The following is a 72,089-nucleotide window of genomic DNA, read 5'->3' as shown; positions in this document are numbered from 1 at the left end:
TGACTGGGAGGGGTACGGTCCTGAGGAGAGGAGTTGGGTTCCCTCTCGGGACGTGCTGGACCGTGCGCTGATTGATGATTTCCTCCGTTGCCGCCAGGTTTCCTCCTCGAGTGCGCCAGGAGGCGCTCGGTGAGTGGGGGGGTACTGTCATGTACTGTCATGTTGTCTTGTCTCTGTCCTTTCCCTTCACCCTGTCTCCCTCTGCTGGTCGTGTTAGGTTACCTTTTCTCCCCCGCTTTCCCCCAGCTGTCCCTTGTCTCCTCTAACTACCCATTCACCCCGTTCCCCACCTGTTCCCTTTTTCCCTCTGATTAGGCCCCTATATCTCTCTCTGTTTCTGCTCCTGTCCTTGTCGGATTCTTGTTTGTTTGTGTCATTCATGCCTGAACCAGACTGCCGTCATGTTTGCTGTAACCTTGTCCTGTCCTGTCGGAATCTGCCGGTCCATCTGAGCCTACCTATGTTTGGTAATTAAAGAAGCTCTGTTTAAGTTGATTCGCTTTTGGGTCCTCATTCACGCATCGTAACACATTTACTTTTGGTTTTATACACCAGCTGCAAACAGCTAAAAATATAATATTTTAGGTAATGGAAAATATATTTCACAGCGGTTTAAATGGTACAATGATTCTCTACACTATACTTGCTTGTTTTGTCACAAACTTGAAATTAGGCAAACTATTATAATTTTAGCAACCAGGAAATGGAGGGGCAATTTCTGCATAGTGTGTCTATAAGATACTCTTTGAAGAGGTAGGGTTCCAGATGTGTTTGGAAGATGGGTATGGACTCTGCTGTCCAGGTAGTGAGGTACAATAGACCAGAGGTGGCAGAACAGAGTACTCTGAAACCCTACCTGGGGTGTAAGATTTGAGCATGGCCTGAAAGTAGGGAAAGGGAAAGGCATTCAGTTGTACAGCTGAATGCCTTCAACTGAAATGTGTCTTCCGCATTTAACACAACCCCTCGAAATAAGATAGGTGCGGGGGGCTGCCTTAATCGACATCCACGTCTTCGGCGCTCTGGGAACAGTGGGTTAACAGACTTTGCTCAGCGGCAGAACTACACATTTTTGCATAGGGACGGGCAGTTCCTCTTGCTGCTCCGTATGCAAGTACCATGATCTTGTAATGGATGGGAGAATTGACTGGAAGCCAGTGGAGTGTGCGGAGGAGTTGGGGGACATTAGAAAACTTGGGAAGGTTGAACACCTTCCCAAGAATGCAGAGTTCTGGATAAATTGCAGGAGTTTGATGGCAGAAGCAGGGAGCCAAGCCATCAGCGAGTTGCAGTAGCAAGAGAGACACCCCAACACTACATAAAGAGAGACATAAGACAACAACAAAGCATGGCAGCAACACATGACAACACAGCATGGTAGCAACACAACATGACAACAACATGGTAGCAACACAACATGGCAGCAGCACAACATAGTAGCAGCATAAAACATGGTACAAATATTATTGGGCACAGACAACAGCACATAGGGAAGAAGGTAGAGACAAGAATACATCACACAAAGCAACCACAACTTTCAGTAAGAGTGTCCATGATTGAGTCGTTGAATGAAGAGATGGAGATAAAACAGTCCAGTTTGTGTTTTTTTTTCAGATTGTTACAGTCCTTAAAAAAAAGGAGGCCGATTACGATAGAGGAAACTAAGTCTAGATGTAACCTTAGCCTGCAGCTTTGATATGTGCTGAGATAAGGACAGTGTACCATATTGCCATACTCCCAAGTGCTTGTATGAGGTGACTACCTTAATCTCTAAACCCTGAGAGGTAGTAATCACACAGGTGGAGAGAGGGGAATTCTTCTTACCAAACCGCATTACCTTTGTTTTGGATGAGTTCAGAACAAGGTTAAGGGCGGAGAAAGCTTGTTGGACATTAAGAAAGCTTTGTTGTAGAGACACAAAATCTGGGGATGGGCCATCTGAGTATAAGACTGTATCATCTGCATATACACAGATGAGAGAGCTTCCTACTGCCTGAGCTATGTTGTTGATGTAAATTGAGAAGAGCGTGAGGCCTAGGATCGAGCCTTGGGGTACTCCCTTGGTGACAGGCAGTGGCTGAGACAGCAGATGTTATGACTTTATACAATGCACTCTTTGAGAGATTTAGCTAGCAAACCTTGCCAAAGACCCCTATGAGACACCAGTACTCCTTAGCCGGCCCACAAGAATGGATTGGTCTACCGTATCAAAAGCTTTGGCCAGGTTAATAAAAATAGCAGCACAACATTGCTTAGAATCAAGGGCAATGGTGACATCATTTAGGACCTTTAAGGATGAAGTGGCACATCCATAACCTGAGTGGAAACCAGATTGCATACCAGAGAGAATACTATAGACATCAAGAAAGCCAATCAGTTGATTATTGACAAGTTGTGATAAACAGCCTATAAACAACCTATAACATTTATGATCAGCTTGATCTCCCCCTTTAATGAAAGAACACACCGTGGCTGCCTTCCAAGCAATGGGAAGCTCCCTAGATAGGAGAGACAGGTTAAAAAAGGTTAGAGAAAGGCTTGGTGATTTTAGGGGCTGCAACCTTTAAGAAGGGTCTAAACCATCTGACCCAGATAGGTAGGATGCAATCCCACAGTGTGGAGAGCCTGAGAAGCAAAGCCAAGAGAGGGTAGAGAGGAACACTGTGTCAAAGGTAGCAGATAGATGTAGGAGGATGAAAACAGAGGAGAGAAAGTCCACTTTGGCAGTGCAGAAAGCCTAAATGACACAGAGAAGAGCAGTCTCGGTTGAGTGACCCTTGTCGAAGCCTGACTGGTTAGGGTCAAGAAGATCATTATGAGAGTGATAGTGTGAGAGTGTGAGAGTTGGGCAGAGTGTTTTGGAAAGAAAATAAAGAAGGGATACCGGTTGATGTCAGAGGAGTCGAGTGTTGGTTTCTTGAGTGGAGCAACTCGACCATTTTGAAGCCTGAGGGGATGCAGCCAGGGATGAGTTGATGAGGGAAGTGAGGAATGGGAGAAGTTCTCCAGAGATGGCCTGGAGAAGGGAGGAAGAGATGGGGTCGAGCTGCTGGTTGTCGGGCGGCTGGACCTCACGAGAGGGGAGAAAGACTTCAAGAACTATGGGAGTGGGAACAGTGGAATCAATAGGCTGAGTGAATAAGGAGCGGATGTCGTCAACCTTTTCAAAGTGGTTGACAAAGTTGTCTGCAGAGAGGAAGGAGGGAGGGGGAGAGGTGAAAGGATGATAGGTCCTCTGGAAGTTACAGTTTCCTCAATTTTTGATCAGCTGTCCTGTTGTGTAAGCTTGCAATGTGTCACAGTCACTGAGCAGTAGTGGAGGGCTGAGCCGGCCAGGAGGAAAGGGGATAGTGCAAATCACTGGATGCAGAAAGGGAGGAGAGTAGTTTCGAAGAGGCAGAATCGGGATACAGGAGGGAGAAGGATTTAGCAGAAGGGAGAGAAGATAGGATAGAAGAGGAGAGAGTAGTGGGAGAGACAGTGGTGATTTTAGCATGTAAATCTTCGTGGGGCAAAGAAATAAATGTTGGATGCAAGCCAGCAAAGCCACTACACAACACAAAACTAAACAATACAATAATTGCACTATAACGATGACAAACGGTGCCCACAAACTGTTAGGGCCTACATAAACCTGTCGCAACAGCAGAGTCCCAACAGCAGAGTCCCAACACCTTACCACTGCTACACCTGGCTTTCAGCGGTGCCTTGTCTCATTCAGCCTCATTTACTGCCTTTAAAAAAACATAGCTGATATGGCAGACTTGCTTTATCAAATTTGGTTTCTACTGACAATTGAGATGTACAAACTATGGCATAAGGGCTGATAAGCTGATAAGAGGCAATCCGTAATTTTGATTTTGACATTAATGAGCAAGCGAAGACGGACATAGTCAATATAACTATTTGTTCAGCACTTTTGAAATATACAGCGACAGAATTCAGAACATGGGCTGTTCTTAAAGTGTACTCCCCGTACAAGTCAGAACCGTAGGACAAATAAAGGGGGCATATAAAACAGACAATGAAAGCTCTTATAATAGTTGATTATTACATTTCTCTAAAAAGAGGTTATAGGTTATATGTGCACCACCAATTTAGAACAGTAGGCAAAATTATAGAGGTGAAAATAGACCATATTGTTAGGGTGAGGCACATTGAACGCCGTTTGGGTCTGTGTGTCAAAAATATACACTTCATATAACACTATTTGACATGTTAAATAAGCTTTCAATTTGACACGTCAAATAACACAATTCTATTATAGAACGTTGTGTGTGCTGAATTTTCATGTGCAAGCTAAGCGCCACCACTACTATGAGTAGCACTGTCAAAGCTGTATAAAACAGTAGCCAAACAAGCACACACTGGCCACGAACAATGTGTTTACTATACCTCGTTGGTGAAAATAGACCAAATTATTAGGGTGAGGCACATGGGCTACTAATAGCTTACTACACAACATACACTTAGTATTACTTTCTTAGCTTCAGTATTTCCCCCTTGCATATTACGTCATTTATGCAACTGCATAGAAGACTGTTTTGGACTCTGTAGGCAAATTCTGTCATCAAAGTCTGGCATTCTGGCACACAGTCACTCTGGCATTCTGACACACAGCCACTTCATTGAATGGCAGGCTAACTTTAGTGGTTTCTTTGCAACACTTGCAGTTAGCCACTGATTCCTTCCAAACGACTCAATGTTGAATTTGCGATGTCCAACTTGTTGTGTAATCTTTATGTCCAATTGCCGATGAGCACCGATACATTTTATCTATAATTTCTCTTCAGAATTTTTCTTCATATGACAAGGATTAAAAAGGATTTGCTAGTAGATTGTCGACTTGATGACAACTGATGATGACTGCTAGCTAAGATTTTGAAAGTAAGATGTTGATATGATCAGTCCAATCAAAGCTACTGTAGATATAACGTGATTTGACGTCATTTTATCTGTGGCCAATAACCTTGAGCCTTCTTGGTAGGGCACTTCTGATCTCTCTAAGGCAGGACCCAAAAGGCTCACATTCTTGATGTCTACCCTTACTAAAGGCTGGTGACATAGTGTCCCCATGAGTGACAGAACACTGAGCCAATCATGGTGCAATGCTGAGCCAATCACTGTGCAATGCTCCTATTTTCTGTTGGCCTGCCCCACCACCACAGAAAGCACTGAGCTAGGCTGAAACACCTGCATTTTGGAGCTGCCTGTTTGTATGAGGCTTAATTTACTCAATCATATATATATATATATAAAAAAGTACATTGTTTGCAAAGCTAGATGAGAGAATGCCAAGAGTGTGCAAAGCTGTCGTCAAGTCAAAGGGTGGCTACTTTGAAGAATCTCAAATATAAAATATATTTTGTTTGTTTAACACATTTTTGGTTACTACATGATTCCATATGTGTTCTTTCATAGTTTTGATGTCTTCACTATTATTCTACAATGTAGAAAATAGTAAAAATAAAGAAAAACCCTTGAATGAGTAGGTGTGTCCACACTTTTGACTGGTACTGTAGGAGGAAATGTTACACGATGCACATGCATAATTTCCTGTCATTTTTATCTGACCTGATTCTGCATTTTCCCAGCGATACGGTTGGTTAATTTTGCATGCTTTTGTATTGTCTATGCTCCGTGATAGAGAGGCTACGGTATGTGGCCTACCACTGCTTCTACAGTAGTTACATATTTTATAGTATGCAATCATCCAGTGCCTTCCCAGTTTGATGTAACGTGTGGACTTCATGCACAGAGCGAATTGAAGGTGTCTCTGCTGGAATATAAACAGCAGTGAAAAGCACACTGAAAGAGGCAACACACAACCTCATTGTCAACCGTCAGGGTTAATAATTCACATCTTTCAAAGCTAAGACACAATTTAAGACAATTTAAGTTTGCTCTCTATGCTGAGTTGGACTTTTTCAAATGTTTGGTTGTACACACAGACTGCGCGGGGGCACACACACACACGCTGATAAAGAGCACACATCATCATCACATTATGAGAGTGTCACATCGTTAGAGGTCCACTGTGCTATCCTGCTCTGGTCTAGGAGTGAGGCAGTGTTTTGCAAACACACACACACACACGCACTACAGGGGGCTGATGAATGACCAGAGTACGGGCTTCTCTTATGAGCCAGTGGAGCAAAACTCTCTGTGCCTTGAAGATGGATTTCATAGCAAGACTCTACTGCACACTTTGTTAATGGCAAGAGCCCTAGGCAGCAGCAACAACAAGAGCAACAGAGGAGGAATGCTGTAGTTACCGTACAACTACGTATTCACTCATGTCGGCTATGAGGCTGACATAAATGTTACATTAGGGATACATAAACGCATATCCTGGTTTACTGTCATTTCACTTTCTCTTTGTCAAAAAAAAATCTCTGTGAAATAAATGATATACATGTACATCGCATTTAGCACACTTTTATCCAGAGCGACTTACAGTGCACGTATACATTCTCGGAGGGGTGACGCCAGTTGGAATAGAATCCACAACCCTAGAGTTTAAAGAGCCATGCTTTATCTATACGAACGGAGCCACGCAGGACCATAATGTCGTTTGGCAGGTGTTCAGATCGATAATGGCTCTTGTATTGTCTCGGAATCAAATTGTCTGGGAAATTTCAACTCAGGGACAACCAACAGCTTATCAACTATACCAGCAAGATTATGATGCCCTGCAAAGGGCGATGCAACAAAGCACAGCGGCAGATAATCAACATATGATCAATAATGTATTTTGGGCGGTCAGTCAAATCGAATGAAACCCCAGGAGCAGTGTGTGTCACTGTGATCAATATCCCTACATATGAGAGAACACGCACACACAGCAAATCTACATAACTGAGAGCTTAACAGAGGCGACCAGATTTGGACTGAGATGGTTTTGTAGTGTCATATTCATGATTGATCACCAGTGTTGTCTCTAGCACTGCATAATGCATGAATAGTGAAGGAGAAGGAACAGTTCTTTAGAAAGACCATCCACACATTCCCTCTTACCTTCTCTCTCTCTCTCCTCTCTCCCTCTTTCTTCTCTCTCTCGCTCTCTTTATTTTGCCTTTTAGATTATAATGAATGGACAGGGATGGACCTGATCCTAGATCAGCACTCCTACGCTGAAATGTTTGATGAATATGGGCCCTAATGAGGTGTCTGTTGTGTATATGGCTCCCTCTATAGTCAGGGTGGATGTATGTCATATACAGTACATTATTTTACAAACATGACATCTGTGACATCTGCACTTTAACCTTTCATCCCAATTTGTATGAAAGATATTTGTTTGTTTAAAAATATATATTTTTAACAATGTTTGTTATTTGTGTACCCCTTTTTCATCATATCCAATTGGTAGATACAGTCTTGTCCCATTGCTGCAACTCCTGTACAGCCTCGGGAGAGGCGAAGTTCAAGAACCGTGCGTCCTCCGAAACACAACCCAAACAGGGCTCACTGCTTCTTGACACGATGCCCGCTTAACCAGGAAGCCAGCCGCACCAACATACACCTGGCGACCGTGTCAGCATGCATTGCACCCAGCCCGCCACAGGAGTCGCTAGAGTACAATGGGACAACAACATCCCTGCAGGTCAAACCATCCCCTAACCCAGACAGTGCTGAGCCAATTGTGCACTGTACCATGGGTCTCCCAGTCGCGGCCGTCTGCGACTGAGCCTGGACTTGAACCATGATCTCTAGAGGCCTTAGACCACTGCGCCACTCGGGATGCCATTGTTTCACTTTCTAATCATGGCATGGGGATGTTCAATGACAGACATGTATTTGATTGAAATCTATCACTTGATGGATTTGATGGACTTAAATAAATAGCTGGTACTGCTGGGTTTAACACAGGCAAATGTAACAATCCAACTAGTTTTGTTTTGAAAAGAACTACAAATCATACATTTGTGACATAAATATAAAAAAATATGTATAAATCAATACAGTAATAGGAGATCTGTACAGTATGCAAAACATTTACATTCTACATTTTAGTAGCATTCATCTTAAGATAGCTAGGTGAGACAATCGTGTATCACAGTCAAATATACAGTATACGAACATTCCATTCCAGCTAAAGAATTGATGTATAGCTTTTTTTTTAAATGACACGTTTTAATACACACCTACAATCTATGAATTACAAATCTGAGAGCAGCAATATTTTACACACAGATGAAGGTCCTCATAAGCAATCATTTCTGTTGAAAAAATACAAATGTGAAAATGTGTGAATATAGTGTAAAAACATATAGATACTACTACATACACAGTACCAGTCAAAAGTTTGGACACACCTACGCATTCAAGTTTTTTTAACTATTTTATACATTGTAGAATAATAGTGAAGACATCAAAACTATGAAACAACACAATCATAATCATGTAGTAGCAGATGCTAAACTACAGGACAGTTTTGCTATCACAGACTGGAACATGTTCCACGATTCTTCTGATGGCATTGAGGAGTACACCACATCAGTCACTGGCTTTATCAATAAGTGCATCGAGGACGTCATCCCTTCAGTGACTGTACGTACATACCCCAACCAGAAGCCATGGATTACAGGCAATATGTGCACTGAGCTGAAGGGTAGAGCTGCCGCTTTCAAGGTGCGGGACTCTAACCCGGAAGTTTATAAGAAATCCTGCCAAGCCCTGCGACGAACCATCAAACATGCAAAGCGTCAATACAGGTGTTACGAACCCCTTTGGTCCTGCAGTCTATGGGGGATGGAAATGAGACCCGTAACATATCTCATGCAAATCATAACAGTGTAAAGGAACAGTGAGAGAAAAAAAGACAACCTAAACCTGTCACGACTTCCACCGAAGGTGGCTCCTCTCCCTGTTCGGGCGGCGCTCTGCGGTCATCGTCGCCGGTCTACTAGCTGCCACCAATCCTTTTTCCTTTTCTTTTGGTTATGTCTGTTTTGTGTTTCACCTGGTTTCATTTTGGTTAGTTAAGGGGGGTATTTATCTCGACATTTCCTTTGGGGTTTTGTGCGGGATTGTTTTCGTTTGACTGTCAGTGAGTTTGGGTTTCGTTTTCATTAGTTCATGTTTCACAGGTGGTTTTTCCCTGGAGTGTGTCTGAGTGGGGTTTCGTGGCTAATGCTGTAGTCCGGTGTCCTGTTATTTTTTGAGCTGGTTGAATAAAACGCCCTTTTCTTCGGAACTTGTTCCTCCTGCACCTGACTCCACACCCACATCTCCTTGGGGAGATCTGACAAAACCTACCATCAAACACTTTAGGTTTATTGTTCAAACACATGGTGATGGGGGGGCTGAGCTGGACCCAAGGAAAGAACTAATAATTAATTTATTTTTTAAACTAAGCTAGTCTTACCTGCTTCAAGAACAGCTAGCTAACTAACCAATAAAATACAATGGTTGGTCCGCCCAGTTCTAACTATGGTACTTAGACAAAGTATTCCTACAAGCAATATATGCCCAAGGGCGACTTGGGCGACCCTTTTCCCACCAACAAACAAACAACCCATGCACCGCAGCAATACATAGTCACATGATAACGGACAATGTGAGATGTAGGCGCAAAAACAAAAGAGATAGCTGCACACAAAGAGAGAGGGGGAGAGAAAGACAGAGAGACAGAGAGACAGGGAAACCAACTGACTGGGTTTTTAAACCAAGGGAAAGGGGATGTGATTGGGTAAGAGAAAAGGAGCAGGTGTGTCTTCAGTGGCGACTGATTGGCGACTGATTGGAGACTGATGAGTGACACCTGTGACTAGGGCAGAAGGAAAAAAAACAAATACACACACAGGATACTTGTATCCATAACAACAGGGCTAAGATTGAATCGTACTACACTGGCTCCGATGCTCGTCTCATGTGGTAGGGCTTGCAAACTATTACAGACTACCAAGCAAAGCACAGCCGTGAGCTGCCCAGTGACACGAGCCTACCAGACGAGCTAAATCACTTCTATGCTCGCTTTGAGGCAAGCAACACTGAGGCATGCATGAGAGCATCAGCTGTTCCAGATGACTGTGTGATCACGCTCTCCGTAGCCGATGTGACATTCAGAACTGTGAGGCCAAGCCGATTACCACGACGTGTGCTTCGGGCATGTACTGACCAACTGGCAGGTGTCTTCACTGACATTTTCAACATGTTCCTGATTGAGTCTGTAATACCAACATGTTTCAAGCAGACCACCATAGTCCTTATGCCCAAGAACATGAAGGCAACCTGCCTAAATGACTACAGACCCGTAGCACTCACGTTCGTAGCCATTAGGTGCTTTGAAAGGCTGGTAATGTGTACATCAACTGCATTATCCCAGAAACCCTAGACCCACTCCAATTTGCATACCGCCCAAACAGATCCACAGATGCAATCTCTATTTTACTCCACACTGCCCTTTCCCACCTGGACAACAGGAACACCTACGTGAGAATGCTATTCATTGACTACAGCTCAGCGTTCAACACCATAGTACCATCAAAGCTCATCACTAAGCTAAGGATGCTGGGACTAAACACCTCCCTCTGCAACTGGATCCTGGACTTCCTGACGGGCCGCCCCCAGGTGGTGAGGGTAGGTAGCAACACATCTGCCATGCTCATCCTCAACACTGGAGCCCACCAGGGGTGCGTGCCCAGTCCACTACCGTACTCCCTGTTCACCCACAACTGCATGGCCAGGCACGACTCCAACACCATCATTAAGTTTGCAGACAACACAAAAGTGGTAGGCTTGATCAGCGACAACAACGAGACGGCCTATAGGGAGGAGGTCAGAGACCTGGCCGGGTGGTGCCAGAATAACAACCTATCCCTCAATGTAACAAAGACTAAGGAGATGATTGTGGAATACAGGAAAAGGAGGGCCGAGCAGACAACACAAAAGTGGTAGGCTTGATCACCGACAACAACGAGATGGCCTATAGGGAGGAGGTCAGAGACCTGGCCGGGTGGTGCCAGAATAACAACCTATCCCTCAACGTAACCAAGACTAAGGAGATGATTGTGGACTACAGACAAAGAAGGACCTAGCACGCCCCCATTCTCATCGCCAGGGCTGTAGTGGTGCAGTTTGAGAGCTTCGATTTCCTTGGTGTCCACATCACCAATAAACTAGAATGGTCCAAACTAGAGGTCGACCAATTAAACAGAATGGGCAATTAATTAGGGCCGTTTTCAAGTTGTCATAACAATCGGTAATCAGCATTTTTGGACACCGATTGTGGCCGATAACATTGCACTCCACGAGGAGACTGCTGACTACCTGTTACACGAGTGCAGCAGGAAGCCAAGGTAAGTTGCTAGCTAGCATTAAACTTATCTTATAAAAACAATCAATCTTAATAACATAATCACCAGTTAACTACATATGGTTGATGATATTACTAGTTTATCTAGCTTGTCCTGCGTTGCACATAATCGATGTGGTTCCAGTTTATCATCGAATCACAGCCTACTTCGCCAAACGGGTGAGGATTTAACAAGCGCATTCGCAAAAAAAGCACTGTCTTTGCACCAATATGTACCTAACCATAAACATCAATGCATTTCTTTAAAATCAATACACAAGTGTATATTTTTAAACCTGCATATTTAGTTAATATTGCCTGCTAACATGAATTTATTTTAACTAGGGAAATTGTGTAGGGTATATGCAGGGTCAGGGTATATGCAGCAGTTTGGGCCGCCTGGCTAGTTGCGAACTATGTGAAGACCATTTATTCCTAACAAAGACTGTAATTAATTTGCCAGAAATGTGCATAATTATGACATAACATTGAAGGTTGTGCAATGTAACAGCAATATTTAGACTTAGGGATGCTACCCGTTAGATAAAATACGGAACGGTTCCGTATTTCACTCCTTTGTGAAACTGAATTTGTGGAAGTTATTCCTTCTTATTGAATTTGAGCCAATCAGATGTGTTGTGACAAGGTAGGGGTGGTATACAGAAGATAGCCTTATTTGGTAAAGTACAAAGTCCATTATATGGCAAGAACAGCTCAAAGAAGCAAAGAGAAATGACAGTCCGTCATACTTTAATTAAGACATGAAGGTCAGTCAATCCGGAAAATTTCAAGAACTTTAAAAGTTTATTCAAGTGCAGTTGCAAAACTCACCAAGCTCTATGATCCTCAAAAGGTTTTACAGCTGCACCTTCAAGAGCATCGTGACGGGTTGCATCACTGCCTGGTATGGTAACTGCTCACAAGGCACTGCAGAGGGTAGTGAGTACGGCCCAGTACATCACCGGGGTCAAGCTTCCTGCCATCCAGGACTATACCAGGCGGTGTCAGAGGAAGGCCCTGAAAATTGTCAAAGACTCCAGCCACCCTAGTCATAGACTGTTCTCTCTGCTACGGCACGGCAAGCGGTACCGCAGCGCCAAGTCTAGGTCCAAGAGGCTCCTAAATAGCTTCTACCTCCAAGCCATAAGACTCCTCGTCTTTGTGAAACGCACAGTAGGTGAATGGATGATCTCCGCATGTGTGATTCCTACCGTGAAGCATGGAGCAGGAGGTGTGATGGTGTGGGGGTGCTTTGCTGGTGACATTGTCAGTGATTTATTTAGGATTCAAGGCACACTTAACCAGTATGGCTACCACAGCATTCTGCAGCGATACACCCCCCCCATCTGGTTTGCACTTAGTGAGACTAATATTTGTTTTTCAACAGGACAATGACCGAACACACCTCCAGGCTGTGTAAGGGCTATTTGGCCCATAAGGAGAGTGAGGAAGTGCTGCATCAGATGACCTGGCCTCCACAATCACCCGACCTCAACCCAATTGAGATGGTTTGGGATGAGTTGGACTGCAGAGTGAAGGAAAAGCATCCAACAAGTGCTCAGCAATATGTGGGAACTCCTTCAAGACTGTTGGAAAAGCATTCCACGTGAAGCTGGTTGAGAGAATGCCAAGAGTGTGCAAAGCTGTCATCAAGTCAAAGGGTGGCTACTTTGAAGAATCTCAAATATATTTTCATTTGTTTAACACTTTTTTAGTTACTACATGATTTCATATGCCTTATTTCATTGTTTAAATGTCTTCACTACTATTCTACAACGTAGAAAATAAGTAAAGATAAGGAACAACCCTTGAATGGGTTGGTGTGTCTAAACTTTTGACCGGTACTCTTCTTATTATTGGTGCAGTTGAAGTGTTTCAATTAGCCTTATAAGTCTGTGTCAGCCTGTGCAGAATAGTAAGGTAGTGATCCTTTATTATTTTTATTATTGTTATTACTACTGCATGAGGCCACAACCCGAGCACTCCATTCTACCAACTCATGTATCTTAGCCCAGCTCCCACTCAGCCCAGTAGAAAGCACTTCTCTGTCCTGGCACCCCAATGGTGGAACCAGCTTCCCCCTGTCCATCTTCCCGAAAACATCTGAAACCCCACCTCTTCAAACCATGTCTGAAATAAATTATTTTATTTCTTTAAAAAGGATTTGCACCTGCCAAATCTATCCATTTACGCACAGTTCTCCCTCTCAAGCGCTCCTTCTTGAGGATCAATATTTTACTTACCATCAAATTAATAGGTTGTTGTCCTCGGTTCTACTGAAAATCTGATAGCTTCCTAATTTTACAGTAAACCATTAGCCAACACTTCAACGATTAAACAAATGTCTCTTCATTTCAATTGAAGGCGTATCACAAACCACTTTTTGTTGGCAATTCTGTTAGGCTAATAAAAGCATGTTATTCGCAGCACAAACCAGCCTATTACCTCTGAAGTTCATTCATTTATTGGTGATGGCTACTTTAAATGTGCGTTTAGGCTAGTGTTAAAGTGGTCACATAGGCCACTTCTCTGCCATAGCTTTGAGATAATATTATATCCATATCCCAAGATGGCATAGCAGTTCAGACGTATTTTTGCCCTCGTCCTGTGGTGTATATAAATATATAAATATATAGATATATTTTCAATTTTTTTTTCACATACATTTTTAATTTTCCAAAAACTCATCTTCAGAACACTCCTGCAATCCGCTTCACCAATTTATATTTATATAAAAAAGCATTATTTACCTCAGATCTGTAATCCTCTGAGAGGCTAGCCAGAAATTAGCCAGAAGCTAGCCGGGAGCTAGCCAGAAGCTGGTCCAGAAGCTACTCTGAAGCTGGTTCAGAAGCTAGTTAGCTTATTTACTGGCTAATCGTTAGTACTCAGCTAACCACGGTTTGTGGTCATCGGCTGTCCTTTGGCTCGAGAATCTATCCCCAGTTTTGTACGGCGCGGTGCAGCGCAGCGCGGCTCAGAACGGAACATACCGGATTTCGGCCGCTGGCTCTGGAGATCCATACCTGGATCTCACAGCTAGCTAGCTGCTATCCGTGTGACTATCGGCTTTCGTCGATTCCGGAGCTAACATCAATTGTTCCGGAGCTAGCCAGCTGAAGAGTTCCATCAATCACTCCTGGGCTGCAGTCACCTATCCGGACCCGTTTTGCTGCCTACGCGGAGCCCCACCGGGCCTTCACAGTTGGACTGCCGACGTTGTCTACCCGAGGGAATTGTCCGGCTGGCTCCTCCGGCGCAACGTTGCCTGGACGCCCATCTGCGGCCTGCTAGCCGTTGGCTATCTTATCGGCTGCTATCTGAATAGACAATCGGACAATTTTTATTTTATTTTTATTTATTTATTTATTTTTCTTCTTGGGCCTCTATAACTATATATATTGTTTTTATTTTTGTTGTTGTTGTGTGATTTGGATTAATCCCCTCTACCACACGGAAACCCACTAATCTACTGACGGAACGCAAGAGTTGGCTAATAACAGACCTCCATTCTATGCTAGCTTGCTCCTATGCTAGCTTGCTACCGATTTAGCTGTCTAAATCGCCGTGACCCCCAACCAACCTCTCCACTCACTGAACCCTTTTGATCACTCGACTGAGCATGCCTCTCCTTAATGTCAATATGCCTTGTCCATTGCTGTTCTGGTTAGTGTTTATTGGCTTATTTCACTGTAGAGCCTCTAGTCCTGCTCATTATACCTTATCCAACCTATTAGTTCCACCACCCACACATGCAATGACATCTCCTGGTTTCAATGATGTTTCTAGAGACAATATCTCTCTCTTCATCACTCAATACCTAGGTTTACCTCCACTGTATTCACATCCTACCTTACCTTTGTCTGTACATTATACCTTGATGCTATTTTATCGCCCCCAGAAACCTCCTTTTACTCTCTGTTCCAGACGTTCTAAACGACCAATTCTTATTGCTTTTAGCCGCACCCTTATTCTACTCCTACTCTGTTCCTCTGGCGATGTAGAGGTGAATCCAGGCCCTGCAGTGCCTAGCTCCACTCCTATTCCCCAGGCGCTCTCTTTTGACGACTTCTGTAACTGTAATAGCCTTGGTTTCATGCATGTTAACATTAGAAGCCTCCTCCCTAAGTTTGTTCTATTCACTGCTTTAGCACACTCTGCCAACCCGGATGTTCTAGCTGTGTCTGAATCCTGGCTTAGGAAGACCACCAAAAATTCAGACATTTTAATTCCAAACTACAACATTTTCAGACAAGATAGAACTGCCAAAGGGGGCGGTGTTGCAATCTACTGCAAAGATAGCCTGCAGAGTTCTGCCCTACTATCCAGGTCTGTACCCAAACAATTTGAACTTCTACTTTTAAAAATCCACCTCTCTAAAAACAAGTCTCTCACCGTTGCCGCCTGCTATAGACCACCCTCTGCCCCCAGCTGTGCTCTGGACTCCATATGTGAACTGATTGCCCCCCATCTATCTTCAGAGCTTGTGCTGCTAGGCGACCTAAACTGGAACATGCTTAACACCCCAGCCATCCTACAATCTAAACTTGATGCCCTCAACCTCACACAAATTATCAATGAACCTACCAGGTACCTCCCCAAAGCCTTAAACACGGGCACCCTCATAGATATCATCCTAACCAACTTGCCCTCTAAATACACCTCTGCTGTTTTCAACCAAGATCTCAGCGATCACTGCCTCATTGCCTGCATCCGTAATGGGTCAGCGGTCAAACGACCTCCACTCATCACTGTAAAACGCTCCCTGAAACACTTCAGCGAGCAGGCCTTTCTAATCGACCTGGCCGGGGTATCCTGGAAGGATATTGATCTCATCCCGTCAGTAGAGGATGCCTGGATATTTTTTTTAAATGCCTTCCTAACCATCTTAAATAAACATGCCCCATTCAAGAAATTTAGAACCAGGAACAGATATAGCCCTTGGTTCTCCCCAGACCTGACTGCCCTTAACCAACACAAAAACATCCTATGGCGTTCTGCATTAGCATCGAACAGCCCCTGTGATATGCAGCTGTTCAGGGAAGCTAGAAACCATTATACACAGGCAGTTAGAAAAGCCAAGGCTAGCTTTTTCAAGCAGAAATTTGCTTCCTGCAACACTAACTCAAAAAAGTTCTGGGACACTGTAAAGTCCATGGAGAATAAGAACACCTCCTCCCAGCTGTCCACTGCACTGAAGATAGGAAACACTGTCACCACTGATAAATCCACCATAATTGAGAATTTCAATAAGCATTTTTCTACGGCTGGCCATGCTTTCCACCTGGCTACTCCTACCCCGGTCAACAGCACTGCACCCCCCACAACAACTCGCCCAAGCCTTCCCCATTTCTCCTTCTCCCAAATCTGCTCAGCTGATGTTCTGAATGAGCTGCAAAATCTGGACCCCTACAAATCAGCCGGGCTAGACAATCTGGACCCTTTCTTTCTAAAATGATCTGCCAAAATTGTTGCCACCCCTATTACTAGCCTGTTCAACCTCTCTTTCGTGTCGTCTGAGATTCCCAAAGATTGGAAAGCAGCTGCGGTCATCCCCCTCTTCAAAGGGGGTGACACTCTTGACCCAAACTGCTACAGACCTATATCTATCCTACCATGCCTTTCTAAGGTCTTCGAAAGCCAAGTCAACAAACAGATTACCGACCATTTTGAATCTCACCATACCTTCTCTGCTATGCAATCTGGTTTCAGAGCTGGTCATGGGTGCACCTCAGCCACGCTCAAGGTCCTAAATGATATCTTAACCGCCATCGATAAGAAACATTACTGTGCAGCCGTATTCATTGATCTGGCCAAGGCTTTCGACTCTGTCAATCACCACATCCTCATCGGCAGACTCGACAGCCTTGGTTTCTCAAATGATTGCCTCACCTGGTTCAACAACTACTTCTCTGATAGAGTTCAGTGTGTCAAATCGGAGGGTCTGCTGTCCGGACCTCTGGCAGTCTCTATGGGGGTGCCACAGGGTTCAATTCTTGGACCGACTCTCTTCTCTGTATACATCAATGAGGTCGCTCCTGCTGCTGGTGAGTCTCTGATCCACCTCTACGCAGACGACACCATTCTGTATACTTCTGGCCCTTCTTTGGACACTGTGTTAACAACCCTCCAGGCAAGCTTCAATGCCATACAACTCTCCTTCCGTGGCCTCCAATTGCTCTTAAATACAAGTAAAACTAAATGCATGCTCTTCAACCGATCGCTACCTGTACCTAACCGCCTGTCCAACATTACTACTCTGGACGGCTCTGACTTAGAATACGTGGACAACTACAAATACTTAGGTGTCTGGTTAGACTGTAAACTCTCCTTCCAGACCCATATCAAACATCTCCAATCCAAAGTTAAATCTAGAATTGGCTTCCTATTTCGCAACAAAGCATCCTTCACTCATGCTGCCAAACATACCCTTGTAAAACTGACCATCCTACCAATCCTCGACTTTGGCGATGTCATTTACAAAATAGCCTCCAATACCCTACTCAACAAATTGGATGCAGTCTATCACAGTGCAATCCGTTTTGTCACCAAAGCCCCATATACTACCCACCATTGCGACCTGTACGCTCTCGTTGGCTGGCCCTCGCTTCATACTCGTCGCCAAACCCACTGGCTTCCTGTCATCTACAAGACCCTGCTAGGTAAAGTCCCCCCTTATCTCAGCTCGCTGGTCACCATTGCATCTCCCACCTGTAGCACACGCTCCAGCAGGTATATCTCTCTAGTCACCCCCAAAACCAATTATTTCTTTGGCCGCCTCTCCTTCCAGTTCTCTGCTGCCAATGACTGGAACGAACTACAAAAATCTCTGAAACTGGAAACACTTATCTCCCTCACTAGCTTTAAGCACCAACTGTCAGAGCAGCTCACAGATTACTGCACCTGTACATAGCCCACCTATAATTTAGCCCAAACAACTACCTCTTTCCCTACTGTATTTTATTTATTTATTTATTTTGCTCCTTTGCACCCCATTATTTTTATTTCTACTTTGCACATTCTCCCATTGCAAATCTACCATTCCAGTGTTTTACTTGCTATATTGTATTTACTTTGCCACCATGGCCTTTTTGCCTTTACCTCCCTTATCTCACCTCATTTGCTCACATCGTATATAGACTTGTTTATACTGTATTATTGACTGTATGTTTGTTTTACTCCATGTGTAAATCTGTGTCGTTGTATGTGTCGAACTGCTTTGCTTTATCTTGGCCAGGTCGCAATTGTAAATGAGAACTTGTTCTCAACTTGCCTACCTGGTTAAATAAAGGTGAAATAAAATAAATAAATAAAAAATAACTAGTTCTAAAGGTAAGTGTGGTTTAAGCAATTCCCTTATGATATCACCTCCCTAGTTGAGTCTATTGATGGAAAACTGTTGTTTACCTCATGTCGCACACATTTCATTCTAGCTCACACTGAAGGACAGCTGTGTATTCCCTCCAGCAGTGGTGAAGTGTAGGCCTATGACTATGTAGCCTTGTGACACTGTCCTACAGGATTCTGTGCTGGTCCCTACTTCAACTCAATGCATTTTTTATTTATTTTAGGCTTTTCAAATATATTCTGTTCACCTTTCTCTTGTTTGTTTTCTGGCTATATTCCCGCTAATATTAATTTATGCAATTAAGCTTTTAGATGTGTCTTTTTCTGTCTTTATTATACTAATAATGCTATTTTAATTTGTAAAGTGCATTTCCCACACTAAATGCACATAAGGAAGATTTCTGGTTCTTGCTTCTGTGCACAAATCAATTAACCACTGCAGTTTTAGATGATTTATTTAGAATCTGATACTGGCCTTAATTATTTATGATTTATTTCTGATATTTTAGCTTAATGAAATTGATGTATATTGTAGTGTTTCTACTCCAAGAAAAATTCAAATACATTTTACAATAGCCTATTTATTGCCTACCTAAAACACCTGCTAATACATTTGAAGTAGAAATGAATCCTAATGTTAGAAAGTAGAATAAAAAAAACAGATACAAGCTACTGTGTGTGGGTAAGCTAAATAATTAGCACTGAATATCCCCCCAATTCAAAGAATAGTAATAAAGAAATAAAAAATGCTAGGCAGAGCATGCCCAGAGTGTGTGGCTAAGCAGTACCAGACTGAAAATTTAGCAGAAGAGAAGGCCTGACAGCGTTTTAACTCTCTGCTCCTAGCTCCACACTTGCCCACTTGAATGCTCTGACATTCAAAAGCAGCCCCGATTTAGACTATAAAAGAACTGTTAATGAATAATCCTATCAATGGATGGAATCAGTGTGTGAATGGATGCAGCAACCACTACACGGACTTAAAATCTGCATCAAAAATGAGGCCTAATTAGACTGAATAACAATTAAGTCGTTCAAACGAGATAAGTTGTTCAAACGGCTTTGTATCTCATTCGAATGACTTAATATCTCGTTTGAAGATACTAAGAGATGCTAAGTTGTTTAAACAAGGTTCGAAGTCGTTTAAGCAAGATAATCCCAAGAGTCTATTGTTGTTGTTTTTTTGTGAGAGGGAGGCCTTGGGCTTCAGGGCTTCCTTCTGCACAGGGGTAACATTAAAACTGAATAATATGTCCCCCCAACATTCGACAACTATACATAAAACCCTCAAAAGGAAAATAAAGTCAATTAAATCAATGATGAGAGAATAGTCAAATTGACTGACAACTAAAATACTACAGACTTTGTGGCGCAGCAGAAAGATCAGGGTACACCCAAACCCAGAGGATTGTGATTTCAAATCCCAGGCTGGGTCACGCTGAAAAGTCAGCACTATGTAATCATGTGAAATTGCATTTTCACACGCGAAATAGCCTGTTTTCACACGTTGAGCTGAAAAGACACGTGAGATCAGTTGTTCACATGTTAAAACCAGGTACAACGAGATGTTCAATCATTTATTTCCTTTCCTTTATTTTCTTCCCCAAAAGGCAAAAATAAAAATGTGGGCCTGTCATGTATGTGTTAGACATGATGGCGGTGGTTGTCACGTGTGTGTGTGTGTGTGCTTGTGTGAGCCATCTACTTTATATCGCATTATGAATTCATGACACTGGTTAATAGAATGTCTCGGTAAACCGGACCAGACCTTTGAGATAAATTCAGATCTGGACTCATGTAGCAAGTGGTCCAGAGGACATGAAATCAGTTGGACTGGATGGGAAAACATGAGTACAATTTCTCCATGACTTATGGGTCGATAGAATAGCCCAAAGGGACATTCTACATCCTTTTCATGTTCTTGTGAAGCCTGGAAGATTTGCTTGAAGCAAAACTGTGACCTAGCCAATAAAGTGGCTCTTGACAATATTAGCAGTGTGTCTACTGTCTAGTATATCAGTTCAGATTGAAATGATTGAAATGATAGATTGAGTGAAATGAAAGGTGCAGTGCCTTATGTGTTTTTCATTTTCCACAGTATTCCACTTAGGAGGTGGATGGCACGATGAAACAATTCAAGAAGTGTACGTACATGCGGATTTAGGATCTTCATTTGAGACAGTTTGCTACGGCATGAAAATAATCCTGCAGCAACATGAAACGTGGATTACAATTAATGAACATTTTTGATGGGGTTGATACATTTTTGTCGTAAGTAAGTCAGAGTGCTCTATTGTGGCAGGGAGCATTGCTGCGAGACGTTTGCCGTTTGTTTTGGAATTCTTGTTAGTGTAATGCCCTTGAGATAAAGACAGAAAGTAGCAAGATCCTTGGTGCGTGATTCTCTGACAGGTAGAAGGTGTTGCTGAAAGCTCTGGCCGAGTGATATTATCCTCGCTTCAGCACTTTTACATACACACGCGCACACACACACACACACACACACACACACACACACACACACACACACACACACACTCAATGATCTCACTCTTTCCCTCTCTGCGGTTACCCTGTCCTACCTGAAGTGACAAGTGCCAGAGGTGGGGCTAATCATAATGACTTTTACACAGTTCTGCTCCTGCCACATCCATCATACTGCTCCTGCCACATCCATCATACTGCTCCTGCCACATCCATCATACTGGTCCTGCCACATCCATCATACTGGTCCTGCCACATCCATCATACTGCTCCTGCCACATCCATCATACTGCTCCTGCCACATCCATCATACTGCTCCTGCCACATCCATCATACTGCTCCTGCCACATCCATCATACTCGCTCATCTTTCAGACACAAAGGAAGCTGATAATGTAGCTGTTGAGTAGGAGGAGCCTTCCATGTTGGAATAGTGTGCAATGCACCACCTAAACAAGTCAGGTTCAATGACAAAAGCACACCTTTTTAATGTGACGCCATTTATAGTCTGTGTTGTTAAGAGATTAAGAGAGTTAAGAGAGTTCCCTTTCATAGTGCACCATATGCACTCTTAACAATAAATATGCAAGTTGTAACCAAATAAGGTTCTTGGGAGCAATGCCATAGATGAACCATTTTAGGGTCTCTGTAGACCTGTAAATGGGACGGTTCTTTGACGAACCATACACAAATCAGAAATGTTTTGGCCCTCCAGGATCGGAATTGAATAGCCCCACTGTAGGGTTCTAAGCCTTAATTGCATATTTCCCAGGGTGAATTTTGGAGTTACCAGTACCACCCATGACTGTGTTCGCTAGTGACAGAGAAATGGTTGTTGCATTCATACATTTTCAGCTGTAGGTAGAGTCTTGGTGGTTCAAACTTCTTCCATTTTAGAATGATGGAGGACACCGTGTTATTGGGGTCCTTCAATGCTGCAGAAATGTTTTAGTACCCTTCCCCAGATCTGTCCCGCGACACAAGCCTGTCTCTGAGCTTTACAGACAGTTCCTTTGATCTCATGGCTTGGTTTTTGCTCTGACAGGCACTGTCAACTGTGGGACCTTATATAGACTGAATTATATAGATTGAATTTACCACAGGTGGACTCCAATCAAGTTGTATAAACATCAAGGATGATCAATGGAAACAGGATGCACCTGAGCTCAATTTCAAGGGGATACTTTCTGAATGCAATATATTTCATAAGGCCTGCATGTACCCTAATACATTTTCCTGAAACTTGTGCACCCTGCATTCAAAATCACTGCCAGTGCCAGGGTTGGGAAGATGAAGATATGAAACTGGCTTAAACACCTCAACTGGAACAACCATTTCTGTAATGGGTGCGATAAATCCAAGTAACAGATTGGAATGGTTTAGAAAAATGTTATTTATATTTGAGTAGCGTAAGATTAATTAATCAATGACCATGCAAAAACATAGATATTGATAACAAACAATTGTAAAAAAAACATGTATTCATTTTGTGTGTGTGTGTGTGTGTGTGTGTGTGTGTGTGTGTGTGTGTGTGTGTGTGTGTGTGTGTGTGTGTGTGTGTGTGTGTGAGAGAGAGCAGGTAGCCTAGCAATTTAAGAGCATTGGGCCGATAACCTAAAGGTCACTGGTTCAAATCCCCAGTACTTCCTATTACTGTAGCCTCAATTAGGGTTAAGTGCCTTGCTCAGGGGCACAGCGACAGCTTTTCTACCTAGTTGGCTCGGGGATTTGAACCAGTGACCTTTAGGTTATCGGCCCAATGCTCTTAAATTGCTAGGCTACCTGCTCTCTCTCTCACAGACACACACACACACACACACACACACACACACACACACACACACACACACACACACACACACACACACACACACACACACACACACACACACACACACACACACACACACACACACACACACACACACACACACACACACACAATGAATACATGTTTTTTTTTACAATTGTTTGTTATCAATATCTATATTTTTGCATGGTCATTGATTAATTAATCTTACGCTACTCAAATATAAATAACATTTTTCTAAACCATTCCAATCTGTTACTTGGATTTATCGCACCCATTACAGAAATGGTTGTTCCAGTTGAGGTGTTTAAGCCAGTTTCATGTCTTCATCTTCCCAACCCTGGCACTGGCAGTGATTTTGAATGCAGGGTGCACAAGTTTCAGGAAAATGTATTAGGGTACATGCAGGCCTTATGAAATATATTGCATTCAGAAAGTATCCCCTTGAAATTGAGCTCAGGTGCATCCTGTTTCCATTGATCATCCTTGATGTTTATACAACTTGATTGGAGTCCACCTGTGGTAAATTCAATCTATATAATTCAGTCTATATAAGGTCCCACAGTTGACAGTGCCTGTCAGAGCAAAAACAAAGCCATGAGATCAAAGGAACTGTCTGTAAAGCTCAGAGACAGGCTTGTGTCGCGGGACAGATCTGGGGAAGGGTACTAAAACATTTCTGCAGCATTGAAGGACCCCAATAACACGGTGTCCTCCATCATTCTAAAATGGAAGAAGTTTGAACCACCAAGACTCTACCTACAGCTGAAAATGTATGAATGCAACAACCATTTCTCTGTCACTAGCGAACACAGTCATGGGTGGTACTGGTAACTCCAAAATTCACCCTGGGAAATACGCAATTAAGGCTTAGAACCCTACAGTGGGGCTATTCAATTCCGATCCTGGAGGGCCAAAACATTTCTGATTTGTGTATGGTTCGTCAAAGAACCGTCCCATTTACAGGTCTACAGAGACCCTAAAATGGTTCATCTATGGCATTGCTCCCAAGAACCTTATTTGGTTACAACTTGCATATTTATTGTTAAGAGTGCATATGGTGCACTATGAAAGGGAACTCTCTTAACTCTCTTAATCTCTTAACAACACAGACTATAAATGGCGTCACATTAAAAAGGTGTGCTTTTGTCATTGAACCTGACTTGTTTAGGTGGTGCATTGCACACTATTCCAACATGGAAGGCTCCTCCTACTCAACAGCTACATTATCAGCTTCCTTTGTGTCTGAAAGATGAGCGAGTATGATGGATGTGGCAGGAGCAGTATGATGGATGTGGCAGGAGCAGTATGATGGATGTGGCAGGAGCAGTATGATGGATGTGGCAGGACCAGTATGATGGATGTGGCAGGAGCAGTATGATGGATGTGGCAGGAGCAGTATGATGGATGTGGCAGGAGCAGTATGATGGATGTGGCAGGAGCAGAACTGTGTAAAAGTCATTATGATTAGCCCCACCTCTGGCACTTGTCACTTCAGGTAGGACAGGGTAACCGCAGAGAGGGAAAGAGTGAGATCATTGTGTGTGTGTGTGTGTGTGTGTGTGTGTGTGTGTGTGTGTGTGTGTGTGTGTGTGTGTGTGTGTGTGTGTGTGTGTGTGTGTGTGTGTGTGTGTGTGTGTGTGTGTGTGTGTGTGTGTGTGTGTGTGAGAGAGAGAGAGAGAGCAGGTAGCCTAGCAATTTAAGAGCATTGGGCCGATAACCTAAAGGTCACTGGTTCAAATCCCAGAGCCAACTAGGTAGAAAAGCTGTCGCTGTGCCCCTGAGCAAGGCACTTAACCCTAATTGAGGCTACAGTAATAGGAAGTACACTATGATTGAGTTGATGTGCAAAATAGAACACATTGTCTAAAACCACGAGCCATATGGCTCTGTAGCTCATTTACATTGAGCATAGAATCTCACCACAGTTGTCTTTTTCATCGTCATTTGTAATCTCTGTCAAGCCCACACTATTGGTCACGGGTACTTAATTGGCACTGGGTGTTGCATTCATTCCAGAAGGAAAGCGAATGACTGACACAGATTTAGCGTGAAAGTCACACGCCATCTAAAGTGAGAGATGAAGGGTAAACAAGAATTTGAAAACACAGCTCGTTAGTCACGGCCCTTCATTATTAAACTGTGCATGTAGGAGTCAAACAGGACACTGGCTAAGGCTTAACTTTGAGAGAGAGAGAGAGAAAGAGAGAGAGAGAGAGAAACTGGGACGTCTGCGTGTCGGGTGGGAGAAAGAGGTTAATGAACTACAGTATATGTTATGTCAAAATTAACAATAGCCAAGAATACTGAGTATTACTCTAATTAGCTCCATGCTGAAACAATGACAGTTGTTCATTTTCACATATACATTTAAATATTGGTTATTCAGCAGACGCCCTTATTCAAAGTGACAGTGCATTCATCTAAAGTAGATAAACAACAATATACCACAGTCATAGCAAGTAAGTAGTTAAAGTAATCGTTACTGAGTATGTTTTTTGCTGTTCAGCCGGCTACTTGCAAATGTATTTTTGTATTTTCAATTACAAAATACACATATTTTAATGAAATACAATACTTTGCAAAATTATTTTGATACATTGGTCTTTAAGGTATTTTGTCATTGTAATTTGTAATTTATGTCCATCCCTGGCTGTAACCATGGAAACAATGCAACGCTATTAGGGCCAGATGAATTTGGCTGGAACCCTGGAAATGATTCAGAAATACCTGTGGAATTAATTCCTATAAAATCAAATGCTGCTAGCCATTATTATGAATAGTCATATAGTCGTCATACAGTCAAAAGAATAAAGGGTCTTAAATGGTTCTGTCACGCCCTGACCATAGTTTACTTTGTATTTTCTATGTTTTGATTGGTCAGGGTGTGATCTGAGTGGGCATTCTATGTTTCATGTCTTGTTTGTCTATTTCTATGTTCAGCCTGATATGGTTCTCAGTCAGAGGCAGATGTTCGTCATTGTCTCTGATTGGGAACCATATTTAGGTAGCCTGGGGTTCACTGTGTGTTTGTGGGTGATTGTTCCTGTCTGTGTTTTTCACCAGATAGGCTGTTTTAGGTTTTCGTTACGTTCATCACGTTCTTTATTTCTTGTAGTGTTTGCATTGATTCGTGTTTTACGTTTGTTCATTAAAACATGGATCGCAATCTACATGCTGCATTTTGGTCCGACTCTCCTTCACATATAGAAAACCGTTACAGAATCACCCACCACCAACGGACCAAGCAGCGTGTCAACAGGCAGCAACAGCAGCGTAAAGAGGAATGGACATGGGAGGACGTTTTGGATGGCAAGGGCTGTTACACTTGGGAGGAGATACTGGCTGGAAGAGATCGCCTCCCATGGGAACAGGTGGAGGCACTTAGGAGAGCAGAGGCAGCCGGAGAGAGGAGCCGGCGATATGAGGGAACACGGCTGGCAAGGAAGCCCGAGAGGCAGCCCCAAAAATTTCTTGGGGGGGGGCTAACAGGGAGTATGGCTACGCCAGGTAGGAGACCTGGGCAGACTCCCTGTGCTTACCGGGGGGCTAGAGAGACCGGACAGGCACCGTGTTATGCAGTGGTGCGCACGGTGTCTCCTGTGCGGGTGCATAGCCCGGTGTGGTATATTCCAGCTCCGCGTGTCGGCCGGGCTAGATTGAGCGTCGAGCCTAATGCCATGAAGCCGGCTCTACGCAGCTGGTCCCCAGTGCGTCTCCTTGGGCCGGCTTACATGGCACCAGCCTTGCGCTCGGTGTCTCCGGTTCGCCTGCATAGCCCAGTGCGGGCTATTCCACCTCGCCGCACTGGCAGGGCGACCGTGAGCATTCAACCAGGTAAGGTTGGGCAGGCTCGGTGCTCAAGAGCTCCAGTGCACCTGCACGGTCCGGTTTTTCCAGTACCACCTCTACACCCCAGCCCTCCGGTAGCAGCTCCCCGCACCAGGCTTCCTGTGCGTGTCCTCGGCCCAGTACCACCAGTGCCAGCACCACGCATCAGGCCTACAGTGCGCCTCGCCTGTCCAGCGTTGCCAGAGCCTCCCTCCTCTTCAGCGCTGTCGGAGTCTCCCGCCTGTTTAGCGCTGTCAGAGCTTTCCGCCTCTACAGCGCTGCCGGAGTCTCCCGCCTGTTCGGAACTGCCAGTCTGCAAGGAGCTGCCAGTCTGCAAGGAGCTGCCAGTCTGCAAGGAGCTGCCAGTCTGCAAGGAGCTGCCAGTCTGCAAGGAGCTGCCAGTCTGTAAGGAGCTGCCAGTCTGTATGGAGCTGCCAGTCTGTATGGAGCTGCCAGTCTGCATGGAGCTGCCAGTCTGCAAGGAGCCGCCAGAGCTGCCTTTCTGCAGGATGCCGCCAAAGCTGCCAGTCTGCAAGGAGCCGCCAGAGCTGCCAGTCTGCAAGGAGCCGCCAGAGCTGCCAGTCTGCAAGGAGCCGCCAGAGCTGCCAGTTAGCATGGAGCAGCCAGGGCCGCCAGTCAGCATGGAGCAGCCAGGGCCGCCAGTCAGCATGGAGCAGCCAGGGCCGCCAGTCAGCATGGAGCAGCCAGGGCCGCCAGTCAGCATGGAGCAGCCAGGGCCGCCAGTCAGCATGGAGCAGCCAGGGCCGCCAGTCAGCATGGAGCAGCCAGTCAGCATGGAGCAGCCAGAGCTGCCAGTCAGCATGGAGCAGCCAGTCAGCATGGAGCAGCCAGAGCTGCCAGTCGACCAGACTCCTCCAGATCTGCCAGTCGACCAGACTCTTCCAGATCTGCCGGTCGACCAGACTCTTCCAGATCTGCCAGTCAACCAGACTCTTCCAGATCTGCCAGTCGACCAGACTCTTCTAGATCTGCCAGTCGACCAGACTCTTCTAGATCTGCCAGTCGACCAGACTCTTCCAGATCTGCCAGTCGACCAGACTCTTCCAGATCTGCCAGTCGACCAGACTTTTCCAGATCTGCCAGTCGACCAGACTCTTCCAGATCTGCCAGTCGACCAGACTCTTCCAGATCTGCCAGTCGACCAGACTCTTCCAGATCTGCCAGTCGACCAGACTCTTCCAGATCTGCCAGTCGACCAGACTCTTCCAGATCTGCCAGTCGACCAGACTCTTCCAGATCTGCCAGTCGACCAGACTCTTCCAGATCTGCCAGTCGACCAGACTCTTCCAGATCTGCCAGTCGACCAGACTCTTCCAGATCTGCCAGTCGACCAGACTCTCCCAGATCCGCCAGTCGTCCAGATTCTCCCAGATCCGCCAGTCGTCCAGATTCTCCCAGATCCGCCAGTCGACCAGATTCTCCCAGATCCGCCAGTCGACCAGATTCTTCCAGATCTGCTAGTCGACCAGGATCTGCTGAAACCGCCAGCCAGCCAGGTTCTGGTAGTTTCTACTACCTGCCTGGGCTTCCTCTCAGTGCTGAGCTTCTTCTCAGTGCTGAGCTTCCTCTCAGTGCTGAGCTACCCATCTGTCCCGAGTTACCTCTGTCCCGAGCTGTCCCTCTGTCCCATGTTATCATTGTGGTGGGTAACCTATTTAGGGACGTTTAGGAGGGGGATTAAAACTGTCATGGAGTGGGGTCCACGTCCAGCGCCAGAGCCGCCACCGCGGACAGATGCCCACCCAGACCCTCCCCTATAGGTTCAGGTTTTGCGGCCGGAGTCCGCACCTTGGGGGGGGGGGGTACTGTCACGCCCTGACCATAGTTTACTTTGTATTTTCTATGTTTTGATTGGTCAGGGTGTGATCTGAGTGGGCATTCTATGTTTCATGTCTTGTTTGTCTATTTCTATGTTCAGCCTGATATGGTTCTCAGTCAGAGGCAGGTGTTCGTCATTGTCTCTGATTGGGAACCATATTTAGGTAGCCTGGGGTTCACTGTGTGTTTGTGGGTGATTGTTCCTGTCTGTGTTTTTCACCAGATAGGCTGTTTTAGGTTTTCGTTACGTTCTTTATTTTTTGTAGTGTTTGCATTGATTCGTGTTTTACGTTTGTTCATTAAAACATGGATCGCAATCTACATGCTGCATTTTGGTCCGACTCTCCTTCACATATAGAAAACCGTTACAGGTTCTTCTTCAGCTCTTAAAGGTCATGAACAGTCAAAATTATGTTTTCCACAAAACCGGATGATATTTGGATGAAACCAAAGTATGACAAATTCCTGTTGTTTCTACATTGATCTTAAAGTTACTGGTTCCCTCCCCCAGGTAAAACACTTGAATTAATTATTAAGGGAACAAGGTGACATCACCTTAACTCTCATTATAATACACCAATGGTATCATGATATTCTGTTAACTAATTTAAATAAGTGGGGGGGGGTTGTTCAAAACTCTGACGCAGTTGTCATGTCAGCGTGGCTGTGAATCACATCACAAGAGACATGCCAAACGGGACATGAAAATATTTTTTTTTTTTACATAATTGATGGAATTTAAATGTTTTTTTGAGTTGCTTTGTGTACGACCAAATTAGCTTGAGCTGATTTTACTCCATCCAAGTTTCTTGACATAGGTGTTTTAAAGAGCTGTCATTTAAGTTAATTTGATTGTGTTTATATACAAAACAAATATTATGTGTCCTATTTTAGTCACTCAAAAGGCTATTTTATATGGGTATCTGTAACGGCCGTTGTTGGTGGAAGAAGGTGAGGACCAAGGTGCAGAGTGGTATGTGTCCATATTTATTAAAATGAACACGCAAATAACAAAAATAACAAAGAGAAACGACCGAAAACAGATCTGGCTGGTGCAAACACACAACAGAAAATAATCACCCACGAAACACAATAGAAAACAGGCTCCCTAAATATGGTTCTCAATCAGGGACAATGATTAAGAGCTGCCTCTGATTGAGAACCATACCAGGCCAAACACAGAAATAGCAAATCATAGAAAAACTAATATAGACAATCCACCCAACTCACGCTCTGACCTTACTAAAACAAAGACATAACAAAAGAACTAAGGTCAGAACGTGACAATACCCCCCTCCCAAAGGTGCGGACTCCGGCCGCAAAAACTGAACCTATAGGGGAGGGTCTGGGTGGGTGTCTGTCCGCGGTGGCGGCCCTGGCACGGTACGTGGACCCCACTCCACCATAGTCCTTGTCTGCCTCTTAGCCCGCCTCCGTGGCCTCTTTAGAGCGGCGACCCTCGCCGCCGACCTCGGACTGGGGACCCTAGCCACGGGTCCCGAATGGATGGGAGACTCCGGCAGCACTGGATGGACGGGAGACTCCGGCAGCAACGGACGGACGGGAGACTCCGGCAGCACCGGACAGGCGGAAGACTCTGGCAGCACCGGAGAGAAGGGCAATTCCGGCAGCGCCTGCGTGACGGGCGATTCCGGCAGCTCCTGGCTGACGGACGGCTCCGGCAGCTCCTGACTGACGGACGGCTCCGGCAGCTCCTGACTGACGGACGGCTCCGGCAGCTCCTGACTGACGGACGGCTCCGGCAGCTCCTGACTGACGGACGGCTCCGGCAGCTCCTGACTGACGGACGGCTCCGGCAGCTCGGGACAGACAGGAGACTCTGCTAGATCCGGACTGGAGGGGGACTCTGGCAGATCCGGACTGGAGGGAGACTCCGGCAGATCCGGACTGGAGGGAGACTCTGGCAGCGCTGGACAGGCGGGAGCACCTGTAGGAAGGAGACGGAGAGACAGCCTGTTGCGGGGAGCTGCCACCAGAGGGCTGGTGCGTGGAGGTGGCACCGGATAGACCGGACCAATAAGGCTCACTGGAGCTCTCGAGTACCGAGCCTGCCCAACCCTACCTGGCTGAATGCTCCGCGTAGCCAGGCCAGTGCGGTGAGGTGGAATAGCCCGCACTGGGCTGTGCTGGCAAACCCGGGGACACCATGGGTAGGGCTGGTGCCATGTACCCCGGCCCGAGGAGACACACTGGAGACCAGATGCGCTGAGTCGGCTTCATGGCACCTGGCTCGATGCCCACTCTAGCCCGGCCAATACGAGGCGCTGCTATGTACCGCATTGGGCTATTCATGCGCACCGGGGACACCGTGCACCTCACGGCATAACACGGTGCCTGCCCGGTCCACCTTTCTCCACTGTAAGCATGGGGAGTTGGCTCAGGTCTCCTACCTGACTTAGCCACACTCCCCGAGTGCCCCCTCCCAATACATTTTTGGGGCTGCCTCTCGGGCTTCCTTGCCAGCCGTGTTCCCTCCTCACATTGTTCCAGAGAATCCCAGGCGGGCTCCGGCACTCTCTCTGGGTCGACCGACCACCTCTCTATTTCGTCCCATGTTGTAACCTCCTCCAGATAGCGCTGCTTGGTCCTTTGATCCTTACCACGCTGCTTGGTCCTTTGGTGGTGGGTGATTCTGTAACGGTCGTCGTATGAAGGAGAAGAGGAGGACCGAGGTGCAGCGTGGTATGTGTCAATATTTATTCAAATGAACACGGAAATAACAAAAATAACAAAGAGAAACGACCGAAAACAGATCTGGCTGGTGCAAACACACAACAGAAAACAATCACCCACGAAACACAATAGAAAACAAGCTCACTAAATATGGTTCTCAATCAGGGACAATGATTAAGAGCTGCCTCTGATTGAGAACCATACCAGGCCAAACACAGAAATAGCAAATCATAGAAAAACTAATATAGACAATCCACCCAAATCACGCTCTGACCTTACTAAAACAAAGACATAACAAAAGAACTAAGGTCAGAACGTGACAATACCCCCCTCCCAAAGGTGCGGACTCCGGCCGCAAAAACTGAACCTATAGGGGAGGGTCTGGGTGGGTGTCTGTCCGCGGTGGCGGCCCTGGCACGGTACGTGGACCCCACTCCACCATAGTCCTTGTCTGCCTCTTAGCCCGCCTCCGTGGCCTCTTTAGAGCGGCGACCCTCGCCGCCGACCTCGGACTGGGGACCCTAGCCACGGGTCCCGAATGGATGGGAGACTCCGGCAGCACTGGATGGACGGGAGACTCCGGCAGCAACGGACGGACGGGAGACTCCGGCAGCACCGGACAGGCGGAAGACTCTGGCAGCACCGGAGAGAAGGGCAATTCCGGCAGCGCCTGCGTGACGGGCGATTCCGGCAGCTCCTGGCTGACGGACGGCTCCGGCAGCTCCTGACTGACGGACGGCTCCGGCAGCTCCTGACTGACGGACGGCTCCGGCAGCTCCTGACTGACGGAAGGCTCCGGCAGCTCCTGACTGACGGACGGCTCCGGCAGCTCCTGACTGACGGGCAGCTCGGGACAGACGGGATACTCCGGCAGCTCGGGACAGACAGGAGACTCTGGCAGATCCGGACTGGAGGGGGACTCTGGCAGATCCGGACTGGAGGGAGACTCCGGCAGATCCGGACTGGAGGGAGACTCTGGCAGCGCTGGACAGGCGGGAGCACCTGTAGGAAGGAGACGGAGAGACAGCCTGTTGCGGGGAGCTGCCACCGGAGGGCTGGTGCGTGGAGGTGGCACCGGATAGACCGGACCAATAAGGCTCACTGGAGCTCTCGAGTACCGAGCCTGCCCAACCCTACCTGGCTGAATGCTCCGCGTAGCCAGGCCAGTGCGGTGAGGTGGAATAGCCCGCACTGGGCTGTGCTGGCAAACCCGGGGACACCATGGGTAGGGCTGGTGCCATGTACCCCGGCCCGAGGAGACACACTGGAGACCAGATGCGCTGAGTCGGCTTCATGGCACCTGGCTCGATGCCCACTCTAGCCCGGCCAATACGAGGCGCTGCTATGTACCGCACTGGGCTATTCATGCGCACCGGGGACACCGTGCACCTCACGGCATAACACGGTGCCTGCCCGGTCCACCTTTCTCCACTGTAAGCATGGGGAGTTGGCTCAGGTCTCCTACCTGACTTAGCCACACTCCCCGAGTGCCCCCTCCCAATACATTTTTGGGGCTGCCTCTCGGGCTTCCTTGCCAGCCGTGTTCCCTCCTCACATTGTTCCAGAGAATCCCAGGCGGGCTCCGGCACTCTCTCTGGGTCGACCGACCACCTCTCTATTTCGTCCCATGTTGTAACCTCCTCCAGATAACGCTGCTCTTTACCACGCTGCTTGGTCCTTTGGTGGTGGGTGATTCTGTAACGGTCGTCGTATGAAGGAGAAGAGGAGGACCGAGGTGCAGCGTGGTATGTGTCAATATTTATTCAAATGAACACGGAAAAAACAAAAATAACAAAGAGAAACGACCAAAAAACAGTTCTGGCTGGTGCAGACACACAAAAGAAAACAGAAAATAAACACCCACGAAACACGGATCTGTCCCTTTCATAGCACACAGCAAATTGACCAGTGTTGCCTACTGTTGATTTTTTTCAGTGCAACATTTCCAATGTTGATTCAAGAGTTAAATTAACACTGTAAATAGATAAATTAACACTCAGGATCTAACTTGGTGAAGGCCATAGGAATGAAAATGTATCAACACAATAACCATGTTTCTGTCACTACCAAACACCCTGGGAAATATGCAAATAAGGCTTAAAACCCTACAGCAGGGCTGTTCAATTCCTATCCTGGAGGGCTGAAACATTTCTGGCTTTTGATTTGTGTGTGGTTCTTAAAAGAAACCTCCCATTTATGGTTCTTCAGAAACCTTAAAATTGTCACCTAAGGCATCACACTCAAGAACCTTATTTGGTTCCAACTTGCACCTTTATTTTTAAGAGTGTAGTTGTATTGATTTAAGACGGTAAGACATCATTGCAGGAACCTATTCTTTGTAGATTCTTTCAGCAATGTCTGTTTCAAAACAGAGTAGTGTTTATTCTGGCATTTCATGGTGCAGTTTAAAATGGATTGTGATATTATTTAAAGAACTACACACTGTGTCCATTTTAGGTAAGATCTGACGGTCTCTGTCAATAAAACCTACAGTCTTAGATTGTGCACATACAGTTTAAATCAGAAGTTTACATACACTTAGGTTGTTGTCATTAAAACTCATTTTTCAACCACTCCACAAATGTCTTGTAAACGAACTATAGTTTTGGCAAGTTGGCTGGGACATCCTCTTTGTGCATGGCACAAGTAATTTTTCCAACAATCGTTTACAGACAGATTATTCAATTTATAATTCACTGTATCACAATTCCAGTGGGTCAGAAGTTTACATACACTAAGTTGACTGTGCCTTTAAACAGCATGGAAAATTCCAGAACATTATAATGGCTTTAGAAGCTTCTGATACCCTAATTGACATAATTTGAGTCAATTGGAGGTATACCTGTGGGTGTATTTCAAGGCCTACCTTCAAACTCAGCCCCTCTTTGCTTGACATCATGGGGAAATGAAAAGAAATCAGCCAAGACCTCAGAAACAAATTGTAGACCTCCACAAGTCTGGTTTATCCATGGGAGCAATTTCCAAATGCCTGAAGGTACCACGTTCATCTGTCCAAACAATAGTATGCAAGTATAAACACCATGGGACCAAGCAGCCATCATACCGCTCAGGAAGGAGATGCGTTCCATCTCCTAGAGATGAACGTACTTTGGTGCAAAAAGTGCAAATCAATCCCAGAACAACAGCAAATGACCTTGTGAAGATGCTGGAGGAAACAGGTACAAAAGTATCTATCCACAGTAAAATGAACCCTATACCAAAATAACTTGAAAGGCCGCTCAGCAAGGAAGAAACCACTGCTCCAAAACCGCCATAAACAAGCCAGACTACGGTTTGCAACTGCACATGGGGATAAAGATTGTACTTTTTGAAGAAATGTCCTCTAGTCTGATGAAACTAAAATTTAACTGTTTGGCCATAATGACCATCGTTATGTTTGGAGGACAAAGGGGGAGGCTTGCAAGCCGAAGAACACCATCCCAACCGTGAAGCACGGGGGTGGAGGCATCATGCTGTGGGGGTGCTTTGCTGCAGGAGGGACTGGTGCACTTCACAAAATAGATGGTATCATGAGGGAGGACAATTATGTGGATATATTGAAGCTACATCTCAAGTCATAAGAAGTTAAAGCTTGGTCGCACATGGGTCTACCAAATGGACAATGACGCCAGGCATACTTCTAAAGTTGTGGCAAAATGTATTCAGGACAACAAAGTCAAGGTATTGGAGTGGCCATCACAAAGCCCTGACTTCAATCGTATAGAAAAATTGTGGGCAGAACTGAAAAAACGTGTGCGGGCAAGGAGGCCTAAAAACATGACTTAGTTACACCAGCTCTGCCAGGAGTAATGGGCCAAAACTCACCCAACTTATTGTGGGAAGCTGGTGGAAGGCTAACTAAAACATTTGACCCAAGTTAAACAATGTAAAGGCAATGCTACCAAATACTAATTAAGTGTATGTAAAATTCTAACCCACTGGGAATATGATGAAAGAAATAGAAGATGAAATAAATAATTATCTGTACTATTATTCTAACATTTCACATTCTTAAAAAAAGGTGTTGATCCTAACTGACCTAAGACAGGCGTTTTTTACTACGATTAAATGTCAGGAATTGTGAAAAACTGAGTAAAATGCATTTGGCTAAGGTGTATGTAAACTTCCGACTTCAACTGTATGTTGGTTAATGATTTAGTTGACTTCAGTGGCCTTTGCCTTCGATGAAGTACAGACATAGTTAAAAGTGCTTGAGTCACAGATCAGTCCAAGTGACGGATAGTGGTGTGTAGTGATGGAGTTGATGTGACCTGTATCCATCATCATATGGGTGATGAAAGATGGCGTGTATGCAATAGAGCTGGATTCAACCTTATTGTCAAAGTATGGCGGAAGGTCCGTTGCGCACAAGGTCATTTCTGATTGAGACGAAATATGCAGTTTTTCACATGCATTTCACATGTGATCTTATGTGAAGTTAATGTGATAACGTGACATCTAAAAGCAACATGAGATTACAAGTAAAAACATTTGAGCACATTTGAAAACATGAATTGAATGTGACAACATGGAGATGCAAAATGTCAACATGTGAGACCGCGGAACTACACATGAGGTGATGTTTTTCACATGTCAAACTGCTAATTCAATTCGATTGTTTTTCCACATGTGAAAAGGCTACTCCACCTGTGAGAGTTAGATTTTCACATGACAGTTTTTCACGTGGGAACCTGCAATTCACACATGCAGGTGAAAACATGTTATTCTCCTCAGACGTGAAAAGGTGGCGTTAACATGTGAACTCTAAAATGTAACACATGTCAACATAGGGTTTCATACGTGAACCGACGGCCTTTTACGTGTCTCTCTTGTTTTCAAGTGAAAATTCCAGCTCATCAGAATCAGAATGCCGTGAACCAAGAGGTTTTGACTTCAAATCCCCGCTGAGGAACATGTTGAATAATCATTTGTTCATGTGTAAATAAACATATACAATGTAATAATATGTATGTTGATAACACTGTGTGAAGTTCTGGGTTCATCCTAACAACTCATTCTTGTTTGCAGTGAAATCTTGTGTAAAAAAAAGATCCTCATGTGAAGCTTCATGTGAAGTGTTCCAAAACCACATATTTTTCCATGAGGTAGATTTAAAAGACAAATATCCTCTCTTCTGCCTGAAAAAGTACAAAAGATTGTTAAGAGCAAACTAGGTCCACCTCAGTGTACTATGACCAATGGAACTTTAAATAATCTGTATCACTCTGATTGGCATGGCTTCCAATCCTCTACTCCTAGTATCATAGGCCAGTAGCTTAACTGTGTGTGTGTGTGTGTGTGTGTGTGTGTGTGTGTGTGTGTGTGTGTGTGTGTGTGTGTGTGTGTGTGTGTGTGTGTGTGTGTGTGTGTGTGTGTGTGTGTGTGTGTGTGTGTGTGTGTGACTGACTGCCTGGCTGGTTTCTGCATGTGTGAGACAGTGTGTGTGAGCTCATAAGTGCTTAATACCCTGGGGAGTGCTTCATTAATTATAAAGAGCATTTGAAACGCCCTACACCACGGGGCAATATCTGGCGCAGTAGGCTCTCTGGGTCGAGGGCTCTGTCGGGAGGTGGAACACCAACCAAGCGGTGCCACGGTGCCCGCTCCCTCATCCCCAGAACAGAAATTCAAGGATCAAATGACTAGTCTCAATTACCCTTCAGTACACTGGGAAAGAATAAAGGTTCTTAAATGGTTCTTCCCCAGCTCTTAAGGTTCCTTAGACAACTTGCCTGATAAAGAACCTTTGAGTTAAATGTGGGGTTCTTGACGTGGCATCTATGGTTCTTCATAATTCTTCATAACTAAAGAACTATCCTAAGACACAATGTCTTAACCCTACGGCGTCCATATTAGGACATCCTCTGTAGGGGAGAGTCACTTTCATTAGAAAACATGCCTGAGATGTAAAATGAAACCTTGCCCAGTGATTGCCAGTGTTGCCATTGGGTTTGGGAGGATCTTTTCTTAAGAGCTCAGTGGTGTTTTAAAAGCAGTACACATGTCTACAGGAACTGAGCTGCAGGCGATGCTGTCTGGCGGAAGAATTAACGGATCGCAGAAATTCCCATGGTAACACTAAATGCACGGTATGCTTACTGGTGTAATGTAACGCAATGGTGACACTGTGTGGTATAAGGCTATATGTCACATGCTGTTATAAAAAAAGAATAGAGCAGATCTGACACCTTGTGGCCCCATGGAATACATCATCCATGTAGATTGTTAAGATGTCTTGAGTGAGGTACAGGCTCCTCTTTTATTCAGGGACATAACATTGAGGTGACCTACGCCGCTATTACAACAGAAGGGAGATTGTTTTGTTCCACAATGTTCCTATGCCGTGGCCTATCCGACGTTAGGTAAGGGTTGACATTACTACAACAATGACACGACTTGTTCCCGACGCACAATGGTGCGGATTGTCCTTTGGATATGACTTCATGTGGGCTTGTGAATGGAGATAGAGGAGGAGTCTCTGCTACTTCCACCCATATCTTTCTCCGTCCATGGGCAGATCTATATATTATCTGTGGAGATAGCACCAGTAGCAGACAGACCATCCTCAAGAGTGTGAACCTAATGTGTCCACCTACTCTCCTGTGTGGGAGCAACTGGGAACCATCTGTTGATGCCTTTTTTTCACCACAGAATATCCGAGAAGGTCTATCCTAGAAGGGCTAAACAGTATTTCAGGGCCGCCATCCTAAGGTAAGCTATTCTATTTCACATACTGTTCATCAGTCTTATTACAGTGTCATTTAGAAACAATTGCCAGAATTTTATTAGGAACAATACATGCATTGTTGTACTGGGATAGTGTTGAATAGGGGCCATCTGAGAAACATTGTTGAGCGAAACAAACAGCCTAATGTGGTGCACCGGGGTAGAACACAGAAATCAAATGTTTTTGACATAGTGAAATGAGGGTGTGACTGACTAAAATGACATGTGACTTCTGACTGAAATTACTACTAAAATGACCGTATTGAAATGTATTGAAATATCAGTACTGAAAATAGGTTTGTACTTCTGTCCCTAGATCCTGAACATGGGAGAGTGCATTTCAGTCCGTGTTTTGCTGATGTTTCTGGCCCTAATCAGCTATCTAATTGCACTGACATTCAACATATTGGCTCTATTTGGACCCTGGACAGGTGAATTCTTAAAGTCCACTTCAAGTCAATGACATCTGTTTGAAACACACATCCTTTTTTTTTTTGCATCCGATAAAATGTTTTGTAACCTGTGTGTTTGAACATGCAGGTGCGTTTATGCAAACCACACAGTATGTGCTGAGCAAGTCCACAACGCACCTAACCCCGGATAGATGGGTACTCTTTCTATGGGACGTCCTTAACGTCTGGTTGATCGGCATGTTCATCTATCTGATACACAATCTCCGTAGAAGGTACGATACTGTCCATTAAAGCTAGACTCTCGCTGACACCACAACAATCATGTAAACATTGTTCCTTCCGACATTGTTGGTTATTTTCCAAGCCAAACCCTGGCTGGAATGAAATCAACTTTGCACTGGACCTTAGCCTGGTCCCAGATCTGTTCCTGCTATGTTGCCCGAATCATTGTCTCTCATTGTCTTGTCAAACATGACAATTCCATAAGGAGACATCCAGGCTAACTGGCCTGTGTTTATTGGCAATCTAACTTAGTTGAGACAAAAAAAAATACAAACGATTAAAGTGCAGAAAGAGTGATTTTTACTGTCCTGGCTAGGGTTGCAGAATTACGGTAACTTTTCCAAAATTCCCAGGCCTAGATCTGGCCATGAGGATGTTTTTGATTATGATGAGGCTGATGGTGATGGTGATTTTGTTGTTGTTCATTATCATGATGATGTTCCTGTCCCTTAGGGAAGCGTATACATGGATGTACACCACTCCTGCTGTCCTGCCCTACGGATTCTACTTGTCCTGGATCGTGAATAGCATTTTGAATATGGCATGGTTATTTCTGTACGACAAAGAGTAAGTGATCATATTATGTGTCGTTTGCTGTGCAATTGTATGCAACTCTTAACACGTTTTGAGTTGTTTTCGAGTTTCGACATTGAATTGGTGGCAAGGAAATCACTTGTATAGTCTTTCTCAAGACAGATTACGTTTTCTAGATTCTGTGTTTGTCATAGAAAGATGGTGCCAACGCTGCTGATCACAGCATTACAGGCCATCTCCAACTGCGTGATTATCATGTTCTCCTGCTACGGACTGGTCGTCTATGGAGCGTGGCTCCATAAATATCACAACAATGATCTCTGGCTCATTCGAATACTGGTACAAAAACTTTTTTTTTTCTACTATTCTCCAAGAACATTGTATTGTGTACACAAACCTTCCACAAGTGTGCCGGACAGTTACGTTTTGGTTACAGACATGTGTTGTCTGTTTATGGTGTCCATATCATGAAGCCTCGGTTTCAGTAGGACTGGAGCTGTCCTAATATGGGCACCGTATTGGTTAACTCTTTTACAGGTGCAAAACGGAGTGGCTTTGTATGCAACATGGTGGGCTGTGGCTACCTTTTTACACTTGACCGTTGTTTTAGACCATCAAACCCCAATACCCAAGACAGATGCTGCCATAATGGTACTAGTGCTGCTCCAATTGGGACTCATAGGATGGTGAGACTTTGATCCTACATTTGATCTAACCTCTTAATTCAGTGACGTTGATTCAATAAACCACACATTTGAGCTTTGCCAGGAAATTTTCCATTGCAAATTCATGAACAGCGGATTTACTTAATATACATAAACTGTGGCCTGACAAGATAATGATACAGTTGCCCTAAGCGGCAAAAGTAGCTTCTAAAAATTGTGTGGACAGCTCGTGCACACAAAGCAACTGCCTGCAAATCATTTTGTTTAAAATGTAGTGACAGCGTATGCAGACAAAGCAAGTGCGTTGTGTGCATGCGGGCACTACATTTTAAAAGCTCATTTGCCCCTTTGGGCCACCATACAATCGCCAGAAACCTTTCCTTCTCGCACCTTTTTTTTGAAAGCATGGGAATTGATGCACTGTTGATGTATATTTTCTTCCTCCTTATAACTCTCTCAGGTTTGTCATAGAGAACTGGTACCTGGATAAGCACGTGCGCTACATCCTCACAGTGTACCCTGTGGTGATCCTGGTGTTGGCCGCGAGTGTGGCCAATCCAGCCACGCCCGGTACCCACATAGACATCATGTCTGGTAGGCCCTATGTCCCGACTGACTCCTAAACTGACACCTAGAGGAAGATAACATAACACAGCCTGTCCTAATACAGACACCACCGTACACATGCATTAGTAGCAGATGGCCGAGTGATAAGATTTGATCATGTTATAGTTACTGTACGTAAGTATAATGAGAACTGAGTATACGTATGTGCAATTGACAATGTTCACACCATCTTCATTACTAGACTAGTGTCAATGTTATTCTTGTATCACTGTCTGTAGTCACGGCAGTGACTCTCCCGTGGCGCTTTTAGCTAATTAACTTGATGCCTCATCTCTTTTCCAGCTGTCATATTGGCCATAACTAGTGTCATATTCATTGTACGCATTGTCATGGTGTTATGGAAGCACAACAACAAACCGTTTTACGGAGAAGAGGAGCTCATGTCTCCAGTGGACATCGCCAGAACACAGAAGCTCATCTTCATGTAGGAAGAAGAGAGCCGATGCGGAGATTCACGTGCCCCCTTGTTTGAATGTTGTTTTCCTAAACGTTTAATGGCTGAGACGTGATCAAACTCTCCCTGTGTTGGATTCATAAGGCTTTGCTTCAGAAAGACATGTAGGTGATGATTTAGGCTAGTAGTGCCTTTGTACCGTACAGATTGAGCTCATAACCATTGGCCAAGCTAATGTCTTTTTCGAAATCATATCAATGACTGTGTGTGATAAAACTATGGACCGGCATTCTCTCATGACCGCAATACTAATTCAATGGCATTAATGTGATTGTGTTCTTTTTTTAAATGTATTTAGTTAACCTTTAACTTCCACCATATTGTTTTTATACCAGGATCTGATCTGCCTTTTGTGTTTTGACGTTTTGTTTTAGGTGCTATACTGTACAACAATTTGGACTGCATTTATGTATGAATGAAGCTATAGAAATAAAGTGTATTATTATACTTACCAACGCACTTGTCTGTAAATGCTATTGTGATTTAACAATAGTAAATACAACCGTGTGCCACTGTGCAGTAGTAGGAGCACCCATTGGTTAGACTCCATGGGGAAAAATAACCACACACACACAAACACAGTAAACCATGATACACTGACTGAAACAGTGCCATCATCCAAAGTCCAATGCACCAGATCCAAGATAGTGTGTGTTTATAAAAGAGTGTTGGTGTGTGAGGCAAGCGTTCTACAGTTGATCGCTCGACAGGGAGGATGTACCGCTCCCGTGTGTCTCCGTATGGCCAGGGCAGTATGGAGCGACATCATCACCATGTGGTCCTACACGGTGTGTGTATCGCTCTGGCCATGTTTAGCCAGGTGGCTTCCGAGACCTTCCATGTTCTAGCATCAGGGACCAACTCTGGCGGTGAGTGAAATCTACCAGACACCTGGTCCATCTCTGTACTACAGTGCACTACTGTGAGGGCATCATGGACTTTGGTTCAGCAGACAATCTGGATAAATGAGTACAGTGGCTAGTGGATGTATCCTGAGTGCAATGCTATGATTAGAATGCCACCGTTTGTAGAGTCAAGATTGTAGAGTCAAGCGCATGATGTGGTCATTGCGTCCTAGGAACATGGGATCAAATACTAAACTTTTGACTACTTTTTTTAACATGAATATTTAGGCGTGACAATCATTTTGACCTCTACCTTTTTTTTGGGGGGGGAAAAAAATACTACTTATGAAACAAAATTTTACACAGTCATTATTGCTCATCTTTATCAAGGCTGCCAGTAATTTCGGACTTTGTCACTGTCGGTCGTAATGAATGACTATTTGAGCCAATATGACCTGTAAAGGATATCTCTTGCAGGGATGTTCCAAATGCACATGCAGTATGTCACCCAAAGGATCCCTTTGAGAAGATAAGTTAGAACAACGTGTCATACACCAATGTTTCCACAGTGGAATGACTTTATGTAATGATGGACCTTTGGCCTGACACACGTTTTAAATGTCAATTTACAGCCCAGCACTGAAGAGAGGCCAATGATTGTGTTTTTTAACTCCTAATATGCGTGTCACCAACCGCATTACATAAGCCGATGAGTTGATAAACGACACTTTGCAGACACTTCTGAAAAGGAAACTTTGTAAGCTGGAGGTAATGTTACCACAGAGTTTTCAAACCCAGAGACACAACATCATGATACTTGCGTTATCGAAGGAGTCTCAACAGACCAGACCGGGGTTTGGGGTTTGGAAAGCCAATGGGAGAAGGGAAAATGTGTCCTTAGTTGTTAATTTTCTCAAATTCTAAAGAATTTAGAATTTTAGAATCTAAAAATAAAAAATATATATTCGAGCCAATGTCTTAACTAGCTGAACAGGTTATTACAAGAACCTTGTGAAAGTGAAAAACTGACACGTTTTCATTTTTGTCAAAAACAACTTTATATCGAAGGAGTGCCTCTCATTTGACGGCCTGCACATGCGCTGTTCTACGCAACACAATCTTTAGACTCGGGGGAAGTGTTTCTATGCATGGGCTATTCTTGCTAACACCGCCATGACATCACCCAGAAGTGTGATCAGGGATTTCTATCGGAGAAGCAGATTCTGCACATCTTCATACTGTACTGTCTTTGATGTTACTGCTCATACTGATGTATTCTCCATCTCACTGTTATACAGTGTCCATATTAGGACTGTGTCAGCAGGACTTGTTTCAGTCTGAGGCTGTCCTGATATGGACACCATTCTCGTGCATGCTGTGAATCTATTTCCTATGATGGGAGGCAAACACTAAAGTATCTCCATTGCCAATAGGATAAGCTGGCTTGTTATTCACAATACAGCTTCATCTTCACATAGCTTATACTGGTATTACATTGCAACTCTATACTTACTGTTATACACAGTAACTGTATGGTGTCCATATTAGGACACCCTCAATCTTAGCAGGAGGATGTCCTAATATGGACACTGTAGTATGTGGATTGTAGAGCTTGCTAGTTTATAGTCCAAAAAAAACAGAAATGAGTTACCTCTGGTTCGTTTAGCCATTCCTATGGAGGAAATTAATGGGGCAAGTATGGGGTTTTGGGACAAACGCCGAAAATAAGGCCTGAGGTTAACACAGGTTTAGGAGATCGTATATGTTTTGTTCTATTATCAGTCAGTTAACATGACTTTTATGAGTTCTGAAGTCTTTATGTGCTTGTTCTGTTTGTGAAAATGTAAGAAACAATCACACAAAAAGATGTTAGCTGATGAAGATTATCTCATAGAGCAAAACATATAGTGTCTCCTAAGCCGGTGTTTACCATAGACCTTATTTTCTGCGTTTATCTAAAAACTTAACAACAAAAACATGTTTTCCCTTTAGACTTTGGCCAATGAGCCATGGAGTCTACATGGCTACAAAATGCCTACAATGCCTACAAAAAAAAACGCCATTACTATTGCTCTCTACAGGGTCCTTTTACCGAACATGCAATGGCTTTACTCCCTAGGTCTGTTTATGACCACATTGGACAATGTCTCTGAGTCCTTTCCTCTGGAGGTGACCATGGACTGCTGGGCAGACAACACCTGGATCATGCTCCGGCTATGGAGCAGTGCTTGGCTCATACACTCTCTTTTTACTGTGTTCCAGAGGTATCACTCACTCACTCACTCACTCACTACTCTTCCAAAGGTTAACTGAATGCCTAAGTGAAGACAATTAAATGATGAGGCTGTACATTTATATCACTCAGTTGTGATTGATGTTCTCTGCCTGAAAGGAATGTGTTTGGTCCAGTCTCCTGCAACCCTGAGATTCACCCTCCGTCATTCTATCTGATCTGGACTATGATCAACGTGGCAAAGATCACCTGGCTGTTTCTCTGGGACAGGCAGTAAGTAGTTTGGCGCTTGTTGCATTTAAAGGGGAAGTTTTACAAATATAACGTTAGATGATTTCTCATCCTGAAAGTAGTCTATGGGCCAGGATAAACTCTAACCCATGGTTTACTGTTATTTAAAATCCAACTACAAACTGCAGCTAGACTACTTTCAGGGTGAGGAACCATCTAACAGTTTTAAAGGCCCAATGCAGTCCAAAATGTGATTTCCTGTGTTTTCCAGTTGAAGTTGGAAGTTTATATCCACTTAGGTTGGAGTCATTAAAACTCGACCCCACAAATTTCTTGTTAACAAACTATAATTTTGGCAAATCGGTTAGGACATCTACTTTGTGCATGGCACAAGTAATTTTTCCAACAATCGTTTACAGACAGATTATTTCACTTATGATTCACTGTATCACACATCCAGTGGGTCAGAAGTTTACATACACTAAGTTGACTGTGCCTTTAAACAGCTTGGAAAATTCCAGAAAATGATGTCATGGCTTTGGAAGCATCTGATAGGGTTATTGACCTCATTTGAGTCAATTGGAGGTGTACCTGTGGATGTATTTCAAGGCCTACCTTCAAACTCAGTGTCTCTTTCCTTGACATCATGGGAAAATCAATAGAAATCAGCCAAGACCTCAGGAACAAAATAGACCTCCACAAGTCTGGTTCATCTTTGGGAGCAATTTCCAAACGTCTGAAGGTACCACGTTCATCTGTACAAACAATAGTACGCAAGTATAAACACCATGGGACCACGCAGCCACCGTACTGCTCAGGAACGAGACGAGTTCTGTCTCCTAGAGATGAATGTACTTTGGTGAGAGAAGTGCAAATCAATCCCAGAACAACAGCAAAGGACCTTGTGAAGATGCGGTAGGACACAGGTACAAAAGTGTCTATATCCATAGTAAAATGAGTGCTATATCGACATAACCTGAAAGGCCATTCAACAACAAAGAAGCCACTGCTCCAAAAACCGCCATAAACAAGCCAGACTACGGTTTGCAACTGCACACATGTACAAAGATCATACTTTTTGGAAAAATGTCCTCTGCTCTGATGAAACAAAAATAGAACTGTTTGCCAAAAGGACCATCGTTATGTTTGGAGGAAAAAGGGGGAGGCTTGCAAGCCGAAGAACACCATCCCAACCGTGAAGAACGGGGGTGGCAGCATCATGTTGTAGGGGTGCTTTGCTGCAGGAGGGACTGGCGCACTTCACAAAATAGATGGCATCATGAAGACGGAAAATTATGTGGATACATTGAAGCAACATCTTAAGACATCAGTTAAAGTTTGGTTGCAAATGGGTCTTCCAAATGGACAATAACCCCAAGCATACTTCCAAAGTTGTGACAAAATGGCTTAAGGACAACAAAGTCAAGGTATTGGAGTGGCCATCACAAAGCCCTGACTTCAATTTTACAGACAATTTGTGGGCAGAACTGAAAAAGCGTGTGCGGGCAAGGAGGCCTACAAACCTTGACTCAGTTACACCAGCTCTGTCAGGAGGAATGGGCCAAAATTCACCCAACTTATTGTGGGAAGCTTGTGGAAGGCTACCCGAAACATTTGACCCAAGTTAAACAATTTAAAGGCCAATATACCAAATACTAATTGAGTGTATGTAAGCTTCTGACCCACTGGGAATGTGATGAAATAATTAAAAGCTGAAATAAATCATTATTTTTACTATTTCACATTCTTTTACCATTTCACATTTCACATTCTTAAAATAAAGTGGTGATCCTAACTGACATAAGACAGGGAATGTTTACTAGGGTTAAATGTCAGGAAATGTGAAAAACTGAGTTTAAATGTATTTGGCTAAGGTGTATGTAAATTTCCAACTTCAACTGTTTTTCTACACTATAAGGTTTGAATAATACTGTGAAATTGTTTAAATTATGATAATGCCCTTTTGGTTTAAGAGCTGTTTGAAAAGACCACCTGAAATTTTTGTCTGTTTATCTGGGATGGAGATTTGGCCTGCCTGGTGACATCACACAGGCGGTAAATTAGATAACAGACCAATAAGAAAGCGAGTTCCAAACGTCTCTGCCAATAACAGCCATTTTTCAGTTTCCCCTCCCACTCAGACCACTCCCAGACAGTCTTAGCAACATTCTTGCTTGAAAAATAGATATTTTGATGACAATTTTAATTGAAAACAATCACAGTAAGGTACTCTATTGTCACCCAGAAATTATTTGATATTGAGATAAAAACAGCTGCATTGGACCTTAAAATGTAAACTTCCCCTTTAAGATACACATTTTGGGATTTTAAAATATGACAAAATAAATACAATGGGCCTATGTGCAGAACCAAGAAAGGCAATACTAAATATGGAACATCTTTTGTGTTTTTACAGTGACCTTCTACCATCCCTGTTTTTTAAATGGGTTATGCCAATTCATAGCTTCCAAATGCTGTATGTGTCCTACCGAAACCTGCACAATCACAGAACCTGGCTGGCCATCAATAACCCTAAAGAACCCTGGTGGACCCGCTATCTGGTGAATTCAAGATATTTTCTACACAATGATGTCAAGATGTAGCACAGTTGCTTGTTTTATCATGCTGCTGTCTGCCAATGAGCTTCAGGGCAAAAAAAAACCCCGTATGTAACCAAGTTGAATTGGTTAAACTTACTCTTTAGCTTGAAATACCACCACCCATGCAGCCTAAGTGCTAGCATTTCTTGTTTGCAAAAAATACAAGTGCTTAGTGCTCTTAAGGAAGTCGCAAGCAGCACAGTTACGCTTACAGGTCATAATAGATGTTTTCTTGAGATCATTTGCAGCAATGACCTCACTAACCTTAAGATAAGATAGTACTTTATTAACCTTGGTACTGTATGTCTTGTTTTAATATGTCGGATTCATATGTCTTAGTAGTCATTAGAGATCATTAAGGTTTTCTTGGCATCATTTGCAGCAATGACCTAAGATAAAATCATGTAGCACTATCCCACTGGGCATAGACGTCATTTCAATGTCTATTCCATGTTGGTTTAACGCAGTTTAATTGAAATTACATTGAAGTGACGTGAAAACAACGTTGATTCAAACAGTGTGTGCCCAGTTGGATATAGAGTGCATTCAGAATGTATTCAGAACCCTTGACTTTTTCCACATTTTGTTACGTTACAGCTTTCTAAAAAAAATTGTTATTTTTTTTCTCCTCATCAATCTACAAACAATACCCCATAATGACAAAGCAAACATTTGCAAAAAAATTGAATATCACAAATACTCAGACCCTTTTCTCAGTACTTTGTTGAAGCACCTTGGGTATTTTCAGGTCTCTCCAGAGATGTTTCGATCAAGTTCAAGTCAGGGCTCTGACTGGGCCACTCAAGGACATTCAGAGACTTGTCCCGAAGCCACTCATGAGTTGTCTAGGCTGTGTGCTTTGGATCATTGTCCTGTTGGAAGGTGAACCTTCGCCCCAGTCTGAGGTCCTGTGCGCTCTCGAGCAGGTTTCATTCAAGGATCTCTCTGCACATATTTCCCTCCATCCTGACTAGTCTCCCAGTCCCTGAAAAACATCCCCACAGCATGATGCTGCCACCACCATTCTTCATTCTTCATCATAGGGATGGTGCCAGGTTTCCTCCAGACGTGACACTTGGAATTAAGGCCAAAGGGTTCAATCTTGTTTCTGATGGTCAGGGTACTTTTGCTAAACTTTTGACAAACTCCATGTGGGCTTTTGACAAACTCCATGTGGGCTGTCATCTACCTTTAACAGAGGAGTGGCTTCCGTCTGGTCACCTCCCTTACCAAGGCCCTTCTCCCCGATTGCTAAGTTTGGCTGGGCTGCCAGCTATAGGAAGAGTCTTTGTGGTTCCAAACTTCTTCCATTTAAGAATGATTGAGGCCACTGTGTTCTTGGGGACCTTCAATGCTGCAGACATTTTTTTGACACCCTTCCCCAGATCTGTGCCTCAACACAATCCTGTTTTGGAACTCTACCGACAATTCCTTTGACCTCATGGCTTAGTTTTTGCTCTGACATGCACCGTCAACTGTGGGATCTTATATAGACAGGTGTGTGCCTTTCCAAATCATGACCAATCAATTGAATTTAACACAGGTGTTCTCCAATCAAGTTGTAGAAACATCTCAAGGATGATCAACGGAAACAGGATGCACCTGAGCTCAAGTCTCATAGCAAAGGGTCTGAATAATTATGTAAATAAGGTATTACTGTTTTTTTTATTTTGAATACATTTGCAAACATTTCTAAAAACCTGTTTTCGCTTTTGTCATTATGGGGTATTGTGTGTATCTAATTAATATGTTTTAGAATAAGGCTGTAACCTAACAAAAGATCATCCGTTCACCTACTCTGCATCTCACAAAGACACGGCAGTTGGAACCAAAAATCTTACATTTGGACTCATCAGTGCAAAGGACAGATTTCCACTGGTCTAATGTCCATTGCTCGTGTTTCTTGGCCCAAGCAAGACTCTTCTTATTATTGATGTCCTTTAGGAGTGGGTTCTTTGCAGCAATTAGACCATGAATGCCTGATTCACGCAGTCTCCTTTGAACAGTTGATGTTGAGATGTGTCTGTTACTTGAACTCTGTGAAGCATTTATTTGGGCTGCAATTCTGAGGCTGGTAACTCTAAGGAACGTATCCTCTGCAACAGAGGTATCTCTGGGTCTTCCTTTCCTGTGGCGGTCCTCATGAGAGCCAGTTTCATCATCGTGCTTGATGGTTTTTGCGACTGCACTTGATGAAACTTTCAAAGTTTTTGACATTTTCCGGATTGACTGGCCTTCATGACGGACTGTCCTTTCCCTTTGCTTATTTGAGCTGTTGTTGCCATAATATGGACTTGATCTTTTACCAAATAGGGCTATCTTCTGTATACCACCCCTGCCTTGTCACAACACAACTGACTGACTCAAATGCATTAAGAAGGAAATAACTTTTTTTAACCTTTTAACAAGGCACACCTGTGCATTCCAGGTGAATACCTCATGAAGCAGGTTGAGAGAATGCCAATTGTGTGCAAAGCTGTCATCAAGACAAAAGGAGACTACTTTAAAGAATCGCACATATAAATCTATTTTGATTTCTTTCAAATAAGGAACACCTACTCTAACAGTTTATAAGGCTGCATTCAAGAGCTCATGCCTGTTGCATATTTATCCCCCCCCCCCCCCCCCCCCCCCCAAAGTTTTTAATGTGTCCCCACATTTCAAGACAAAAAAACAAAAAATAAGACAAGGCACATCAAAAACGAAGGTAAAGAAAAAATGCAAAAAGACATCTAAATGAAGAATACATGTATTGACCAAATAGGCAAAAAACACACTTTGAAAGGCAAAATACTGCAAACCAATACTTAAATCAAATAAATACTGGAGGACCATGCAGTCATATAATGGGACGGAGACATATTTTCTTTGACGTTTCAGAGCGCCTCATCATCACACCATTGCCAGTATGTTTGCCAAGTGGACCGTCATTATGCGCCAAAACACCATTCTGAAACACATGAACTTGGACAAACATACCGCACGAACATCACATTAAATTATATCTGTCACATTAGAAATAAATACATAGGCCTAATTTATATTTCTCTTAAAACCTCTCTAGGGTATGTGGGATGCTAGCGTCCCACCTGGCCAACATCCAGTGAGATTGCAGAGAGCCAAATTCAAATACATAAATACTCATTATAAAAATTCAGAAAACAAAGCATATTTCAAATAGGTTTAAAGATTCACTTCTTCTGAATCCAACCACGCTGTCAGATTTAAAAAATGCTTTACGGCAAAGCATACCTTACAATTATTTGAGAACATAGCCCAGCAGACAAATCATTACAAACAGTAACCAGCCAAGTAGAAGAATTACACAAGTCAGAAATAGAGATAAAATGAATCCCTACCTTTGATGATCTTCATATGTTTGCACTCAGAAGACATTCATTTATTCAATAAATGTTCCTTTTGTTTGATAAAGTCTATTTATATCCAAAAACCTCAGTTTGTTTGCGCGTTTCCTTCAGTAATCCACAGGCTCAAACGCAGTCAAAACAGGCAGACAAAAAAATCCAAATTGTATTCGAAAAGTTCATAGAAACATGTCAAACGATGTTTATATTCAACCCTCAGGTTGGTTTTATCCTAAATAATCGATAATATTTAAACCGGACAATAACGTCGTCAATAGAAAAGGTAAACAAGAAAGGCACTCTATCTGTCGCGCGCATGAAAAAGCTCTGTGACACGGCAGGGTCCACTCATTCCGACTGGTCTTACTCCCTCATTTTTCAGAATTCAAGCCTGAAACAATTTCTAAAGACTGTTGACATCTAGTGGAAGGCATAGGAACTGCAATTTGAGTCATAAGTCAATGGATACTGTAATGGCATTGAATAGAAAACTACAAAACCAAAAAAACAACGACTTCCTGAATGGATTTTTCTCAGGTTTTGGCCTGCCAAATCAGTTCTGTTTTACTCACAGACACTATTTTAACAGTTTTGGAAACGTTAGAGTGTTTTCTATCCAAATCTACCAGTTATATGCATATAATATCTTCCGGGTCCGAGTAGCAGGCAGTTTAATTTGGGCATGCTTTTCATCCAAAATTCCGAATGCTGCCTACCCTAGAGAAGTTAACATTTCTCAATACTTTAATATGATTGGTGCAATATAGATGAGATGCAAGTATAGATGAGCTGCAGACTGAACTTGGCCCATCTACGAGCAACAACGTAGGCAGCCATGAAGCTCGGTGCCAGAATGCCCTCTTATGCCGCATTCAAAACAACTCAGAAAAAATAGTTTTGAGCGGTCATTCAACTTGGATTTCCAACCCGAGAGCTCCGACTCACGAGAGCTCAGCCTTTCCAACCTGAAGATCACTGACGTCATGATTTGACCTCGTATGTTTCAGAGTTCCCAGTTGTCTTGAACACACCAAAAGTATCACCTCCGACTTCCCTTAAGGGAAGTTCACCATTCACAAAACCTCACACACTCGCATCCATCCGCTAAGCCGTGCACCAGGAAGGCAGCGGAGCCAAGCCATTATGGTCACCCAATGCCCCTCCTCAGCGCACCTACATCCCCCTAACCCATATTCACAAGGCATTAGAGCCTCCACTAAAAATAAGGCCAACCAGGGCCACATCACAAATCTAAACACACCAATACACATTCTAAAAACAGATCCTTTACCAATAAATACTAAGTCTTGTTTTAATATGTCTGTTTCATATGTCTTTTATCATGGTCCCTCTGGTCTAACTGTGTGTTAATGTGTTGGTGTTGTGTGGGACAGACCCAGAACGGACTGGCTGTATTTGGCTGGTGGACTCTCCTGGAGGCCCTGGTCAGTCTGGGAGTTGTGCTGAGGTACCAGGCTGGGCTACCTGATCCTCTGGTCAGCTCAATGGTGCTCACTCTACTTCTCCTGGGGATGCTCATCTGGTAATAACTGACAATGAAATAATGATGGACCCATACATATACATCGTAATCATTTATTGAATGGAAAAATGATAATTGTGGCGTCCATATTAGGACAGTCTCTCCTGCTGAGACTGAGGCTGTCCTAATATGGACACCGTACTGACTAAATCGGTACACTATACTAGGAAGCTGGGGTTTAATTCAGTTTTTAAAACAATGCTATTTCCTAACAGGTTTGTCTTTGAGAGCTTCATATTCTCCAAGTACATCCGCTACACGTTTACTGTCTACCCTGTGTTGATTGTGGGCCTGGGAGCCATGTTCACCAGAAGCTATCGTGTCCATGACCTTGCTCCTAACACAGTCTACTGTGGTAAGAACATAGAGTTGGATAGAGGGCACACTTAGCCCACAGCCTGTTTTATCATGTGCAGTGCCATTGAGGGCTGTCACCATTTTGAAGTAGTCAACTCGGTGGGACTTGCTATGGGTTAAGGAAGATCACAGAATTCCATCCGGGTCAGCAGGAATTATACTCCTGAGCAAACATTCCCTAAGTCACTCTGGATAAGAGCATCTGCTAAATGACTCAAATGTAAATGTATAATCAGGCGGCAGTAAATTACTAACCTTGTCTTTGAACCTGTATAGACTGTGCACAAGATAGGAGATGAGCTCTCTAGTACAGCTCTATGAAATGAACATATGCTGGAGTAGTACCAACCACACACCCACTTTCTGTAACAGATCAATTTTAGTGTAGGCAGATGCTGGCCAATTATAACATGATTTTATAGGCACATTATAGATACTGTAATTGGAACAGTGCTAAGCTAACGCTGTAGGCCAGTCATAATTGAATACCAGAAAAATCCTGTAGACAATTTTGTATAATCTGATGAATAACAGTTACGTAACACTTACAGTACACTTGACTATGTATTTCTTGTCCCAACCACACAGGCTTCCTTATGCTTGCGGCAACTGTCCTGAACTGTATCCGTTTGATCGCTGCATGCTTTTACCCAGATGACACTTCCAGCTATTTGACCAAGGAGCCCAACCGTCAACCTGACTTCTGCAAGACTGTATGCCAACCGATGGGGAAGGACAGCACGATGGCTTCACAAACTGGTTTTGTGAATCCTGTCTTCTGTAATAACTTAGACAATTAACAGAGGGTACGGTGTCCATATTAGGACAGAAACGACTCCTGTTGAGGATTTACCCAAAGTGAATTGTTTTGCATGTAAATAATTTTGATACTGATTAATGTTATTTTCTGTAAGAATGGACATTGTTCTCTTGGTGATGGATAGCTAGAGCTTGAGTTAACTCTAAGCTTAGAGTGTTGACATGCCTTCACATTCATCACGAACAAATAGATTCCAAACAGTCGCTTAACAATTCAGAATGTTGAATAAACTTTATTTGAACTCACTTTACCGGTTTTCACTGAGTTCGTCCTTATTGTCGTTGTAAATTTGATGATTTGATGATTCCCAAACAAATTTCCTGAGTTTGAGCAATTTTGACAATCATTGTTTTTCTACTTCTAATACTCGATGTGTCAAAATATCCAATCGCACAGGTCGAGTGACAAATGAGGTGAGCACCTCTCCTCCATAAAGGGAGCCACTCGCTCACCAGCTGGTCATTCTCACCTCTCTTCCTTGCGGAAGTGACTGCGTTCATAAAAGCATTCCTCAGCATGGCTAGATTCCTGGCTTCCTACTGATGTTTAGAGGTTAATGCTGCCGAACATTGAACTTCAGCTCCTGTCGATAGTATTGAGTCAGTCTCCATTTAGTCAGTCATCAGTCTCCATTTAGCTAGTGCCACACAGCTAGCTTTTGAGACTTGGTTAGCCCTAGGCGCAAGGCTTTAGCTAACTTGGCTAGCTAGCTGCAAGGCTAGTTTACCACACAAAGGACTAGCTATCGCTGCAAGGCTTAACCTAGCCTGTGTAACTCACAAGGCTAGCTACACCAAACTAGCTTTTCTACCTACACAAGTAGAATTGCTAGCTTTCCTCTCGCATTTAGCACAAACCCCTCATGGGCCATGTTGACTAGACTGACAGCACTAGCTTCACAGCATGACGATCGAGAGACCCGCTTTGTTCGTGGAGAAACAAAGAAAGCACGCACTTTCTCTGGCTAGTAGTGTGCTAACGAGATAGGCTATTAGCCTTGAGGCGAAAGCTAGCTAGCTCACACTTTACTCAAGGAATACTACTTCTCAGATCCATGGAGCCTGCTACCCATGCACAGGGAGAACCTAGCAGGCCTCCTGCAGGGCGATGATAGCAGGCAAGGATATACACCAGATATGTATCGCCTGCTTGGGTTTTGAGCATGCTGTGGCATCACTCGCTAACGCCAAGTTCTGCGTGCACTATAGGGCACTGTCTGCAAACCCCCTTCACTGGCGAGTACACCAAGCAAACCCCAAACCATACTTGTCACTAGTGATGTTACATTTGATACCGGAGCTCCAAGGCATTCGTGTCGAAATCACTATTCAGTGTACTTTGACCTCCTCCCTATAGGCTGTCTCATCATTGTCGGTGATCAGGCCTACCACTGTTGTGCAAACTTAATAATGGTGTTGGAGTCGTGCCTGGCCGTGCAGTTGTGAGTGAACAGGGAGTACAGGAGGAGGCTGAGCACGAACACCTGGGGGGGCCCCCGTGTTGAGGATCAGCGTGACGGAGGTGTTACGTATTCCAGGATCCAGTTGCAGAGGGAGGTGTTTAGTCCCAGGGTCCTTAGCAATGAGCTTTGAGGGCACTATGGTGTTGAACTTTGAGCTGTAGTCAAAGAATAGTATTCTCATATAAGTGCTCTTTTTGTCCAGTTTGGACAAGCCTTTCAACGCATTTCATGGCTACAGACATGAGTGCTATGGGTCGGTAGTCATTTAGGCAGGTTACCTTAGTGTTCTTGGGCACATGACCTATTCGTGGTCTGCTTGAAAGATGTTGGTATTACAAACTCCGACAGAGGTTGAAAATGTCAGTGAAGACACTTGCCAGTTGGTCAGCGCATGCTCGGAGTACATGTCCTGGTAATCCGTCTGGTCCAGCGGCCTTGTGAATGTTGACTTGTTTAAAGGTCTTACTCACATCGGCTGCGGAGAGCGGGTTCACACAGTCTTCTGGAACAGCTGATGCTCTCATGCATGTTTCAGTGTTACTTGCCTCGAAGTGAGCATAGTTATTTAGCTCATCTGGTAGGCTCGTGTCACTGGGCAGCTCTCGGCTGTGCTTCCATTTGTTTCTACTCCAGGGAAGAGTCCTGGTTCCCAGGGGGGCATTGCATACGCTCCATTCTGGACCTAAGGATCCGCAACAGCGTCCATCATGTTCCGTATACTTACATACAATGTGCTGTTTTGTTTTATTTGTCAAGGCAACTGGTTCAGTTCAGCTGACCTACAGGGCGCTTATTTTCATATAAGCATTCTGCCAGCACACAGGATTATTTTCAGGTTTTCTTTCGAAGCACAGCCTACAAATACCTTGCTGTTCCCTTCGGGCTAGCACTTGTTACCAGTTTGTTCAGCAAGTTTGTGGAAGCGTCTCTATCACCCCTGAGAACCAGGGGGCTAAGAATCTCCGCCTACACAGACAATTACCAGCTTTGATCCCCTACACAGTGTTGCCAGCGGTTGTTTCCTCGAAAGTGACATTGAGTTTGAATTTCATCTCCATCGTTTTGAAAGTGCTCTGGGATTTTACAAAGATCATTCCTTGGTCATCCATGTTGATGATCAGACTGGGCTTGATGTGGTTTCCCACCTGTCGGGTCGTGAAGCCAACACCTGCACAATGGAGAACAAACTGTCAAGAGGGATCCTTTGACAGTATCGTGTGGTGCAACCAAAGGCATTGTCCATGTGTAATAACTATACATAGAAATGATTATCCTAATGAGATCTTAAGATTGTATCAGAAATATATTCTTAAAAAAAAAAAAAAAACATATTTCAGCAATCAAATCAAATCAAATCAAATTTTATTTGTCACATACACATGGTTAGCAGATGTTAATGCGAGTGTAGCGAAATGCTTGTGCTTCTAGTTCCGACAATGCAGTAATAACCAACAAGTAATCTAGCTAACAATTCCAGAACTACTGCCTTATAGACACAAGTGTAAGGGGATAAAGAATATGTACATAAAGGTATATGAATGAGTGATGGTACAGAGAGGCATAGGCAAGATACAGTAGATGGTATTGAGTACAGTATATACATATGAGATGAGTATGTAAACAAAGTGGCATAGTTAAAGTGGCTAGTGATACATGTATTACATAAAGATGCAGTAGATGATATAGAGTACAGTATATACGTATACATATGAGATGAATAATGTAGGGTATGCAAACATTATATTAGGTAGCATTGTTTAAAGTTTAAAGTTGCTAGTGATATATTTTACATCAATTCCCATTATTAAAGTGGCTGGAGTTGAGTCAGTGTGTTGGCAGCAGCCACTCAATGTTAGTGGTGGCTGTTTAACAGTCTGATGGCCTTGAGATAGAAGCTGTTTTTCAGTCTCTCGGTCCCAGCTTTGATGCACCTGTACTGACCTCGCCTTCTGGATGATAGCGGGGTGAACAGGCAGTGGCTCGGGTGGTTGTTGTCCTTGATGATCTTTATGGCCTACCTGTGACATTGAGTGGTGTAGGTGTCCTGGAGGGCAGGTAGTTTGCCCCCGGTGATGCGTTGTGCAGACCTCACTACCCTCTGGAGAGCCTTACGGTTGTGGGCGGAGCAGTTGCCGTACCAGGCGGTGATACAGCCCGCCAGGATGCTCTCGATTGTGCATCTGTAGAAGTTTGTGAGTGCTTTTGGTGACAAGCCGAATTTCTTCAGCCTCCTGAGGTTGAAGAGGCGCTGCTGCGCCTTCTTCACGATGCTGTCTGTGTGGGTGGACCAATTCAGTTTGTCTGTGATGTGTACGCGAGGAACTTAAAACTTACTACCCTCTCCACTACTGTTCAATCGAGGTGGATAGGGGGGTGTTCCCTCTGCTGTTTCCTGAAGTCCACAATCATCTCCTTAGTTTTGTTGACGTTGAGTGTGAGGTTATTTTCCTGACACCACACTCCGAGGGCCCTCACCTCCTCCCTGTAAGCCGTCTCGTCGTTGTTGGTAATCAAGCCTACCACTGTTGTGTCGTCCGCAAACTTGATGATTGAGTTGGAGGCGTGCGTGGCCACACAGTCGTGGGTGAACAGGGGGTACAGGAGAGGGCTCAGAATGCACCCTTGTGGGGCCCCAGTGTTGAGGATCAGCAGGGTGGAGATGTTGTTGCCTACCCTCACCACCTGGGGGCGGCCCGTCAGGAAGTCCAGTACCCAGTTGCAAAGGGCGGGGTCGAGACCCAGGGTCTCGAGCTTGATGACGAGCTTGGCGGGCACTATGGTGTTAAATGCCGAGCTGTAGTCGATGAACAGAATCATTGAAAATTGTGTTTTACATCAATAAAATTGTGTTTTACATCAATAATTATTGCATGTTTTCTAAGCTCCATTCCTGGTAGGCCTACACATGCATAGTATTTTCTGTTGGTCATGTCATTTTACTGTTTGGAACTAATTTAATTGTTCGGTAGACAGTTGTTGTGCAATAGTTAGTTGGCAATTAAATTAACCGAAATATGCAGCCCCTATAAAATTTTGTTGGGTATCATTGATGGACAGCAATATTCAAACCTTGTCTTTGTTTTTCAAGTAGATTTAAGTCAGGACTGAGACTGGACCATTCAGGAACACTCAACACCTCTTGGAAATCCATTCTCGTGTTTCTAGGATAGAGTTTATTTTGCAGAAAGTGGCCTACACAAATTTGAATGCCAAAGACACACCAGAATTGGCCTGGGTGGCAGTCTGTTTCTGCTCAATTGCCAACTCCTTATGGAATTGTCATGTAATGTAATGAAGCATGCAGAGTTGGTGTTAATTCCATAAATTCATCCCTAATTGAATTCCATCTCCCTGTAAATTCCATTTAATTCCATTCAAATTCCAGGTCAGTCTTTCAATTTCTCTCAAACCAATGTTAAGTAAATTATATGAAATCATATCCCAATTCAATATAGTCTGCAACAACTCCACAAATTCAATTCCTTCGGGCTTTCAGGCTGATCATCAAATCAAATCAAATTTCTATATATTTTTTTAACCCTTATTTTACCAGGTAAGTTGACTGAGAACACATTCTCATTTACATCAACAACCTGGGGAATAGTTACAGTCAGTGGAGAGGAGGGGGGATGAATGAGCCAATTGTAAACTGGGGATCATTAGGTGACTGTGATGGTATGAGGGCCAGATTGGGAATTTAGCCAGGACACCGGGGTTAACACCCCTGCTCTTACGATAAGTGCCATGGGATCTTTGTGACCACAGAGTCAGGACACCCGTTTAACATCCCGTCCGAAAGACGGCACCCTACACAGGGCAATGTCCCCAATCACTGCCCTGGGGAATTTGGATATTTATTTTAGACCAGAGGAAGGGGTGCCTCCTACTGGCCCTCCAACACCACCTGGTCTCCCATCCAGGGACCAACCAGGACCAACCCTGCTTAGCTTCAGAAGCAAGCCAGCAGTGGGTAAGCCCTTTTTACATCAACAGAATCATTATACAGAAAACCAGCCTAAAACCCCAAACAGCAAGCAATGCAAATGTAGAAGCACGTGGCTAGGAAAAACTCCCTGGAAAGGCAGGAACCTAGGGAGAAACCTAGAGAGGAAACAGGTTCTGAGGTGTGGCCAGTCTGGAGGGAGCATAGTTCAATTCACACAGGACACTAGATAAGACAGGAGAAATATACCAGATATAACAGACTGACCCTAGCCCCCCGGCACACAGACTATTGCAGCATAGATACTTGAGAATGAGACAGGGGGAGGTCAGGGGACACTGTGGCCCCGTCCGACGATGACCCCGGACAGGGCCAACCAGGCAGGATATAACCCCACTCACTTTTTCAAAGCACAGCCCCCACACCACTAGAGGGATGCCAACAGACCACCATCTTACTACCCTGGGACAAGTCTGACTATGGCCCACGAAGATCTCTTCCACCACCCGAGCCCAGGCGAAAAACCTTACAGGAAGATCACATTAGTGACGCACCCCTCCTAGGGACGGCATGGAAGAGCACTAGTAAGCCAGTGATTTAGCCCCTGTAATATGGTCAGAGGCAGAGAATCCCAGTGGAGAGAGGGGAGCCGGCCAGGCAGAGACAGCAAGGGTGGTTCGTCGCTCCAGTGCCTTGCCGTTCACCTTTGCACCCCTGGGACAGATCACACTCAATCATAAGACCTACTGAAGAGATGAGTCTTCAGTAAAGACTTAATGGTCGAGACAGAGTCTGCGTTGCGTTGCGTCTCTCACAAGACAGGCTGAACATTCCATAAAAATGTAGCTCTATAGGAGAAAGCACTGCTTCTCGCTGTTTTCTTAGACGTTCTAGGGACAGTAAGGAGGCCTGCATCTTGTGACCATAGTATACGTGTGTATGGCAGGAGTAAATCTGAGAGATAGGTAGGAGCAAGTCCATGTAATGCTTTGTGGTTTAGCATGTCACTGTTCAGACAGCCTAGCTGTACTGAAAATATAGAAATACACATTTAAAAGATTTAAAACAAATCCTGCAGTGAATTTTTGCATTAATTCTATTAACCTGGAAATGTACAAATATTGAAATAAAGAATAATGTATATATACTGTAATTGCTATTCAAACCGTTCAAACGGTCTAATTCCAATTCTATTCCATTTCTATTCCAATTCTATTCCATTTCTATTCCATTTCTATTCCAATTCTATTCCAATTCTATTCCAATTCTATTCCAATTCTATTCCAATTCCGTAAATTGGAGATTGTTGAAATTCAAATGGAATTCAACAGATATTCTCCACTTCATGAGAGAATTCAAGAACTGATTTGGAATTTCAAATTAAATTGAAATTGACCCCAACCCTAGTAAATGAAGTGGAATGTTAGCTGACCAAGTTCTATCACAGTCTGACGTACAAGCCTACAGCCTGAGGATCATACATGTTTGATGAACCTCATAGTCCTCACCAGCAGAGAGCAGCATCTCCATGACCTTGTTTCAGCTGGGAAATGAAGGGAGACGTAGAAGTCTGCTTTTCCAGAAGGGGGAGTAGTGACCTCATGACCATGCTGAGCATTCAGTTGTTCCACTCTCCTGTAGAGGTCCTCTATGTCCCTCAAACACAACTCTGGACCTCGAAGCCAGTTCCACTGGGTTTTGTCATTGTTCCCCCCTAATCAGGGACAGATTTAAACCTGGGACGTCAGGTGGGTGCAATGAATTGTCAGGTAGAACAGAAAACCAGCAGGCTCAATACCCCTGCTCTTTGTCATTCTATGCATTCTCCCTTCTGCATTTTGATTAAGAAGGGATGGGCGTAGCCAAAGCATTAATCAATCACGCTTAACTGTTCCAGTACATAGTTTATGTCCCCAATGACAAGTCTGATCAAACTCCAATGCATCTTCAGGAGCCCAGGGAAATAGAGAGAGGACGTGTGACCTTTTTTTCTGGGGACATATACACAGATGAAAGACGGAAAATAAAACTGTCCTTAAACCTTACTCACCAAAGCAAGACGGGTGACACCTGTAGCAATTCATCTCCATTCGTTGTATGTTTGGTACGTCGTCTACTGCTTCGGTCAATGAAATGAACATAAATGAATTCCTACTTGTTTTTTCCTACTTTGTCTTTGATGCTGAAAAATAGATACTTTCATTGTAATATTATGTGAAACGTTGCGGTTATTTGTGTGAACATGACCCTATGCCGAATGTGCACTGAATAAATACAATGAGATTTCTGCCTTTCTACCTGGATTTATAGACTACTATTATTGTGTTGAAAATAATCGACTGAAATATTGTGATCTTCATTTATTTCAAACCTATATTCTGTCTGACAACAGAGATAACAGTTATCAGCTGTCTAGATTGCTATCAATGTTATCACATCATTAGTAGCATATGTACTGTACAATGATATGGCAAGTTTGTTTTCTCCCGTATTTTCCTTCAAACACTCCTCTGTCTGTCCATCTGCTGCCACAGCTGAGCCGAGGGACAGAGATCGAGGGGAATAATTGAGCCCACCATGAAGAAAATGAGAAGATTTATTTAAATCTTTATGGACCTTCACGCATCGACTCTTAATTTGAATTGATTTGACATTGTCTTTATATCAAATCTGTGATTCCCGTTTTGCCTTGAGAAGATTATAAAATCCATTTATCAACAACGTTATTGTAAAACAACCACCCAACAGTGCTTGGCCAATTTATGAATGTCAGTTGATATGAAGTGTTTTATTGCTGGGAGATAGAGTGTCCTAAATGAGTGGGCTCTAAATCTTATTGGAAGTGCGCGCCTCAAGCACTCGGCTGTTCTCTCATCTGTCTCCTTACCACACTGGCCCAGCCAAATCCCAGCTGATGGGAAACACTGGGGAATATGTTCAAATTGAAAGAAGAAACAAAGGCTATTTACTGACAAAAAGGCCTTGTAATTGTTTTTATTCTCCCAAGACTTTAGCCTGAGAGAAATAAAGCCAGACGTGAATTTGCATTCTCAATTAAAATAGTTCAAATTAATTATACAGAGAAAAGAGATTTGGAAGAAAAAAGTTGTCCTCCCACTCCTGCACTCGTACTCTTGAGGGTAAAGCTAAATTAGCTTGTCTGATTGACATGGCTGCAGCAGGCCTGAAGAATCAGTTATTTCATTTTTCATTTGGGTAGTTTTAAGAGTGTTTTCATATCTATAAAGGCCACTTTCTCATAGTAACAAATATTTGTTTTCCTCCTACACCCCAACCCGAGTAAGATGTTATCACCCCAACAAACTAAAGTGGTTGTGATTTCTAGGAAATCAGACAGACTTTTTTTGTGTCTTTTAGAAGTCTATAGATACCAGAAAGACAAGGTTAACTGAATTATTTGCTAAATATTGTAATTTATTCCCTTAATCTTGTATTTTCATTCAACTGTTTACCACAAATATAGTACATTAATTCAGCAAGGAAAATAGGATTTAATATCATGGCACAAAACACTGAGACTAATACAAAAGTCAAGAAGATGGAGAAAATTAAATGTACAATATCAAACAAGATAATATAAATCCTTTGACAGTTGTGTATATTCTTCTGTACATCAATTTATATATACAGGAATACAATGGTGCATTGAACCATTGTGCGATTGGCACAGCAACCGAAGATTCAAGAATGAAACATGACAATAGGAATAAATGTGTTTTCCTTGTGGGTAATCCATTTGGCCTCAGTTTGAGAGCAGTTTTAGTGAACTGAGATGCCTACTGGCTGCTAAGTGTGTGATCTCTCAGAATGTTTTGAAGGAAAATATCTACTCTATTTGTTTTAGATTTTTTTCACACAAGTTTGTGTATGATGGCCAATAGTTTGTGTGCAAATTGAATCATCATTTTCTTCTGCCAGCATTTCTATGGAATTTGACCAGTGACAAATGTTTTATATGAGGCGACGGTACAGAATGTCATCTTTTGTTTGAGGAGATTTTCATACATACGATATCAGTTTTACCGTTTAGAAATGAAAACACTTGTATCTAGTCCCCCCCCATTTGAAGGTGTCATTAGTATTTTGACAAATTAACTTATAGTGTTTTAAAGTAGTCAAATGTTGAGTACTTGGTCCCATATTTCTAGCAGGCAATGACTACATCAGTTGGACGCATTAACAGTTTGTTTTGGTTGCATTTCTGATTATTTTGTGCACAATAGAAATGAATGGTAAATCATGTATTGTGTCATTTTGGTGTCACTTTTATTGAAAACAAGAAAACAATATTTTTATGAACACTTCCACAGTAATGTGGAAGCTGCCGTGATTACGGATAATCATGAATGAATCGTGAATAACTTTAAGTGAGAAGGTTACAGAAGCATAAATGTCATACAGCCCCCCAAAAAATGCTAACCTGGGGGTATGATCATTGTTCATACTAAACTTTAGACTACTTTTATAGACTATAAGTGAATTTGTTGAACTTGCAACCTTCCGGGTTACTAGTCCAACGCTCTAACCACTAGGCTACCCTGCCGCCCCTGGTGACCTAGAGGCCGGAGAGGAGCACACGTGACAGTACCCCCTCCCCGACACGCGAACTCCAGCTGCAGGGTGCCGACCAAGATGACAATACCGGGGATCAGGAGCGGACCGGTCATCTCTGCTAAGGCGCGGGAACCTGTCGATCCAGCTGAGGCGTGGGAGCATGGCAACCTAGAGCGCCGGAGAAAGAGCATACCTGACAGTAACCCCTCCACGGCGCGCTCAGCTCAAGCCGCAGGACGCCAACCACAGGGACGATCCTGGAGATCAGGTGGGGCGCAGAAACCTGACGATAGGGAGCCTGTCAAACCCATTGAGGCATGGGAGCCTGTCAAACCCGCTGAAGCATGGGAGCCTGTCAAACCCACTGAGGCATGGGAGCCAGTCAAACCCGTTGAAGCATGGGAGCCTGTCAAACCCACTGAGGCATGGGAGCCAGTCAAACCCACGGTGGCATGGCAGCCTGTCAACCCAGCTGAGGCATGGGAGCCTGTCGAGCCCATTGAGGCATGGGAGCCTGTCAAACCCACTGAGGCATGGGAGCCAGTCAAACCCGCTGAAGCATGGGAGCCTGTCAAACCCATTGAGGCATGGGAGCCAGTCAAACCCGCTGAAGCATGGGAGCCTGTCAAACCCACTGAGGCATGGCAGCCAGTCAAAACCACGGTGGCATGGCAGCCTGTCAACCCAGCTGAGGCATGGGAGCCTGTCGAACCCATTGAGGCATGGGAGCCAGTCAAACCCGCTGAGGCATGGGAGCCTGTCAAACCCGCTGAGGCATGGGAGCCAGTCAAACCCGCGGTGGCATGGTAGCCTGTCAAACCAGCTGAGGCATGGCAGCCTGTCAACCCAGCTGAGGCATGGCAGCCTGTCGATCCCACTGAGGCAGGGGAACCTGTCAAACCCACGAGGACTGGGAATCCGACAAACCGACAGAGGCCTCGCAGGTAGCTCCGGTTCTGACACCCGGACCCAACACCAAATCAGAAACAAAACAAACCACTCCCTGTTGCTTCCCTTTGGTGAGGCGTCATTGAGAGTCGGGAAGAAGGTTCAGGGAGTGAGTGTTTTAATCAATAAACAAAACATAACACAAAACAAGAGACCCGAACAAAGCACAGACATGAAACAGAAACAATGACACATGGGGAAGGAAACAAAGGGAGTGACATATGTAGGGGAGGTAAGCAAGGAAGTGATGGAGTCCAGGTGAGTGTCATAGTGCGCTGATGCGGGTAAAGATGATGACAGGGGTGCGCCATAACGAGCAGCCTTTTGACCTAGAGGCCAGAGAGGAGCACACGTGACAGTGTTAAACAAATCAAAATATATTTGAGATTTGAGATTCCTCAAAGTAGCCACCCTTTGCCTTGATGACAGCTTTTCACACTCTTGGCATTCTCTCAACCAGCTTCATGAGGTAGTCACCTGGAATGCATTTCAATTAACAGGTGTGCCTTGTTAAAAGTTCATTTGTGGAATTTCTTTCCTTCTTAATTTGTTTGAGCCAATCAGTTGTGCTGTGACAAGTTAGGGGTGTTGTCAGGAAGATAGCCTATTAGTTACTATATGATTCCATATGTGTTATTTCATAGATTTGATGTCTTTGCTATTATTCCACAAAGTAGAAAATAGTAAAACATAAAGAAAAACCCTGGAATGAGTAGGTGTGTGTCACAAATTCCCCCGGTACTGCTGCTCATTCCGTGCACCAGCTCCGGAGGTCTAAGTCACTGGCCTTCTAGGCGTCACTGAACTGTTTCATTAGGCACACCTGGTTCCCATTTCCCCTGATTGGTCATTTTACATATGTGCCCTCTGTTCACCATTGTTTGGACGGTTATTGTTCCCATGGGTGGAGTATTAACACCCCCTACTACGTATTCCTGCACCTATCTCCAATGAATTATACAATGTGACAGTGTCAACTTTTGACTGGTACTCTGTCTATAAATGACTTAAAACCCTTTATCCCAGTAGGCATTTCTCACAGGACAGAATAATCCACCACCATTGTGTATAGACTATAGCATTATGAAAACACTACCAATAAAGTACTAAATCAAAACTAGATCTTATCTTGAACAGTGTCATCATATGCACTTTTCTTTTCAAAAGCCTTTTTATTCCATGAAGAACATAGATCAATGACCAGTTTCTTTCCTGTTCTGTATTTTACCAGCCTACAGTTGGTAGAATTGTAGCGGTGGAAGTTTCAACATCACCCCCCTCTGACCTTATCTTCTCCTTTTGTGCATTCTCTCCAGGTGTCCATTGGTCGTCCTCTCTTCATCTTCCTCTTCTGCGCCTCGTCTTTCCTTTTATGTTCTAGGTTAGTGGCTGTTTAGCAAGGCTGCTTTTGTCCTTTCTCCATGTCCCCATCGTTCTTAGTTGAATTGGTTAAACTAACTTCTCAGCTTGAAATACCAGCACCTTCACCATCAAATCGCTAGATTCTCGGTGGTGCAGCTGGCTTAGGTGTTTTCAAGATGGCAATCATTGCGGGATCCAATTTTGCATACCAGTGTGGGGCCGTGAGGAAGGAAACAAAACTGTTATGCAGCACAGAGACACCTGTGACAGCTAGTATTTGGAAACAAGCAGATAGCTCGAATCAGTAAAGGTGTCACATAGCTGTGTCATGGAATATATGTCAAGAAAAATTGAGTGGTTCCTGTGGTATTGTTGACTTTGCAAAGGAAATACTGTTGACATTCAAACATCACAGTTATAGTTTGCTCACTCCCTGCCGATTATCTTAGTTAAACAATTAGCACGCATGCGAATGTCTGAAGTCATTAATCCCACGGCACTCATTAATTAGCCTATGATCTCAGAATCCTGGGATTCCACTGTATTTAATACAAGCATACAGTCCAGACGTGATGTGGGGACATACGCCAACAGAGAGAGAGAGAGAAAACGGCAGAGTAATTAAGAATATAAATGAGTCTTTTTTTTTTAGTTATGGTTAATCAGAAGAACTCGTCTTGATACTAGGGCACACTTGGAGTGTTGACACAGCTAATCTACCAGGACCTCATCAAACCAAGAAGGAACTTGTTGAGTTTAATCAAAAGGGGAGATTTCTGTATTCTAATTATCACCTCTAATTAGCATAAGGTGCTAATTGATAATTATGACGTATTATTATGAATGCAAACTCTACTGGTGTACTGTGAGTCTAGGCTACTGAGAGAATAGGGAAAAAAACTAATGAGGCATGTCATGGACAAAACAAACAGTTGTGAATATGAATTGGCTACTGGGTGCTACCTAAACAACAGATGGAGGGTAGATATTGACTGAAGCAGCTTTGTGGGAATCGTCACAGACTGAACGTTCAAATGCCAAGGCCAGCTTCAGAGCTTGATCAAGCTGTAATCTTGAAATCTTGGCCTTCCTGGGGTTGGCATTTTGACTTTCTTCCGGGGCGGTGCACCTGTATACTGCAAACACAGCATGCTATTACCACACGATCTTCCACATCTTATATGACACTGAAATTCAAAAGATTTTCACAGCTCTTTTGAAAGAGTCAATAGCTAGATCCCTTTCCCCCCACATTTAATTCAATTAAATTTACCTTAGAAATTGAATGACTAAAATATCAATCATGAATGTTTCAGCTATACAGATTGAGTAGAGCCCCCATGTTTTGAGGCTATAATATAGTGTTTGGTCTCCTAACGGGCCGCCCCAGGTGGTGAAGGTAGGAAACAACACTTCCACTTCGCTAATCCTCAGCACGCCTCCAACTCAATCATCAAGTTTGCAGACAACACAACAGTTGCAAGTTCCTTGGCCTACACATCACTGATGATCTGAAATGGTCCACCCACACAGACAGTATGGTGAAGAAAGCGCAACAGAGCCTCTCAACCTCATGAGGCTGAAGAAATTCGGCTTGGCCCCTAAGACCCTCAGGAATTTTTACAGACGCACAATTGAGAGCACCCTGTTGGGGTGTATCACCACCTGGTACAGCAACTGCACCGCACACAACTGCAGGGCTCTCCAGAGGGTGGTACGATCTGCCCAACGCATCAGCGGGGGCACACGGTCTGCCCTCAGCACACCTACAGCACCCTATGGGACAGGAAGGCCAAAAAGATCAAAGACATCAACCACCAGAGCCACGGTCTGTTCGACCCGCTACCATCCAGAAGCCAAGGTCAGAACAGGTGCATCAAAGCTGGGACCGAGAGATGGCGCCGGAGAGGATGGCGCCGGAGAGGATGGCTGATGTTTTACATGCTCCTTATCAAGTGTGCTATTTTGTTTAAAAAAGTTTTGCATTGTTTAACTTAGTTTTTTAAAGCTTTTTTTGTACATAATGTTGCTGCTACCGTCTCTTACGACCGAAAATAACTTCTGGATATCAGCGCAGCGATTGCTGACCTCGAACTGGAAGAAGCTTTTTCCTTTAATGAGTCTGACGAAAAGGATATACTACTTTGGCGGGAACAGCTCAGGCTGCCTTCTGAGAATTCATAGGCGAGCGAGTAAACCCCCACTGCCGTCCGTTCTATTGGCCAATGTGCAATCATTGGAAAATACAATTAATGACTTTCTATCAAGATTATCCTACCAACTGGATATTAAAAACTGTAATATCTTATGTTTCACTGAGTCATGGCTGAACGACGACACGGATAATATAGAGCTGGCGGGATGCACCGGCAGAACAGAGAAGCTACGTCTGGTAAGACGAGGGGTAGGGGTGTGTCTATTTCTCAATAAAAGCTGGTGCGCCGATGTCTAATATTAAAGAAGTCTCAAGATTTTGCTCGCCTGAGGCAGAGTACCTTATGATAAGCTGTAGACCACACTATATACTAAGAGTTCTTATCTATATTATTCGTAGCCGTCTATCCACAGACCGATGCTGGCACTAAGACCGCACTCAACCAACTCTATAAGGCCATAAGCAAACAAGAAAATGCTCTCCCAGAAGCGGTGCTCCTAGTGGCCGGGGACTTTAATGCAGGCAAACTTAAATCCGTTTTACCTCATTTCTACCAGCATGTCACATGCGCAACCAGAGGGAAAAAAGACCACCTTTACTCCACACGCAGAGATGCATACAAAGCTCTCCCCCATCCTTCATTTGGCAAATCTGACCATAATTATATTCCTGCTTACATGCAAAAACTTAAGCATTAAGTACCCGTGACTCGCTTAATGCGGAAGTGGTCAGATGACACAGATGCTAAGCTACAGGACTGTTTTTCTAGCACAGACTGGAATATGTTCTGGGATTCATCCAATGGCATTGAAGAGTATACCACCTCAGTCATCGGCTTCGTCAATAAACGCATCGACGATGTCGTGCCCACAGTGACCCTACGTACAAATCCCAACCAGAAGCCATGGATTACAGGCAAGATCCACATCGAGCTAAAGGCTAGAGCTGCTGCTTTCAAGGAGGGGGAGATTAATGTGGACGCTTATAAGAAATCCCGCTCTGCCCTCAGACGAACCATCAAACAAGCAAAGCGTCAATACAGGATTAAGATTGAATCCCACTACACCGACTCTGACGCTCGTCGGACGTGGCAGGGCTTGAAACTATTACAGACTACAAAGGGAAACCGATACGCGAGCTGCCCAGTAACGCGAGCCTATCAGATGTTTTCAGAGGGGTTCCTTGAGGAACCTTTTTGACCTGAAAAGGTTCCAACGGTGTTTACATTTTTAGAAGTTTATTCCAGGCCCTTTTACTTCTAAGAGCGTAGACAGAGCTGTGTATTGAGAGTTGGGGGTTGACCCACTGCGCACCGCTACTCAAGTACATCAGACACTAGACATGGGGTCAACACGGCCAACAGACACAGCGAAGCAGTAACCTGGTCTAATGGAATATTTGACGTTTTAAACGATGAATATTTTCAGTAGATTGGGGTGTGGTCACTATTTTGAGATGTGTGTCTCTCATTAAAAGTATTCAGTGCTACATATTTGTCCAGCATTGGCTAAATTTGGCACTCTACAGAGGGAGACTTGACTTGGAGCGCTTTGTATGGAATTGAACACCTGCCTATATACTCTAATTTCCCAAATTGTGTATCAGCACTTTTGAACACTTGGGAAACGTCACCAATATTACACATTTTTGAAAACTTAGAAAGTTATGCTGTGGCCCGGGTGAATCAGCAAAATGCTGATCTTGAGAATGCTCTTCAAAATGTTCCTAAAAATGCTAATGTAATTTGACACAGATATAAAATCACCTGTGTTACCTGGACTTCGTTATGATTGATGGCTCCCTCAACAGATTTCTGGCACATAACCTTGGTGTATTAATTTCCAGATGCTTTCTAGGGCGATACCTTGGGCTATTCACCCAAAAGAGTCAGGGGATCACCACAGGCAGAACAGTTGAAATGAGGCAATTTCCTTAAGTCTAAAAGTCCTTCAACAATTCATTAACAATTTCAATTAAAAATTCTCTGTGAGGAATAATTAAATTATCGCTATAATATTAGCTTTCCAATTCATGTGTAAGGTAACCTTTTCAATTATTTTTACATATTGGTAAGAACAGGCATAATGATTCACACAGAAAGATTAAATTACATACAATATGTGAGATGAAAATGTATGAGCTGAGATGTAACATTATCTGATTATTCTAGTTCAAAAGGGATATCTGTCACGCCCTGACCTTACTTATCTTTGTTTTCTTTATTATTTTGATTAGGTCAGGGTGTGACGAGGGTGGTATGTGTGTTTTTGTCTTGTCTAGGGTTTTTTGTATATCTATGGGGTTTTGGTTTGTCTAGGTAAATGTAGGTCTATGGTGGCCTGAATTAGTTCCCAATCAGAGGCAGCTGTTTATCGTTGTCTCTGATTGGGAATCCTATTTTGGTTGCCATTTTCCATTTTGGTTTTGTGAGTTATTGTCTATGTGTAGTTGCCTGTGTCAGCACTCGGTTTAGCATAGCGTCACGTTAGTGTGTTCTTTGTTAATTAAAGAAGAATGTATTCCTATCACGCTGTGCCTTGGTCTCCTCCTTGAACTTGACAATATCCATTTTCTGTCATGCCCGCTCTCCATCTAAATGTCATAATATTACATTACAAAAAGTATAGTCAACCTCAGATTACCCGACCCTATTACTCTATCGCGGATGTGAGGTAACTAAAAGCATTAAAAGCTTATATGGCATATGCAGACTGAAAAGCTTTAATGCCATTTCTCCACTTATGAAGTCCAATCCATAAACATGAAAAACACACTGTGAACCAGGTTCCAGACTAACATGCAGATTCCCCCCTCAAGGGGAATCTGCATAAATCCATTTGAGCTTTGCGCTACAGTACACTGTTCTATCTGCAATACAATCACAAGCCTACAAGAATACAGGCGTGGCCAATCAGAACACATCTTTGCCATCTCCGTCTAAGTATGGTCTAGGCTAGTCTAGACAGAAATAATGTCACGCGGGCAAAAAGACAACACTGTTAGAAGTCTTAGAGGAAATGATTTCATCATTCATTTGCTCAGAGATGACAGTAGTATGTCTGAAGAACATAATACATTCATTGACGTGTTCAGTTTTCCTAAAAAACCGAACATGTCTAATTCAGAAGTGTGAGAGAACCTTATGGCTGAACCCAGGTTGACATTTCAGAGACATAAGGTTCTATCTGCGATTGCGACCCCCCCCCCCCCCCCCCCCCCCCCAAATGTCTCAGGATTTGAATCCTCTGCACTTTAGGTACCTTTTAAGGTAAATACTTTAATGAGTTAATGAAAGAAGAATTCACTCCAAAAGAATTCTGAGGTCTAGGATGTGAAAACGTTGATACTCAATATCTCCGAATTATGTTTTGCGCAGATAGAACCTTATAGTCCCAAAATGTAAAATTAGTGGTGTCAGAGATGGGCGGAGGAAGGTGAGATACTGTCTCCACTGTACAGATCATTTGTTTTCGGGAATTTTAAGTGGCATAATTGAACCTTCAGCCCTTGGACCAGAGTAAATGCAGATGCAGTGAGACTGTGCCAATTGCACACTGACTCCGTGAAGACATTTGAAGCACTTACCTGTGTAATTTGTCAAAACACTGGGCATTTACTAATGCAAATAACAATTGACCAAGTGAAAAAGACATCACTGTGTATTTGGAGTGACATGTTCACACTGCTGAGGGAAATAATAAATAGCTTCCATCAGTGATGAGAGACGTGACATTCCATATTGGTGAGAACGCAGGAGTGGGTGTTTTGATTACTGTGTGGTGTCAGGGTGGATGACAATAAAGCCCATGCTATCAATCTTTATGCCTTGTATTGCTTCCTTATGTGTTTCAGATTAAACATCCAACACTCCAGTTCAGATCACCATATCTAGACCCGGACTGAGTCTGGGAAACCCGTATCTAAACGATCAGCTCTGTGGGCAGCAGTGGAGGCTGGTGGGAGGAGCTCTAGTAGGAAGGGCTCAATCTAATGGCTGGAATGGAATTACTGGAACAGAGTCAAAGGTGGTTCCCGTATGTTTAATCTGTTTGATAACATTCCGTTAATTCCATTCCAGCCATTACAATGAGCCCGTCCTCTTATAGCTCCCCCCACCAGCCTCCACGGGTGGGCAGCCACATTAAAAAAGGCCTGGGGGACACGTCCTATGACTGATCTAATTGACATAGATGTTCTTCTACCACATTCTATCCTCCCAAATCGTCTTGAGCCTCCCTCATTCATTCCATAGCGGGTTGACGCTGTTGTGACATGTGAAAGTCATATTTCCTGTTCATCCCGTCAGGGAGAGGAGTTCACAGCACCTCTGCGAGTCAGGACCATTCATCTCAAGCACAATGACACCTCCATCTCCCTCCGACATCCGACATCTCAACACTCGCTGACCTACATTCTACAGACAAAGGAGCGGGAACGGATGACAACGTGGCTGACTACAGAAAAAAGGTTGACAGCAAAATTATACGACTCCATTGCGCTGCAATTCAAGTAACAATTTGTGTCAGCCGTACGTTTCACCTTGAAATATTTGAATCTAGCGCAACACCAGGATAATGAACATGTAACCTGGGTTGCTGTCTGCCTACGTAAAACCACAACCTAACCACATGATACCGAAAGAGTAG

The 72,089-nt window shown here is 43.9% G+C and overlaps 2 protein-coding genes across 3 annotated transcripts; both read left to right on the top strand.

Annotated features, from left to right (window-relative positions):
• The first annotated feature begins 37,807 nt into the window (after positions 1–37,807).
• Positions 37,808–41,463, top strand: LOC110535600. 2 transcript variants are annotated; one of them, XM_021620691.2, is made up of 8 exons: positions 37,808–38,014; positions 38,346–38,460; positions 38,570–38,714; positions 39,178–39,291; positions 39,453–39,597; positions 39,796–39,944; positions 40,384–40,517; positions 40,833–41,463. In XM_021620691.2, the coding sequence occupies exons 2-8, from the start codon at positions 38,355–38,357 to the stop codon at positions 40,976–40,978; spliced, it is 939 nt and encodes a 312-aa protein (XP_021476366.2). In that variant the 5' UTR covers positions 37,808–38,014; positions 38,346–38,354; the 3' UTR covers positions 40,979–41,463. The 2 variants fall into 2 exon arrangements, with proteins under 2 accessions (XP_021476366.2, XP_021476365.2); XM_021620690.2 differs by having other exon boundaries at positions 37,809–38,014; positions 39,435–39,597.
• A 211-nt stretch (positions 41,464–41,674) lies between these two features.
• LOC110535599 lies at positions 41,675–53,246 on the top strand. The gene is made up of 7 exons (XM_021620689.2): positions 41,675–41,873; positions 43,969–44,113; positions 44,242–44,355; positions 46,730–46,874; positions 51,673–51,821; positions 52,037–52,176; positions 52,767–53,246. The coding sequence occupies exons 1-7, from the start codon at positions 41,720–41,722 to the stop codon at positions 52,976–52,978; spliced, it is 1,059 nt and encodes a 352-aa protein (XP_021476364.1). The 5' UTR covers positions 41,675–41,719; the 3' UTR covers positions 52,979–53,246.
• Positions 53,247–72,089: the final 18,843 nt, after the last annotated feature.

This window comes from Oncorhynchus mykiss, chromosome 11 (assembly GCF_013265735.2).
Source record: "Oncorhynchus mykiss isolate Arlee chromosome 11, USDA_OmykA_1.1, whole genome shotgun sequence".
In the NCBI taxonomy this organism is placed as follows: domain Eukaryota; kingdom Metazoa; phylum Chordata; class Actinopteri; order Salmoniformes; family Salmonidae; genus Oncorhynchus; species Oncorhynchus mykiss.
The sequence above is the reverse complement of the archived record's forward strand: the minus strand, read 5'-3'. Positions and strand labels throughout refer to the sequence as shown.

Coding starts and splice junctions, on each gene's coding strand:
- LOC110535600 (XM_021620690.2), top strand. CDS start 38,355: ATGGGAGAGTGCATTTCAGTCCGTGTTTTGCTGATGTTTCTGGCCCTA. Junction 38,461..38,569: donor TCTATTTGGACCCTGGACAG/GTGAATTCTTAA, acceptor TTGAACATGCAG/GTGCGTTTATGCAAACCACA. Junction 39,598..39,795: donor TCTGGCTCATTCGAATACTG/GTACAAAAACTT, acceptor ACTCTTTTACAG/GTGCAAAACGGAGTGGCTTT.
- LOC110535599 (XM_021620689.2), top strand. CDS start 41,720: ATGTACCGCTCCCGTGTGTCTCCGTATGGCCAGGGCAGTATGGAGCGA. Junction 46,875..51,672: donor CCTGGTGGACCCGCTATCTG/GTGAATTCAAGA, acceptor TGTGTGGGACAG/ACCCAGAACGGACTGGCTGT. Junction 51,822..52,036: donor CTCCTGGGGATGCTCATCTG/GTAATAACTGAC, acceptor ATTTCCTAACAG/GTTTGTCTTTGAGAGCTTCA.